Raw genomic sequence first — 72,089 nt, forward strand, 5'->3', positions numbered from 1 at the left:
CGACAACCTCACGACACCTGAGAGCAACACCCGACAACCTCCCGACACCTGGGAGCGGCACCCGACAACCTCCCGACACCTGAGAGCGGCACCTGACAACCTCCCGACACCTGAGAGCAGCACCTGACAACCTCCCGACACCTGGGAGCGGCACCTCGTACACACACGGCTCCGCTCCGTACACCTCGTACACACACGGCTCCGCTCCGTACACCTCGTACACACACGGCTCCGCTCCGTACACCTCGTACACACACGGCTCCGCTCCGTACACCTCGTACACACACGGCTCCGCTCCGTACACCTCGTACACACACGGCTCCGCTCCGTACACCTCGTACACACACGGCTCCGCTCCGTACACCTCGTACACACACAGCTCCACTCCGTACACCTCGTACACACACGGCTCCGCTCCGTACACCTCGTACACACACGGCTCTGCTCCGTACACCTCGTACACACACGGCTCCGCACCGTACACCTCGTACACACGCGGCTCCGCTCCATACACCTCATACACACGCGGCTCCGCTCCGTACACCTCGTACACACGCGGCTCCACTCCATACACCTCATACACACGCGGCTCCGCTCCGTACACCTCGTACACACGCGGCTCCGCTCCATACACCTCGTACACACACGGCTCCGCTCCGTACACCTCGTACACACACGGCTCTGCTACATCCACACTGTAAACCCCTCCTCACCCCACACATAACCTTCCCCTCATCCAGCACCATGACAACCAGAACAGCAGAGTCCTGCATACACTGAGGAGCTGATCATGTGACCCCTGACTCCTCCCCTCCATGTGACATCATCACAGGTCCTGGAAGCACAGAGCAGCCATATATCTAGTGTGCGGCTCTGCAGGTGGAGGTGTGTGGAGATTCCCCATTACTGGGCTCAGGCTCCATACACATTAGATGCTGGGGGAGAACAATCGCTCTATAGAAGAGAATTCTCCTGATTGCCCCGTGAAGGATGGATATGGACAGGGACAAGATGGCGGAGAGGATATTACACCTCACCCTAGAGATCCTCTTCCGGCTTACTGGAGAGGTGAGAGATTCTGATGACGTCACATTACACCATTCTTATCTATGGGAATAACAGATGGACAGAGCTGGAGAGGTGAGGACTCTGGAAATGTCTGGAGTGAGATTTCTTACTGTGTCTCTCCATAACCAGGATTACACAGTAGTGAAGAAGACCTCTAGTGAGCGCTGTCAGGCCCCTGTGTCTGAGGGATGGGGAAGACCCCTGAGCCCAATCATGGGGCCTCCACCTCACCCCCCGATACATGAGGACATCAATGACCAGAAGATCCTAGAACTCACCTACAAGATGATGGAGCTGCTGACTGGAGAGGTGACACTGCTGGGAATGCTGGGACATTATACAGTAACGCTATGAAGGGATCAGGGGTGACGGTATCATTGTATGTGTCAGGTTCCTATAAGGTGTCAGGACGTCACCGTCTATTTCTCCATGGAGGAGTGGGAGTATTTAGAAGGACACAAAGATCTGTACAAGGACGTCATGATGGAGGTTCCCCAGCCCCTCACATCACCAGGTAATAGACAGGACTAAATACACACGGCCTATAATTACCTGTATGTAAGGAATGAATTCAGTCCCTGTATGTGTCTCCTCCAGGTCTATCCAGTAAGAGGACAACACCAGAGAGATGTCCCCGTCCTCTTCTCCCACAGGACTGTAAACAAGAAGACCCCGATGTTCCTCAGGATCATCAGGTAGATGGAGAGAAGGTGCCATGAAATCTCCCTATGATGTGTAGACGGCTGTGAAGGTCTTGTGCTCAGTCTTGTTTTATCCTCCAGTATTATATGTGTTATACTTGTGTAATGAGAGCGGTGGAGATGGCAGGATTAGGAGAGATAAGAGCTTTGATGATTCCTAGTTCTCGGTCACTTTACTGTATTTTCATTATAATTGCTGTCCATAAAATAACACAGCGTCTCGCCCTCAGACCATTGTTATTGGATGTGGCGGGGCAGATGGGGGATTTTTCTTTCTCACTGACAGAATCTGAGTGTGAGAATAATCCCAGCATCCTCTAGGGCCTTCTGTAAATCGGAGGAGACTCGTCCATTCAGGTCTGTGTCTGCACAATCCTCAGATTCCCACCAGCTCCACCATACAGCAGACAAGGTGTTACGGATACATTGCGATTCTATAATGTAGGAAGCTGTAAATGGTCTTGTAAATTATTAATAGCGGCTGTAAATACCGGATTGTATATGGATGACAAATAAGAAAAGACTTGTCCTAGTTTTGTGGATGAAGCTGTGATGATTCTTTATCCGGCCGTGTGATCCCGGGAAGAGAGGATTTTTCTAGAGAGTGTAAAATCTTTCCCTTCCCTGAATATTTCTGCCTCCGGTCACATCCCGTCTGCCGGTATAACGGGCTCCGCACCACAAAGCCTACATCCAACTCATCAATTGTGTTGGGTTTTCTAAGTCACTTTTTTTTGTCTTCTCTCATTAATGTTTTTTTGATACAATGGAGCAAGTGGATCATGAATATTGCGCACTATAGAAACGCTTTTGTATTTTTCCCTGTGACCTGTGTTTGTGACTTTTTAGTGCAAAAAGTCTCATGTTTTCCTAAATGGCGGCAAGTTTACACCAAAGTATTTGGTCTATATGAAATCGCTCGGGTGTGGACTGGAGAACATTCGTGACAAAATTTCATAATTTTTTAGGTTGAAGGTAGACCTATACTGTTCCTTGAAAAACTATTCATACCCGGTAAACGTTTCCACATTTTTTCACATTACAGCCACAAACAAATACATTTTATTGGGGTTTTATGTGATAACAACACAAAGTAGCAAACACGTGAAGTATAAAGGAAATTATACATGGGTTTCTAAATATTTGAAGAAATATAACTCTGAAAATTGTGATGTGCGTTAGTATTCATCCCCTGAGTGAATACTTTGCAGGACCTCCTTTCACTGCAATTACTTAATTAATTTTACTTTTTTACACAAAAATGTTACTTTAGCCATAAAATTTAGCATTTTCACAAGGGTATCAGGAAAAATGCACCATAAAATGTATCGTGCATTTTCTCCTGAATACGCTGATACTGTTACGGTTCCCGTTTCTGGGGATCTGCGTGTCTCCTTATCCTTTGCTGTGGTCTGGCTGTGTTATTTCTTGGTCCCAGGTCTGTGTGGCGCTGGAGACTATGTTCTGATTCCATGCTACTGAGCATGTGCGAGCGCTGGAGACTAAGTCCTATCTTGGAGCCACTGCACATGTGCAGTTGACATCATCGCTGACACGAGGTCACATGTGTCTGACACATTCTAAGCCGATTGGCCGCTGGTCATGTGCTTATGACGCTTTGCTCTGTAATAGGCCAGCGTGACGTCATTGCTGACGTTCTCGCAGCGGATTGGCTGGTGTCCTCCATCTTGGATGAGGCACAGAGTCTATATAAGACCCTGATGCACGCTGCTCGGCACTCAGTCCTCTTGGTTCCTGCATAGGAGTAGACGCTCTGTGCATGTCCCTTGCGGCACCTATTGTCTATCTAGGTAAGCGTTATCGGTAGGGTAACGCCCTTGTACCTTGTTGCTTATGCTGTGGTCCGTATCCTCGCACCTTAGTGGAGCGGACATAGGCAGGTGCTTGCTGCACATGGTCTGACTGGGCCTTGTGGTTTTACTCTGAGGTGAGCGCTATCGGTAGGGTAGCGCTCCTGTACCTTTCAGCCGTACTGTTGTCCGTGTCCTCGCACCTTAGTGGAGCGGACATAGGTAGGTCAGGTGGTCGTTGCCTTCTAGGGTAACGCTCCACTACGCTGCCTCCTGCAGCAGTCCGTATCCTCGCACACTAGGGGAGCGGTCATAGGCAGGAGTTTCAAGCTAGCAACATTGCTGCTGTCCGTATCCTTGCACCACAAGTGGAGCGGACATAGGTAGGTGCCATATTGCACACACTACACCTAGTCTCTGTGACTGTTAACTGAGACAGGTGCTTTCACGCTCACAGACTGTGAGACTTCTATGCACTTTTATGTTGTATTCCTCACTCTTTTGCATTTCCACTCCTATGTTATGCTAAGAAGTAGTCGCTGTGACTTAAACAGTATACGCCGCTATTGGCCTTGGTGACACTGTGACGTAACAGTGTCAGTACCGCTTTGGTGGTACAGGTTTCCCCTATCCTCTGCCCTACTCTGCAGCAGAGCTCTGCACGGTGGACCCTGACTGTCGGATAGCCTTCCATTCCCTTATTATCCGACAGTCCCCGTAACAGATACCTCATATGTGGTGGAAGTCAAATGTTTGGGCACACAGCAAGGCTCGGAAGGCAAGGAGCGCCATTTGAGTGCAAAATTAGCTGCACTCATTAGCGGACGCCATGTCGGGTTTGAAGACCCCCTGAGGTGCCTAAACAATGGAGCTCCCCCACAAGTGACCCCATTTTGGAAACTAGAGCCCTCATGGAATTTATCTAGCTGTTTAGTGAGCACTTTGAACCCCTGGAGGCTTCACAAAAGTTTGTAATGTTCATCCGTGAAAATATATATAATGTATATATTTATTTATTTATTTTTTTTTTTTTTTTTTTTTACCACAAAATTGTTTTTTCAAACAGGTAGTTTTTTGTTTTTTTTCACAAGGGTATCAGAAAAAAATGCACCATAAAACGTATTGTGCAATTTCTCCCGAGTACAAAGATACCTCATATGTGGTGAAAATCAATTGTTTGGGCGCACGGCGGGGCTCAGAAGAGAAGGATCGCTATTTCACAGCAAAATTGGTTGGAATTATTAGCAGACGCCATGTTGCATTTGGAGACCCCCCCCCCCTAAGGTGCCTAAACAATGGAGTTCCTCCACATGTGACCCCATTTTGGAAAATAGACACCACCCACCCCCATACAAAAAAATTAGTTTGGCAAAATAAAAAATACGGACATCAGTAAAAAAAAAAATAAAAAATGAGCAACTGACACTATGGCAAGTGCCACACGTGAGAGCAATGCACGAATCTCGCATCGCATCATCCGGCACAGCCACACACTCCTGTCTGGAACAGAGCGACCATGCCGGATGATGCGATGTGAGATTCGTGCATCGCTCTTACGTGTGGCACTGGGCTGACCCTTACAATATTCAGTAAAAAATACTGTAGTTGACGATTACTACAGTATAATTTTACTGCCCCTAAACTACGTTTATTTGTATTTCTTTCTTAGTTTACAGAAAAAAAATCAGGACACACGTACGGATGTGCTGCAAAAAGGGGAGGGCTAGGTGGGATGAAAGAAAAGATAGATGGAGGATGGGAGAGGGCGCGGTGGGGGATGGGAGAGGGCGGGCAGCAGATCAGGGTGAGAGGTGGTGGAGGGGGCAGCAGATCGCGGAGGGTGAGAGATGGTGGAGGGGGCAGCAGATGAAGAGGATGGGAGAGAGCAGGCTGCAGATCATGGAGGGTGAGAGAGGAGGCAGCAGAACAGGGAGAGGGGCAGCAGCTGCTGCTGGCTCTCCCTCATCAGATCGGGGAGGGGGCAGCAGATGGGAAAGGTGAGATGGCGGAGGGGGCAGCAGATCGGGAAGGTGGGATGGCGGAGGGGGCAGCAGATCGGGGAGGTGAGATGGCGGAGGAAGCAGCATATGGGGAGGTGAGATGGCGGAGAGCGTGCAGCAGATCGGGAAGGTGAGATGGCGGAGGCGGGCAGCAGATGGAGAGGTGAGATGGCGGACAGCAGGCAGCAGATCGGGAAGGTGAGATGGCGGAGGCGGGCAGCAGATCGGGAGGTGAGATGGCGGGAGGCGGGCAGCAGATCGCGGAGGTGAGATGGCGGAGTCGAGCAGCAGATGGGGAGGTGAGATGGCGGACAGCGGGCAATTGTAGTGTTTCGGTGACTAGGATTTGTGCTGTTGGTACAGAATCACTGTTGCGGACCCCGGAACCAAGGAGGGTGGGCCCTGCACCAAGGATAGAGAGTAGTGCAGTTCCCTTTGACACCCTGGACTAGTCCAGGGGCATCACAATCACAGATCTGCTTCATTGCTCAATACTGAGCCCACAAATTCACTTGGAGAACCCAGGTTATGACAGTTCAGTTGCCTGGCTAAATATCTTGCTGTGTTCAATCATCTTTCTAAGCTTGCCGCCATATCCTCTCAGTGGGTGCTCATCAAAAGCTCGGTGCTGCTGGTTGGGATACTTGGCCCAGGAAGCCTGAGTGTCAAAATGATTCTAATCCCTTCCGAGCCAACGGATGGGTGAGACTCTGTCGCTTGTATCATCTTGTGTTCTTGCTGGAAATGTACGATACGTGTTTGCCTGTTTGGTGAAGCAATAACGTCTTACCAAGATGTGGTTCCCTCACTCTGTGTTGCCTGAGTAGTGTTCTGCCCACAAGGAAGGAGTGCAGGCGTTCAGTGGGATGAGCCTTGGTCTGAGCTGTCTTTCTGAAGACAGCCAGGCTAGCTAGGATATATATATATATATATATATATATATATATATATATATATATATATATATATATATATATATATATATATATATATATATATATATATATTAATATATGTATGTATGTAAAGCAGGGTTAGGTTATAAAAAAAAAAAAAAAATTATATATTTATTTTTTTTTTTTATAGCCTAACCCTGCTTTACTTTTCCTCACCACTTTTGTCCCTGACCTGTCTGGTGGGTTCTTTCATTTTCAAAATACTGGTTGATCCCTAATGTTCTCAAACAAAACTCTGAAGCCTTCACAAAACTGCTGTAGTTATGCGAGAATAAATGATACAGGTGACTCAATTTACTAATTATGTGACTTCTGGAGGCAATTGGTCACTCAGGGGCATCATACTACAAAGGGCTTAATACAAATACATGTCACAATTTTTTAGATTTATATTATATTTTTAAATATTTAGAAAACAATCTATCATTTCCTTTACCCTTCACAAATACTTGTTACTTAATGCTGTTATAGCACATAAAGTCATAATAAAATACATGTACGTTTGTGGGTGTAATGTAACAATAAGTGGAGCATTGGCTAACACAGTAAGTGGAAAAGTTCCGGGGGTGTGAATACCTTTTTACGAGGTGCAAAATTCCTCCATGACTCTGAAAATATCACACTAGATCCCTGGATCAATGTCCCATCACAAAATCTAGTACTGATAACCTACAATAATATACTTTCTATGGAAGGCATCCAGGCCCGCCTTGAATTTTTGTAGTCTATCAACAATTCTCACATCATGTGTCAGAGAGTTCCATATTCTCACTGCTCTTACAGTAAAGAATCACCATCTGTGATTATTATTGATTCACCTTGTCATCATTGGAGGGCTCAGTTGTAAAAAGCTCATTAGAAATATCTCAGTAATGCCCCTGATAGACTTGTATATTGTAATAAAATCACCCCATAGCCTTTGTATTTCCAAAATGAATAACCCCAAGCTTGCTAACCTATCCTCCTATTGCCGTCCTTCCTTTCCCTTAATGGTCGCTCTTCTCTGCACCCGCTCTAGTTCAGTTATGTCCATCTCATTCACTGGAGGCCAAAATTGTGCAGAATATTATTAGTGTGGCCGCACTAGTGACTTGTATAGAGGCAAAACTGTTCTTGTCCGGAGCATCTGTGCCTCGTTCAATGCATCTTACTATTTTATCTGCCTTGGCCGCAGCTTCCTGGCACTGGTTGACTTTCTCGTCCACCCACACACGCACATCTTTTTCAGTGTCAATTTTCCACAGAAATTTTGCGACTATTAAATTGCAGTCTAAGAATCAGCCAAAAAAAATCTGAAAAGCTATAATCCCACAAACAATGGCAAACCTACAAAAAACCCAACAGGTGAATACTAGTGATGGGTGATCCCGATCTGTAAAAATCAGGGATCGTACCGATCACATAGTGATCATCTACACGATCCCGATCATGAGCTTTTCTGGGAAGCTCGTGTTACAGATGAAGTCTAGATCAGGTCCAGGGGCTGTAAAAAAACCCACATTATTAAAAAACCTTACGGGTCCTGCAACGTGTCCTGCAGTCTGTCTCCTGGCGCTTTTGCTTCCGCGTGTCCTTCCAATCATTGCTGTGACCCCCGGTAATCACCTCTGACTAAAAGGACCTTCCGTTATGTCATAGTGACCAGTCAGGTGTGAATGTTGTATTACCTCATTGGCTACAGGCTGGTCACATGACTATAACATCATCAAAGTTCGTGGTACCTGAACTTTCATTGTCAGTGTGCGAGTGTCGCATCGCATCATGGCGCACAATCTCCCGACAGAAGTGCGGTCGGCTGTATGTATTTCCATGTAGCTGATGAGCTCCTGTCCGGAGAGCATCAGGTGTGGGGTGATGCAATGTGATGCAAGTAGAATCATACCCTCACTGTCCGCCTTCTTCTCCCCCTGTACAGAGCGTCATAGCAGAGCAGACAATGCTCTCCCTGTGGATTACGTTGCACTAAGGATTGTTTTTATAATAAAGATGGAGTCTCCAAAATGTTTTTGTTTTTTTTTGTTTTATTTCTAATAAAAATCTTTTTTTTTTTTTACTGTTTACTAGAAATTAATGTTGGCAATGTCTAATTTGGCATAACACCATGAATTTCAGGCTTAGTACCATCTGAGAATACAAAGCTGCTATTAACCCCTTTATTACACAGCGAGCAACCCGGCACCAGGGCTGTTGGTCGAGCCAGGTAAAACACCTGGAAATGGCGCTAAGAGACAATGCGCCATTTCCAAGGGCGGCTGCGGGCTTCTGAGATTCCCAGCCCCCAGGTGCCTTGCATTACCTGACTGGCAATCAAAATATGGCGGGAGCCAACGCCTTTTTTTTTTTTTTATTATTTTTTTAAATAAAAAAAAAATAATTGGCTTTCCCTCTATTTTGATCGCCAGCCAGGTAAAGCTTGCCCGCTGGGGGTGGCAACCCGTAGCCGTAGCTTTATCTGCGTTGAGGATCAAAAATACCGCAGAACGCTATGTAATTTTTCAAATTATTTATTTGTATACAACTATATATTGTGTACATTATATACATACACAGCTCTGTCAAAAATTAAGAGACCACTGCAAAATTTTTAGTTTTTCTGATTTTTCTCTTTATATTTTTGAGTAAAATGAAAATTGCTCTTTTATTCTATAAACTAGTATATTCTAAAAATAAATATAACATTTTTTGCTTGGAAATTCGGAGACATTGTTGTCAGTAGTTTATAGAATAAAAGAACAATTTACATTGTACTCAAAAATATACCTATAAAGAGAAAAATCAGAAAAACTGACAATTTTGCGGTGGTCTCTTAATTTTTGACAGAGCTGCATATGTGTGTATATATGTATAAAAATAAGTAAATAATAAAGAAAAAAATGATGTAGCGCTCCGCGGTATTTTTGATTCTCAGCGCACATAAGGCAGACGGCTAGGGGCTGCCACCCCATCTGCCTTGGCAGGAAAGCAAAATACAGGGAAACCCATTTTTTTTGTTTTTTAGTTATTTAAAAAAATAATTAAAAAAAAAAAATGCATGGGCTCCCACTGCACTTTCTAGTGCTAGCTAAGGGTAATGCAAGCAGCTACTGGCTGCTAACCCCCACTGCTTGCTGTTACCTTCACTGACAAGGGAAAATCCAGGGAGGCCTTTTTTTCGCGCAAAAAAAAAAAAAAAACAACATGGGCTTTGCCATATTTTTGTATGCTAGTTAGGTTCAGCAGGCAGATACAGGTTGCCCTAACCCCCAAACCCCCAGCTGCTTATTTGTACCCGGCTGAGAACCAAAAATATATGATCCTAGTCTTCTGTCACTGATCTAGCTCTGCTATATCAGAATGCACGGGGGGAGGAAGAACGCTTCTGCTCCCCGTGCTGTCCAGTCACTCAATGAGTGAGCAGAGACTGCAGGTTAGTAAGCGGTGACGTCACTGCTGCCTTCATTGCCATAGTAACCTAACGAGCTGGTTACTATACTATACTATAGTATATTATACTATATTCTCGGCGCCGCTATTCACCGACTGTGGCATTACAGCAACTAATCTCTGCATGTGGGCTGACACTGTAAAAAGCACCAACATGCAGGGCGCTGGAGCCAAGCAAGTGCTCGAGCATCTCGCTGGTACTTGGCGCTCACTGAGTATCTTGAGTACTGAGATGCTCGGGCGAGTACCGGCGAGCATGCTCGCCCATCGCTATCCACTGACACTACAGGACCTTGCAAGATGTCATAGCCATGTGACCAGTCCGTAACCAACGAGGTAATACAAAAGTCATACCTGACTGGTCACATGGCTATGACGTCACAGAAGGTCCTTCAGTCAGCGCTGGTTACCGGGAGGGCACAGTGATGATCGGACTTAGAAGCAGAAGCGGCAGGACACAGAGTCACGTCACGGGACCTGTAAGTATAATGACAATGCTTATTATTAACTATATTCTTTATTTTCCGCTCCCCCCCCCCCCCCCTCCCCGCCCCATCCCATAACTGTAAAGTCCAAGATCAGTGGTCGGATGCAAAATCTCGATCTTCACAAAACAATAATCGGGCGAGTCTCTCTGATCCCGACCATCGGGGGGATTGCCCATCACTAGTGAATAGTAAATTAGTCACGTGCCATACATGTGGAGTAAAAGCCGCTTCTTAATATTATTGGATCAAGGATCTTCATTTCGGTTACCACAGCCCAAAACTGTGTGTCTTCTCCTTCATGTCATACATGTTAGCGTTATTTCTGCAGCCAGTGATATGAGTAATTATATTACTGTACAGGATTCTTTCTGATGTTACATCGTCATCTTCTCCCCATTCAGGTCCCTACAATATTGGAGCCTCTCAGTGGAGATCTTCTATATAAGAGAATTCTCCTGATTGCCCCATCAAGGATGGATATGGACAGGGACAAGATGGCGGAGAGGATATTACACCTCACCCTAGAGATCCTCTTCCGGCTTACTGGAGAGGTGAGAGATTCTGATGACGTCACATTACATCATTCTTATCTATGGGAATAACAGATGGACAGAACTGGAGAGGTGAGGACTCTGGAAATGTCTGGAGTGAGATTTCTTACTGTGTCTCTCCATAACCAGGATTACACAGTAGTGAAGAAGACCTCTAGTGAGCGCTGTCAGGCCCCTGTGTCTGAGGGATGGGGAAGACCCCTGAGCCCAATCACGGGGCCTCCACCTCACCCCCCGATACATGAGGACATCAATGACCAGAAGATCCTAGAACTCACCTACAAGATGATTGAGCTGCTGACTGGAGAGGTGACACTGCTGGGAATGCTGGGACATTATACAGTAACGCTATGAAGGGATCGGGGGATGACGGTATCATTGTATGTGTCAGGTTCCTATAAGGTGTCAGGACGTCACCGTCTATTTCTCCATGGAGGAGTGGGAGTATTTAGAAGGACACAAAGATCTGTACAAGGATGTCATGATGGAGGTTCCCCAGCCCCTCACATCACCAGGTAATAGACAGGACTAAATACACACGGCCTAAAATTATCTGTATGTAAGGAATGAATTCAGTCCCTGTATGTGTCTCCTCCAGTTCTATCCAGTAAGAGGACAACACCAGAGAGATGTCCCCGTCCTCTTCTCCAACAGGACTGTAAACAAGAAGATCCCGATGTTCCTCAGGATCATCAGGTAGATGGAGAGAAGGTGCCATGAAATCCCCCTATGATGTGTAGACGGCTGTGAAGGTCTTGTGCTCAGTCTTGTTTTATCCTCCAGTATTATATGTGTTATACTTGTGTAATGAGAGCGGTGGAGATGGCAGGATTAGAGCTGATCATAGATGGGACTTCTCCATGTGTCTGTGACTTTTACAATATTTGTTTCAGGGAGAAGATCTGACCCATATTAATACTACAGAGACATATGTGAGGAGTGATGAGCGGAGTAAAGAGGAGATTCCTACAGATAACCGCCCAGGTGAGTAGTGACCACTAAATGCAGAGAAGTCACAGATTCTTCTCAGTCACCGGCTGTGGCTGCTTTATCAGGGTTGTAGTCCGTTCATTGAAAATGGTCACCATTCTGCTGCTAGACCACCACATGCTCCTCCAACCAAAATAGCGAGATCTTACAGTTAGGATGGATCTTATCACCTGAAATTAGAAGACGTTGACCCTGCCCAGATTTCTATTCTGCAAAGCCAAATGACAGTGTACATAGAATGTGCAGACATTTTAGAAAATCAGGGGAAGAAAAATCTAATCTGTATGGTGGACCCCTAAGAGAAAGAGGTGGGTAATGATGCTGGTGACGTCCTAGAATCTCGGCATCTTATTGATGGATCTTCCTTCTCTCCCTTCTGCTGAATGTGCTGATAGGGGCGTTTTTATCCAAAGTTCAGCACAGGGTAACTGTAACATATGAGGGAGGTTAGGATTATCCCACAGTGGGTACATGGAGGCCGGGCAGCCCACCCACATTATTTTCAAAATCTAATTACAAATAAAAGGAAAGTAATTAACACACAAAGTTCTGATATTTTAACCTTCAAGTGTCTGAAAGATATTTTCTCTGAATTCTACAAATGTCCATTATATAAGAACTTGTACTGGAGCCGTCCATTGTGGAGTCCGAGAGGCAGAAAATGATGTCTAATATTTCTTCTAGAAACTCATCTGACAGAAAATATTGGCCCCTACAATAGTTTGGATTGCCGAGAGCCCCCGAGCCACATACTGTAATTACTCCAGATGTGTCCCCTCTAGTTACTAAATCATTGATGGTGAAGGCTGTCGGGGTGGAGGGCGATCATTTTAGTAGATGTGTTATTGTCTATAGTCACAGTTTTCTCTGTAGTAGTTAGTACCAAAGCCGCTCTTATTTCATGGCATTCCACTGCAGCCAGTTTTCTGCTCCTATCCAGGCCCCATTTCTCCAATCTGACATCTGTCACTTCACATGATAACACCTTTATAATGATTAGGCTGCTTTCACATCAAAACGCATATGACTGGATCCTTTACAATTGAATCACGGCAATATGCGGTGACTTCCGTTTGGGGGCGGCACACACTGGATCCGTTGTTTTGCGGTATTGTACAGAGTTTCAAAAATGCTACTTGTTGCGTTTTTGACCTCAGTCAAAATACTGCATCTCACTGGATCCGATGCATTGCGGCGGTACCTGCAAAGTAGTTCAATAGGCGCCGGCTCCTGATAGATAGGATCCTGTTTTCTGTACTGAGCATGCCCAGAAAGCAGCCTGGCATGGTCAGTACAGAAATTTGTCTCTGGCTGGTTTCAGACATCCGTGTTTTATCAGGTACAAGTCACATGCGTGGTTATGGTCATACGTGTGACACATACCGGAGAGAACACTTGTCTGTGAAATAAAAATATTTTATATTCACCTGTATCCAGCGATGCTGTCTTCAGCTCTGCTGCCTCCCGATCCTAACCGCGGATCATTATACTCACTGAATATTCACTGCCCGAGGATCTGGAAGCAAGAGTATGGCGTGGACCGCACCGTGGGGACTGGTAAGTATACAGCAATCTGTGTGTGTGCAGTGACGTCCAGGAGGTCATTTTTGTTCCCAATGAACTCTAATGACATCCTGATGACACCCCCGTGACACCGCGCTACGAGCACATACACACACATAGCGCACAAGCATGTATATACTGAACACAGACCCACACATGTCTACACACACACACACACACACACACACACACACACACACACACACACACACACACACACACACACACACACACACACTGCGGTCCCCAGCGATGCGGTCCCCGGCACTAAAGTCCCTGCTCCTGCTTCCAGCTCTTCAGTGTAGTGAATATTCAGTGAGTATAATGATCGGCGGTCAGGAGCGGGAGGCAGCAGACGGGCGTCTGAAACCAGCCTCTCTCTCCAGAAGACCAGGATCGTGGAGGAGTGAGAAGGAGTAATAAAGATGGAGTCCCTAAGTGTGTCTGTGTATTTATTTCTAATAAAGTATTTTTTGTCTGTATGGTTTGTTTTTTAACACTTTATTGGAGCTTCTTTAATGGCGGGGTCAACCTTGGCCTGACATTAAGGGGTACTTTACACGTTGTGACGTAGCTACCACTATATCGTCGGGGTCACGTCGTTAGTGACGCACATCCGGCGCCGGTAGCGACATGGCAACGTGTAAATCCTAGATGGAACAATGAACGAGCACAGAAGCGTACAATCTCGCTGATCTGTGTAATGTCGTTCATCTCCATAATGTCGGATCGACCGCAGGTACGATGTTGTTTGTCGCTCCTGCAGCTCCACACATCGCTGTGTGTAAACCCGCAGGAGTGACAAACCTCTCCTTACCTGTGTCCCGACAGCAATGCGGAAGGAAGAAGGTGGGCGGGATGTTATGTCCCGCTCATCTCCGCCCCTCCGCTTCTATTGGCTGGCTGATTAGTGACGTCGTTGTGACGCCGAACGCACCTTAAAACTTAACTTAAAAAAGGGCCTCCCTATATTTTTGGTTCACAGCTGGGTACAAATAGGCAGCTGGGGGTTAGGGGAAGCCTGTACCTGCCTGCTGTACCTGGCTAGTATACAAAAATAGGGCGAAGCCCACATCCATTTTTTTTTTTTTTTTTAGTTTTTGGGCAAAACACTTAAAGAAAAGGTCTTCCCTGGATTTTCCATTGCCAGTGATGGTAACACCAAGCAGTGAGAGTTAGCAGCCAGTAGCTGCTTGGGTTACCGTTAGCAATAGAAAATGCAGCTGGAGCCCATGCATAGGGTTAGGTTATGTGTTTGGGTTTTTTGTTTGTTTGTTTTTTTATGAATTAAAAAAAAAAAAAAAAAATGACATGGGCTTTGCCCATTGAGCACCGGAGCATTTTACTGCTCAGTCACCCTACTCCTGACCACACACTCAGCAGAACAAGTAATCAGATCAGCTGACTCCAGTGTCGGCCGATTACTTGTTATTTGTCACATGCATCCATCTCAGCTGAACTCCAGCCCGCACGCTCTGCGATGGATGCAGCGGGACACATAACAAGTAATCGGCCAACACTGGAGTCAGCTGATCTGATTACTTGTTCTATGAGTTCAGATCAGCTGATTCCAGTGCCGGCCGAACTCAGCTGACCTCACAGACCGCACACGCTGCGATGTTTACTTGTTCTGTGTCCCCTGCAATCAGCCGACACTGGAGTCCTCAACTGATCTGAACTCAGCTGACTCCTGACCACACAGCCCGCACACGGTCACGCGTGATCAGCAGCAGGCAGTGATTGCTGTTAACCTGCATCCATCGTAGCGTGTGCGGGCTGTCAGATCAGGAGTTCAGCTGACTCCTGATCTGCTGACTCCAGTGCTGGCCGATAAATTCTGTGTCCTGCTGCAGACAGATCTGGTAAAATAACGATTGCGGTTGCATGCGTTGCACGTACAATCCACAGGATCCAGTCAGATGCGTTTTGCGTTATTTTTGGGTTTTTTTGCCATCAGGCAAAAAAAAACGCAGATGTGAAAGCAAGCCTTAATCTGATCCCAGTGTCTGTGAGATTTTTTTTTCTGAGGCATATTCTACTATATATTAGCTGTAATGTTAGGTTGATTTGTTTTCCGTTTATTTAAAAAAAATCAAACCTGAAACTCACCCAAGCTGTTAAAGAATTACAAGGGTTCAACCATTGCATTCGGATGCTCTTAGAGGGAACCTGTCAGGTGCAATATGCACCCAGTACCACGAGCAGTTCTGGGCACATATTGCTAATCCCTGCCTCACTGTCCCTGTATCTAGTAGCATAGATAAAGAGATCTTTAGAAAAAGTATTTCTAAAGATCCTTTTATGATATGCTAATGAGCACAGTAACTTGTCGCAAAGGCGTTGTTACGCTCACCGAGGAGCGGCGAGCGTCCGGAGGTGGACTCACTGGACCGTGCTCTGGACTCCGCTGAGAAGGCGACCAGCAGCGAACCCCTATATAGGGACTGTGTGGTGCCTCCCCAGAAGGCCTAGAAGCACGGCAGCCAGGAACCGGTAGTAGTAGTCTCTGTACGGCCAGGCGTGGCTTGGGTATGACGTCCGTGGCAGGCAGAATACAGTTGTGGCACCGGAGATGTTCACAGTAGGTGGGGCGCGGTGACGTCCACTGCAGAAATGGCCGGTGACGTCCACAGTAGGTATGGTACGGTGACGTCCACAGCCAGAAAGGTATAGCAGGCACTACGGCGAGACAGAAGATTAGTAACAGGAAGATAATACTTGGATACAAACAGTAGAACACAGGGGCCTGGACACTAGTAATACGCTAGTAGGAGCGTTGCTCAGGCGCCTGCTGCCAGGGGAGGTGAATCTAAATAGTCTTTAGGTAACAGGTGGCCTCTGAGGTCACTTCCAGATAATGAGGCACTACTGCTTTAAGAAAGGGGGCGTGGCCTCGCGCGCAGCCTAGAGTTGCTCACTGCAGAATTGTGTGTGGACGGGAGACAGGAAGAGACTGCAGCAGCTCTAGGACGCCTGACCCGGGAGTGAGCAGAGCCTGCAGAGCCATGGGACTGGTAAGAGGAAGCGCGTCGCTGCCGGGGGCTGGGACCGGGAGTACACGTGGGGACCATGCTGGGGCTGGGCAGATGTGAGGGATAGCGCCCCTCTCGGGATCTGGCGGAACCAGGCGCTACAGGCGTTAGTTCCTGCGCTCATTCTGCCCTCTTAGTATAGGCTGCTTTACACTCAACGATATCGCTAGTGATCTCGTTAGCGATGTGACACGCCAGATCGTAGATACCATGTGCAGAGATCGCACATAGGTCGTTTTGTGACCGACGCTACAAAAAAAACGACCTTTCTTCAGCGCTCTATTGGGAGACCCAGACGATTGGGGTATAGCTACTGCCCTCCGGAGGCCACACAAAGCACTACACTAAAAAGTGCAAGGCCCCTCCCCTTCTGGCTATACCCCCCCGTGATATCACGGGTTCTCCAGTTTTAGCTTTGTGTGCGAAGGAGGTCAGACATCCATGCATAGCTCCACAGATTTTAGTCAGCAGCAGCTGCTGACTATGTCGGATGGAAGAAAAGAGGGCCCATGTAGGGCCCCCAGCATGCTCCCTTCTCACCCGTGGATGGTGTTGTAAGGTTGAGGTACTTATTGCTAGTACAGAGGCCGGAGCCCACATGCTGTTTTCCTTCCCCATCCCCATGAGGGGCTCTGGGTGAAGTGGGATCTTACCGGTCTCCAGGCACAGAGACCGAGCTCCATCCACAGACCCAAAAGAACCTGCTGGATATGGAGCTGAGTATCGTCAGGGACAGGGCCCTGCTACATCAAGGTACTCTGTGTCCCCGTACACATCGCGCACACACACACCAGCATTGCTGGGAGTGTTAGTGCGCCGGGGACAACAGCGCGGAGCGCTGGTGCTATTATTCACTGCAGCTTTGCTGAGTGAATTTATGTATTGAAAACGGCCGCGCCGGCCGCTGCTGATTGTTTTTTACATTGTGGCGCGGCTGGGACTTGTGGTGCGCCGGGGGACTTCGGCGTCGGCCGTGCACATGGGACGGCCGCGCTTATTACTCGAGTCCCCGGCTTTGCGGCCTAGTTTTCGTTTCGTTCCCGCCCCAGCCCTGCCAGTCAGAGGAGGGGCGGGACGCTGTACAGTAGCTCAGCGCAGGGAGCTGGAGTCTGCTTTGCATTCTCCAGCCCCCTCTCACTGAACACAGTGAGACGCCGGGTTCCCGCTCTTGGCTGGGGCTCGCCCACGGCCCGCCCCTCTGCACAGGACGGGGAAGAGAAGCCGGCAGCCATTATGGTTTCCACTCTGGGAGAACGGAACCAGTCACAGGTTTTTTGGGCGACCTCGCACCCGCTCTTGTGCGGGCGGTAAGCAACTGACACCACTAATGCTGAAGTGGGTTTTTGGGCTGTGTGCTGATATGCTATGCACTGTACTGTACTGTCGCTATTCTGGGCAACAGCAGCAAATAAGCAATGCTGCTGAGGCACAAGCTTTCAATGCTTCTTCGTTTGCATGTGCTGCAGTGTTTACTGTCAGATTGGGCAACAGCAGCAGTAGAGCAATTTGTGCTAAGGCACAAGCTTTCAATGCTGCTTCGCTTGCATGTGCTGCACGGTTTATTGTTATGATATACATTCACTGTATGTCGCTATTCTTGGCTAATGCGCCCAGATAAACAGACAAAAGCAGCAGTAGAGCAATGGTGCTACGGCACAAGTTTTCAATGCTGCTTGACTTGCATTGGCTGCAGTGTTTACTGTCATGCTTGTATGCTATACATTCACTGTATGTCGCTATCCTTGGCTAATGTTCCTGGATAAATAGACAACAGCAGCAGAAAGGCTAGGGTGCTAACGCACAAGCTTTCAATGCTGCTTGGATTGCATGGGCTGCAGTGTTTACTGTCATGCTGTATGCTATACATTCACTGTATGTCGCTATCCTTGTCTCATGCTCCTAGATAAATAGACAACAGCAGCAGAAGAGCAAATGTGCCAAGCCACAAGTTTTCAATGCTGCGTGTACTACATGTGCTGAAGTGTTTATTTGTACTTCATGCTTGTATGACTATTCACTGTACGGTCGCTATCCTCGGCTAGGCTCTTAGATAGCTAGACAACAACAGCAGAAAAAGACAAGTTGCCAATGCACGGGCTTTCTATGCTGCTTGTACTGCATGTCATACGGTTTCAGGACCCCCAGTGCGTGCAATTGCTCAACCGGGGTCTCTGCTATATGTGGCCAAAGGAACCACCTGTGATCTCTGTCCAGAGACAGGGACGAAGTTGCAGTTTTTCCGCTGATATATTGTCTGTGACTATGACAGACATCTTACAGACTTTGCACCCCAAGCAGACCGTGGGCAATATGGTTGCAATGACCCTGGCCGCCCTGATCTGGAGCATCTCAAGGCGCCAGAGTGATTCCAGGCATCCCAGAGAGCAGGCATCCGACACGGTCGACAGTCCCAGATGGCCTAAGCGGGCTCGCTGGCATTAGCCCTCGACTACATCACTGGGCAAGGTCCCAGCTGGAGTACTCTCTGTACGATGAGGCAGACGGAGCTGTTCAGGACTCTGTTCCTGAGACCGCTCTCAATCCGGATACACCGGATGGTGACGCTATAGTGAATAATCTTATTGCGTCCATCAACGAAAGGTTGGGTATTTCTCCCTCAACTCCTCCAGTGGAGGGGTCAGCTTCACAGCAAGAGAAATCTCTATATATTGAGTACTTGTTTAGCACTCTGACTCCAGAGACGCAGTCCAGAAACGACACGCTTATCACGATAAGCGTTTCTCCGACCGTATTAATGAGACACGTGTCGCTCCCCCTGACGTGGTCAAGCGCTAGACCCAGTATCCAAATGTGGATCCCCCAATCTCCATGCTTGCAGCTAGATCTATAGTTGTAGTGGTGGATAGGACTTCACTTCAAAATGCCATTGACAGGCAGATTGGCCTCTGGTTGCAATCTGTCTATGAAGCTATCGGCAGGTCGGCTGCTCCGGCAGTCGCAGCCGTGAAGGCACTCCAAGCTATTTCAGCTAGTATTGCGCAGAGGGTCGCTGTCACAGGTACTCTCGGTCCCAGCAGCGTCTTTAACTCGCAATGTCGGCATGGCGAATCATGCTGTTATTGCTGTCCGAGACTCTACGAGCCGGACGTCAGTGGCATCCGCCAACTCCGTGTTTTTACGCAGAGGCTAGTAGTTGAGAGATTGGAACAGAGGCTGCTTCCAACGAAGTTCTTAACCAGGTTGCCTTTATCTAGTGATAGTCTGTTGGTAAGGGTTGAATGAAATCATTCAACTATCCAAGACGACTCAAAAAGCCCAGAAGGGCATAGATTCCTAGCGGGCTCAATTCACGCCCGGGGAAGGCAGCCGGAGGATCCGCTACCAAAGCGTTTTTCCTCATAATTTTCAGCCCTCTCACTCCGCAACCGCGGGGGGGCAGACTCCCCCGCTTTAGCGGCATTTACCTACCGCAGGTTGAGGGCCTGTGAGTGAGAGTCAGTTTGTTTTCAAACTACCGCACCGACCGAGCCGAGGCTCTTCTGCAGGCGGAAAGAGCGGTAATCCCTGTTCCTCTTCAGGAACCAGATACGCATTTTGCCCCGACCTGGTCGTGGTGCCAAAATAGGACGGCTCCTTCCGTCCCGTTCTGGACTTTATACTGCTTAACGAGCACGTGAAAACCAGGCGGTTCCGGATGGCATCACTCCGCTCCGTCATTGCCTCTCTGTCTCAAGGAGTTTTCCTAGCTTCAATAGACATCAGGATGCTTATCTACACGTGCCGATTGCTCCGAGGCACCGGCGTTGGCTACGATTCGTTATTAAAGACGAGAATATTTCGTTTCGTAGCCATACCCTTTGGCTGGCGACAGCCCCACGGGTGTTCACCAAGTTCGTGGCAGCAGAGGGAGCAGTCCCGCGCTCTCACGGTCACTCTGTGATCCTTTACTTGGGCAATCTACTGGTCAAGGCACTTTCCTTTACAAGCATGCCAACACAACCTGAACATGGCGCTGGACCCTTCCCAGAGTTTCGGGTGGGTCTTCAACTTTTCAAGGTTGAACCCAATCGCTGGCATCTCCTGGAGAGTTTTCACACTCTCTCAGCGATAGTGAAGCTTCCGCTGGACAAACAGCGTTCACTACAGACGAGGGGACAGTCTCTCCTTCAAGGAGGCGCCTCATCCAGAGGCGAGTTTTAGCTTTTCCAGACGGTCAAAGACCATCTTCAGAGGAGTCCACTCTTCAACTCAGTGGTCTGGAGCTCTGGGCAGTGTATCTTGCACTGCAAGCCTTCCTGCAGTGGCTGGAATGCAAATAGATCCGAATTCAGTCGGACTATCCACAGCGGTGGTATACACCAACCACCAAGGCGGACTACGCAGTCGACAAGACTCCCAAGAGGTCCGGCGGATTCTGCTATGGGTAGAAGACAGAGCATACACCATATCAGCTGTTCACATCCCGGGCGTACGACACTAGGAAGCAGACTTCCTCAGTCGCCAGGGCGTGGACGCAGGGGAATGGGCTCTGCACCCGTTTGTTTGCAAGAATTCTGTAGACGCAGGATGAAGACGGACGTCGACGTCATGGCTTCTCGGCAACAACAAGGTCCCGATTTTCATGACGCGGTCTTACGATCAAAGAGCTCTGGCGACAGGCGCCTTGGCTCAGGATTGGTCACAGTTCCAGCTACCGATTGCTGCCACACCATCCTCGTCGCCCCAGACTGGCCGGGGAGGTCGTGGTACCGTGATCTGTGGCATCTCACCGTCGGTCGACCGTGAGCACGACGTCATTGCCACCATGAGACGGGCTAGCCAGCCGCGGTCTGCCAAGATCTACCACAACTCGTGGAAGATATTCTTATCTTAGTGTTCTGCTCAGGGAGGGTCTCCCTGGCCATCGGCATTGCCTACTTTGCCTTCCCTCCTGCAATCTGGTTGGGAAAGAGGTTGGTCGCTCGGCTCCCTTTAAGGGCAAGTCTCGGCACTATCCGTGTTCTTTTCAGAAGCGTCTAGCACGTCTTCCTAAGGTGCGCACGTTACTACAGGGGGTTTGTCATATTGTGCCCCCGTACAAGCGGCCGTTAGATCCATGGGATCTGAACAGGGTACTAGTTGCTCTCCAGAAGCCGCATTTCGAGCCTCTGAGGGAAGTTTCCCTTTCGCGCCTGTCACAGAAAGTGGCCTTTCTGGTTGCGATCACGTCGCTTCGGCGAGTGTCTAAGCTGGCGGCTCTGTCATTCAAGGCTCCCTTCCTAGTGTTCCACCAGGACAAGGTAGTGCTGCGCCCTATTCAGGAGTTTCTCCCTAAGGTTGTATCCGCGTTTCTTCTTAATCGGGATATACCCTTTCCTTCCTTTTGTTCTCATCCGGTTCTCCGGTATGAAAAGGATTTACAGTTGTTAGTTCTGGTGAGAGCACTCAGAATCTACATTTCCCGCACGGCGCCCATGCGCCGCTCTGATGCATTTTTTGTCCTTGTCGCTGGTACGCGCAAGGGGTTGCAGGTTTCTAAAGCCACCATGGCTCGATGGATCAAAGAACCAATTCTTGAAGACTACCGTTCTGCGGGGCTTCCGGTTCCTTCAGGGCTGAAGGTCCATTCTACCAGAGCCGTAGGTGCGTTTTGGGCATTACGACACCAGGCTACGGCTCAACAGGTGTGCCAGGCAGCTACCTGGTCGAGCCTGCACATTTTTCACCAAACATTATCAGGTGCATACCTATGCTTCGGCGGACGCCAGCCTAGGTAGAAGAGCCCTGCAGGTGGCAGTGGCTTCCCCATAGGGGAGGGCTGTCTTGCAGCTCTAACATGAGGTATTTCTTTACCCACCCAGGGACAGCTTTTGGACGTCCCAATCGTCTGGGTCTCCCAATAGAGCGCTGAAGAAGAAGGGAATTTTGTTACTTACCGTAAATTCCTTTTCTTCTAGCTCTTATTGGGAGACCCAGCACCCGCCCTGTTGTCCTTCGGGATTTTTTTGTTGTTTGCGGGTACACATGTTGTTCATGTTGAACGGTTTTTCAGTTCTCCGATGTTACTCGGAGTTAATTTGTTTAAACCAGTTATTGGCTTTCCTCCTTCTTGCTTTGGCACTAAAACTGGAGAACCCGTGATATCACGGGGGGGTATAGCCAGAAGGGGAGGGGCCTTGCACTTTTTAGTGTAGTGCTTTGTGTGGCCTCCGGAGGGCAGTAGCTATACCCCAATCGTCTGGGTCTCCCAATAAGAGCTAGAAGAAAAGGAATTTACGGTAAGTAACAAAATTCCCTTCATGTGCGATCTCGGCACATCGTATCTACGATGTGGTGTGTCACATCGCTAACGAGATTGTTAGCAATATTGTTGTGTGTAAAGCAGCCTTAAGGCTGCTTTACACCAGGCAATCTATCGTGCGATAGATCGTCGGGGTCACGGTTTTTGTGACGCACATCCGGCATCGCTGGCGATGCCGGCCTGTGTGACACCTCCTAGCGACGCAGTATCATTCACAAATCGTGAGTCGGGTACTGCTCGTTAGGTTCCATAATATCGGTTGATTTAGTTGACCATCGTTTCCGTGGTAGCACACGCCGCTCCGTGTGACACCACGGGAACGATGAGCAGCTCACCTGCCTCCCGCGGCCGCCGCCGGCTCTATGTGGAAGGAAGGAGGTGGGCGGGATGTTTACGTCCCGCTCATCTCCGCCCCTCCGCTTCTATTGGCCGGCGGCCGTGTGACGTCGCTGTGACGCCGAACGTCCCTCCCACTCCAGGAAGTGGACGTTCGCCGCCCACAGCGAGGTCGCACGAGAGGTAAGTATGTGTGACGGGGGTTACCGACTTTGTGCGACACGTGCAGCGATTTGCCCGTGACGCAAAAAGGACGGGGGCGGGTACGATCGATTGTGAAATCGCACAATCGGTCGTACCGTGTAAAGCAGGCTTTATGTTAGCTCGCCCACAGGGACGTGTTAACATGCTAATTGATGCCCATGGACCAGCATCATTATTGGCAATGACGCACGTACCTGTGTCCGTTGCACTGCCTCAGATGCCGGCTGTAATCTCAGTGTATATGGATCATAAGTCCCAGCACTTCTGATCATGCGCACTAGACCTCGCTGAAGTCGGGACACATACACCCGGCTTCATATTGCTTATGACCGGAAGTGCTGGGGACATCTGAGCATACACAATGAGCCTAAACCTGGCGGTGACAACGGACACAGGTATGTGCATCAAGGCTGATTATGCTGGGCAATGGGCATAGAATAGCATGTTATCACGCCTCTGTGGCATTCTAACATGCTAAGAGGGTTGAATGTGTGCAGGAATTAACGCCCTTAAAGGGAACCTGTCATCAGAAATTTGGCTTTCAACCTAAATGTTTCCCCCTCTGCAGCTCCTGGGCTGCATTCTAGTAAGGTTTCTATACTTTTTGTGCCCCCTTTTAAACCAAAATAAATACTTTATAAAACTGTACCTTTTTCGGTTTGAAAATCTTGTAAATTATCCATGGGGGCGGGCCGTGTGGCGTCCGTTGCTGTAGCTTACGCCGTCCGCCATGCTCCAAATCATCCCTCAGGATGCCGCCCACTGTGCCCGAGGTCCCATGCACGCCGGGACACCTAGTGACGTGGTCGCAGGCATGAGAGTATGGGCGGCGCTGTGATTGCATCGCAAGTGCCCGCCCATACTCTCGTGCCCGCCCTTTCCCCACTGCCTCCAGCGTTCTGCGCCGGCCCGACGTCACCTCCTTCACATCGTACCCTGCAGCAGGAAATAGATGGGAGGAGCGGAGCAGGCCACTACAGGAGAAGCGGAGGATCTGAGCGACGTACAGAGGGGAGAGCGCGCCCACGAGAGTATGGGCGGGCACTTGCGATGCAATCACAGCGCCGCCCATACTCTCATGCCTGCGACCACGTCACTAGGTGTCCCGGCGTGCACGGGACCTCGGGCGCAGTGGGCGGCGTCCTGAGGGATGATTTGGAGCATGGGGGACGGCGTTAGCTACAGCAATGGACGCCACACGGCCCGCCCCCATGGATAATTTACAAGATTTTCAAACCGAAAGGTACAGTTTTATAAAGTATTTTATTTTTGGTTTAAAAGGGGGCACAAAAAAGTATAGAAACCTTACTAGAATGCAGCCCACGAGCTGCAGAGGGGGAAACATTTAGGTTGAAAGCCAAATTTCTGATGACAGGTTCCCTTTAAGACTAGTCCATGAGCTCTTTAGCATATCATTTGAGAACTTAAGAAATAAAGTGATCTTTAGAAAAAGTACTGTATCTATGCTGCTAGATACAGGGACTGGTAGGCAGGGATTAGTAATATGCACCAAGACCTGTCCATGGTGCTGGGTTCATATTGCACCTATTAGGTTCCCTTTATAAAAAAAAAAAATAGTGATACTGCAACATGTAGTCAATAAATAGCATTTACCATATTTTTATTTTTTTTTTTTGTCGAAATGAGTACTTTGACTCCACAGGTAGTCGCTGGAAATTAGGATAGAGTGGATGTTGCAGAGGAAAAATTGGAAATATGCCATTTTAGTGCCCAATACATAGTGCTCAGCTTGTGCTCCAGAAGACAAACACCCTGTAAATATTTGTGGGTTTTTCCCTGTGGCAGTGCCAAATATGTGGATACTTGCAGTGTCTAGGTACACTACAAGGCTGAGAACCATTGAGGACATTTGGCTTTGGAATTTAGCTGGATTGGATCATGATGCCATATTTCTTTATAATAAAGAGTTTTTCAGCTAAAACCATTGTGTAAACCCTCTATTTCTCCACTGACGAAGTAGCAGGTGGTACAATTTTGGCCTACAGAACACTATTTGATGGCTTATTATTCCAATATACGGGAAGCAAAATTAACAGAGGGCTGAACATCATGGTCTACTGGTATATGCAGCAGGTCCGGTAGGCACAGTTGGTTTAGATAGATGCAGCAGGTATAGCTGGCACAGCGAATACTAGGATACAGAAATGTGTTAGCACACACAGCAGAAGACTCTGGAAATGGAGTGGGACCTGATAACTAATCCACGTGTTTCAAAGGATAGACCACAATGCCCAGGTAATTCCCATAGGGGGAGGATGACTTAAATATCTAGGTTAGGGCACACTGGCCCTTTAAGAATGCATGCGTGCTTAGTCCCAGGAGAACTGCGTGGTGGGCGCAGGCTTTGGGAAATGGCGATAGGAACTGAGGCCATGGAAGCCACTGATTGGCGGCTGGGACGGTAAGTGTGTCGGTATCCATACCTGGGAAAAGGGGCAGGACAGTGAGGGGATGCTGGTGACTGCATTACAAACCATTTTATAAATTATATCCTTAAATTTGTATATATTATTAAAAATATTTTTTATTCTTGGCAGATGACTGCACCAGAAGATTAGAAGCACAACTGACATCTTCAATTTTTAAATTAGATGACGTTGATCTCACACAATATATAACTGAAGTGAATGCCACTATTCAAGATATAGCATCATCTCTTCACAGCAAAGATCTATCATCTGATTCTATTAAACAAGTCTTACCTTCTGATTCATCACATACCAGTAACAAAAATAAAAGTCACAAAAGAGGCATTAAAAATCAATGTGCTCTTACAGCAAAAAAGCCATTTTCAACTTCAGAATATCGAAAAATATCTAAAAAAATTCACACAGAGGAGAAAAGATTTTCTTCAGAATTTGTTACTTACCAGAACCAGAGAACTCACACAGGGGAGAAGGCATATTCATGTTCAGAATGTGGGAAATGTTTTAACAAAAAATCAAATCTTGTTAGGCACCAGAGAGCTCACACAGGGGAGAAGCCTTTTTCATGTTCAGAATGTGGGAAATGTTTTAACACAAAATCACGTCTTGTTACACACCAGAGAACTCACACAGGGGAGAAGCCTTTTTCATGTTCAGAATGTGGGATATGTTTTGCAGATGAATCATATTTTGTTACACATCAGAGAATTCACACAGGGGAGAAGCCATATTCATGTTCAGTATGTGAGAAATGTTTTAGCCGAAAACCAGATCTTGTTAGACACCAGAGAACTCACACAGGGGAGAAGCCTTTCTCATGTACAGAATGTGGGAAATGTTTTACCCAAAAATCACTTCTTGTTATACACCAAAGAACTCACACAGGGGAGAAGCCTTATTCATGTTCAGAATGTTCGAAATGTTTTTACAAAAAATCAAATCTTCTTGCACATCACAGAACTCACACAGGGGAGAAGCCTTTTTCATGTTTAGAATGTGGGAAATGTTTTACCGAAAGATCGCATCTTGTTAAACACCAAAGAGTTCACACAGGAGAGAAATGTTTGACGTGAAAATTATAATTTGTTGACCACTAAGAAAATTTCACATGGGGAAAAACCATGTATTTGGCAAACTGGACAAGAAAACACAAAACAGACAGTCAAAGTAAAGGTAGGTAAGTAAACAAGAAAAGAAAACAAGTTAGAAGTTACATTAGAATTATAATATATACAGTTACTAATACACATCTGTTTTCTAAAAATAAAAAAAAATCAATATTCCATATGCATCAAACATTTCTCATATTTATATATTCACTATATGGAGAAGAGTATTGCAACCCTTCCCCAAAATACCCAACCTTCTTCCTAACTCCCAATCTCAGCGATCTGCCATTCATTACAGTTACTTTCAGCGCACAATCTCCATGTCTGAACAATGTCTGTAACTTCTCTATACTACAATAATAAACCTGTTCATATTATAAATTACTATTTCCATCTACGATCCATTTCTTCTTTGTGGGAACATCTGGTGTGATCGAGTTTATAAAATCACTTTCCGCTAAGTTTAAGGCTATGTGCGCACGTTGCGTACAGTCACTGCAGAAATTTCTGCAGCGATCTGAAGAGCACATGTGCGCTTTAAATCGCTGCAGAAATGTCCGTAGTGAAAAAAAAAAGCCGATTCCATGCGCTCTGCCTGCAGCTCCTGCCATAGACAGAGCAGGAGCTGCCGGCAAAGCGCACGGAAGAAGTGACATGTCACTTCTTAGAACGCAGCGCTTCGGCAGAAGCCGAAGCGCTGCGCTCTAAAACGCCACGTGCGCACGGCCCCTGCACAATCTCCATAGACTGTGCAGGGGACGCAGGAAGCATGCAGTTACGCTGCGCTACAAAGCGCAGCGTAACTGCATGAATTACGCACACGTGCGCACATAGCCTAATAGTTTTTTCATCATCATTGGGACCTGACCCCCTTCTCTATTCCCCAATACACATATTATAGGGGCTAAGGGTAATTTGATTGTAAATACTTACTAACTTGTCCCAATAACCTGACACCCAAAACATTTTTTCCAATAAAGTCTGAGTATCTAAACTAATGTTCTTCTTCCTTCATTTCCTTTTTGCTGGAGCAGAGGTCGCCCAACCTGTCCCCTCATTATGACATTAAATACAAGTGCAGCTCAATAAATTAGAATATGATCAAAAAGTTAATTTATTTCAGTAATTCAATACAAAAAGGGAAGCACATATATTATATAGTCATTACAGAATGATCTATCAAGTGTTTATTTCTGTTAATGTTAATGATTGTGGCTTACAGCCAATGAAAACCCAAAAGTTATTATCTCAGAAAATTAGAATATTATATAAAATTATTATTATATTAAAACTATATAAGACCAACTGAAAAAATGCTTTTACACTCAGAATTGTTGGCACCTACTTAAAAGTCTTATATAATGAACACTGCACTCTCTTGATAAAATGAAGACAAAAACTTGGGGGTTTTTTTGCAAAAAAAGTGATTTTTTTTTTTTATTTATTTGATGGCGACAAAAGATGGTGGACGTTTCGGCCCAACGGCCTTTATCATGTACAGTCGCTCCACAAGAGGGCTGTTTCAGAAGATTTGAAGAAAGTAATGGAGCAGGATGGAAGGATTACCACCAAGAATAATTTATAATACAAGAGTTCCCAGAGGGTGAAGTCTGCAGAGGAAGGATATGTGTTAATTGATTATAATTGACAATCTTATTCCGTATTAAGATAATAAATCACCTTTATCACTTTTTTTTATGAATAATATTGCGATCAGTGCCATATGGATTGTTGGAGCAGTGGCGATTTCTAGGGGTGAATATCGCAACCAATAGGGTGCAGTATCTTCTTTAAATCCACCTAGAATAGGTTTTTCTCTGATGCCTCATTGGGGGACACAGGACTATGGGTGTTATTGCTGCCTATCCATAGGAGGACACTAAGTAGATGCAAAAGCATAGCTCCTCCTCTGCAGTATACACCCCCTGGCCGGGCCAGGCAACCTCAGTTTTAGCTTAGTGTCTGTAGGAGACACTTCCTTTCAAGGTTTGTTATTTTTTGAGGGCGACGGTTTCCTTTTGGGACCGATCTCCCACTACCATCAACGGGCGGGAACGTGGAGTGTCGCCTCCACGTACCCCCTCCTGTGACGCTGGATCCTGGGCTGGACAACGGGTTCCACAGACACCGATTTTCCAAAGCCCAGGGTAGAGGCCTGTGCCCCTATAGCCCAATTCCTCAGCCCCTCCTTGCAGGCTCTGAGTTGAATATGACACAGCAAGCTGACTGCTATTTTCACTGCCTGGACGGAAGCAGTGTTTTAAGTTGAGATTCCCCCCTGACTGGTTTCCCAGACAAAGGGAGAAAAGACGCTGCAGCATTTACAAGGATCCTGCACACACAGTGTTAACTTTTCTCTAGCTTGCTGGCTGGAGGAGGGGGGGAAGTCACTCCTGTTTGCAGAAAGTCCTGCAGATAATTTCCGGTGGCAGGGGGAGGGCTCAGGGACTCAGGCTGTTTATTTGCTCTGTTTATTTGCTCTAGCAGAAAATCTGGCTGATAACCACCAGTTACAAGCTGTGTGCTGACTGGAGGGAGAGGGAGGAAAACTATCAGAAGCTCCCCGCCATTTTTTACTACCCACAGCAGGGGGGGGCACACTGAATTCATCTTCGCGCTCTTTTAGCGCTAAGCCCTGCCCCCACGGCCGCGATAAGCCCCCCCCAGGAAAGCGTGCGAGATCTCCATAGAGCTTAATCCTTCCTGAGGACAGGGCCAGGTGAGGTGCTTGCTTCAATTGTAGCTCTGCTGAGCATTGCTCCCCTTCCTGGCATACTCCTATTAGGAACATGCAGAAATCTAAGGGCACTAAGAGTGCTAAGGCCCACATAGTCTATTATTCAGCCTGCACTGCCTGCCACGCTGAGCTACCACGTAAACACATCTCTTCTCTCTGTGAGTCCTGTGCCCCTATAGCCCCCCAAGACCCCCCTGCCACCACCGCCGCAACCGTCAGCCCAGAGCCTAGGGCTCCCAGCCCACCGGAATGGGCACAGTTTCTGTCCAAATCCATGGAAAAACTGTCACAGAACCTGGTGCTGGCTATGCAATGTCATCCTCCACACCCTTCTGGGTCCCTGGATGGAACGCAGCCTGAGGATACCCCTATGGAGGATCCTTCTGAGGTAATCCGGGCACATGCTTCACCGGTTGCAGGGATCAGGAAAAGAGCACACGGCCGGGTGTCTCCAGCGGGCTCTCCCTCGGGAGCACACAGGGCAGGCTCTCGCACACGCTCCACGGCTTCTGAAGAGCTGGAGGAGGGAGAATGCTGTTTATACCAAGAGGATTCCTTAGTTTCAGCCTCCCCAGATGATCAAACTGCAATAGACTCCCTTATAGCAGCAATCAACCAAACTCTGCATGTGGAGGATCCCCCATCCACTACCACTGACCATGCGGTCTCCTTTAAGAGGGCAAGGAAACCCAAAAGGTTTTCGCTGATCACCCAGAGTTTCAGGATATCCTCACAAAGCAAAGGGAGAAGCCTGACAGGCGCTTCGGCAACCGAAAACTCATGCAGTCCGGTACCCTTTTGCCTCACTTGCCCCTAAGGGCTGGGACGATCCGCCCTCGGTCGACGCCCCCCGGTCTCCCGCCTTACCACAAAGACGCTCCTGTCTTTACCTGATGGTTCCTCCATCAAAGACCCGACAGACAGGTGGAGCACCTCGCCCGCTCTGCTTTTGAGGCTGCGGGTTCCTCCCTCTCGCCCTCCTTTGCCTCTGTGTGGGTCGCAAAGGCGATCTCGGTCTGGGCAGAATCCCTTAACACTTCGCTTGAGGAATCCCAGTTCACTCATACCTTCACAGAGGTAACAGCTAAAATTGCCACTGCGGCGGTACATCATCCAGGCCTCCATGGACGCTGCTACCTGCGCAGCGTTTGCCACCTCAAATACCATAGCCATCCGTAGAGCTCTCTGGCTCCGACAATGGCGAGCGGACTCTGCCTCCAAGAAGTCTTTCACGGGCCTTCCCTTTTTTCCAGACCGATTGTTTGGCGAACGTCTGGCCAAGCTCATTTCTGACGCCACGGGAGGAAAGAGTACCTCCCTCCCCCAGCTGAAGTCCAGGACGTCCTTCACCAGATGTCCACAGTCCTCGTTCCGCTCGTTTCGGAACTCATTTGGTTGGTCGACATCCCATGCTGTCCCCGCCACCAGCCGCGGACTACGCAGAGACAGACCTTCTCCGCTCTCCCCGAAACGCACTTCGTCATGGCAGCCTAGACCGAAACAGTTCAGGACTAGGGAGACTCAGCCACGACGTTTTCCCCCCTCATGACTCCTTCGGCGCCCCGGAAGACACACTCATTGTAGGATGTCGACTGCGGCTCTTTCAACACATCTGGGCTGCCGCCTCACACGACAAATGGGTGCGAGACCTTGTGTCTTCCGGTTACCACATAGGATTTCGGACCCAACCCCCGAGTCGGTTCTTTCTTTCAAACCCCCCAAAGACTCGAAAACGACGCAAAGCTTTTTTCTCAGCAATCCACTCGCTCCAAACAACATGAGTGATAATACCTGTCCCAGACGAGAAGTTCGGGGGTTTTTATTCCAACCTCTTTGTGGTCCCCAAGAAGGATGGGTCAGTTCGACCCATCCTGGACCTCAAACACCTAAACAAACATGTGCACGTACGGAGATTCAGAATGGAGTCCCTAAGGTCCATTATTGCATCCATGGTCGAAGGGTAATTCCTCGCCTCCATAGACATCAAGGACGCGTACCTGCACATACCCATCGCCCCAGATCACCAAAAGTTTCTCCGCTTCGCAATTCAGGACTCCCACTTTCAATTCGTAGCTCTACCCTTCGGCCTTGCCACCGCACCAAGGGTCTTCACCAAAGTCATGGCGGCCGCCATGAGCGTCCTTCACGCCAGGGGAGTAGTCGTTCTCCCTTACTTGGATGACCTCCTCATCAAGGCCCCCTCCTTCCGCGACTGCTCAACCAGCATACAGATCACTGTGGATAACCTATCCCTCTTAGGGTGGCTAGTGAATCTGGACAAATCATCCCTGATCCCATCACGATCCATCACCTTCCTGGGGATGTCCCTGGACACCCATCGGGGCTTGATCCTTCTCCCTCAGGATAAGGCAATCGCTCTTCAATGAGCGGTACACTGCCTTCTACGTCCTCCGTCTCACTCCATTCGATTCAACATGAAAGTGCTCGGCAGGATGGTGGTGGCTATGGAAGCAGTACCCTTTGCTCAACTGCACCTCCGCCCACTGCAGCTAGCCCTTCTAGTGGCCTGGGACAAGAGTCCCTTCTCCCTGGACAGACATCTTCACCTGACGCCTTCAGTCAGGTACGCACTCCGCTGGTGGCTTCGGTCCTCATCCCTATCGAAGGGGAGATCTTTTCTCCCAGTGAACTGGCTGGTCCTGACCACGGATGCCAGCCTCCTAGGCTGGGGAGCAGTGTACCGGCACCACACTGCTCAAGGACGTTGGACGCCCCAGGAGTCTTTCCTACCCATAAACATCCTGGAACTCCGTGCGATCTTCCTCGCGCTCAGAGCGTTCTGCCCTCTGCTAGCGGATCATCAGATTCAAGTCCAATCGGACAATGCGACAGCTGTAGCCTATATCAATCGACAGGGGGGCACCCGCAGCAAAGCGGCTTATCTCGAGGCCCACAAGATCCTCAGCTGGGCCGAATCAACGGGGTCAGTGATATCAGCGGTACACATACCGGGGGTAGAGAACTGGGCAGCAGACTTTCTAAGTCGCCAAGGCCTGGCCGCCGGAGAATGGTCTCTCCCCCCAGATGTGTTTCTACACATCTGTACTCGCTGGGGCACCCCAGACGTGGACCTAATGGCCTCAAGGTTGAACGCAAAGGTACCCGCCTTCATAGCCAGGTCACGCGACCCGCAGTCCATCGGCGCGGATGCTCTAGTCTTCTCCTGGCACCACTTCCGCCTGCCTTACATATTTCCACCTCTACCCCTGCTGCCGCGGGTAATCAGGAAGATCAAGGCAGAGGGAGTCCCGGTGATACTGATAGCACCGGACTGGCCCAGGCGCGCCTGGTATGCCGAATTACTACATCAGAACTCCAGAGCCCTGAAGCTGACGGCAGGGCCATTGAGACCTGGGTAGTAACAAGAGCGGGATTCTCCCCCGCGGTTATTTCCACCATGATCAGCGCACCAAAAGCCTGCTTCATCCCGCATTTACCACCGTACGTGGAAAATCTTCCTTTCATGGTGCAGGGAAACTAACGTCCAGCCTATGCCTCTGGCCATCCCCAGAATTCTCGACTTTCTACAGTCTGGCTTGCAAGCGGGGTTGCCTCTCAGTTCCCTTAAAGGGCAGGTCTCAGCGCTCTCAATATTCTACCAATGCCGCCTGAATTAAAAAACCGCAAGTCAAGACCTTCCTCCAGGGCGTTTCCCCGTACAAATGGCCGCTGGACCCATGGGACCTCAAACTCGTTCTGGACGGTCTCCAGAGGTCTCCTTTGAACCCCTCAAGGAATCCTCCCTTGCTCTTCTGTCCTGGAAGGTAACATTCCTGGTGGCAATTACGTCCATCAGACTGGTTTTGGAGCTAGCAGCACTCTCTTGCCGCGAGCCTTTTCTGATCTTTCACCAGGATTTCCTTCCAAAGGTTCTTACCCTGTTTCATTTGAATGAGGACATTGTTCTGCCTTCCTTTTGTCCACACCCAGTTCATAGGGTGGAAAGGTCTCTGCATTCGTTAGACCGTGTCAGAGCTCTCAGATATTACATATCCAGGACAGCCCCCTTTAGGAAAACGGACTCTTTGTTCGTCATTCCTGAGGGGCCTAAGAAGGGACAGGCAGCTACAAAGGCGACTCTGGCTCGCTGGATTCGCTCTGCGATCAAGGAAGTCTACCGCTTGCAACTCAAGCCCATTCCTAGTGGGCTGCGGGCTCATTCTACGTGAGCAGTTGGCGCTTCGTGGGCCATTCGGCATCAGGCTTCAGTGGAACAGGTGTGTAAGGCTGCGACCTGGTCTAGCCTACATACGTTTTCAAAGCATTACAGAGTCCATACCCAGGTTTCAGCTGAGGCAAATCTGGGTAGGAAAATTCTGCAAACGGCAGTAGAGCACCTCTCTCAGTAGGTGCTCCAGTCTGTCTGGGACTGGTTCCTAGTCCTTGGGTTGCACGGTCTTGTTTTTATTTTTCCCACCCATGGACTGCTTTAGGACGTCCCATGGTCCTGTGTCCCCCAATGAGGCGTCAGAGAAAAACAGATTTTTGTGTACTCACCGTAAAATCGTTTTCTCTTAGCCATCATTGGGGGACACAGCACCCACCCTATTGCCCTGTTGGGCCTTGGTTCTCTCAGTACCTTATTTGGTTATGACTCTTCTTTTCTCATGTTCCTCTGTTGAGAAGTTTTTACTGTTTTTTTTTCTCCTACTGCTTGTGTACTAAAACTGAGGTTGCCTGGCCCGGCCAGGGGGTGTATACTGCAGAGGAGGAGCTATGCTTTTGCATCTACTTAGTGTCCTCCTATGGATAGGCAGCAATAACACCCATGGTCCTGTGTCCCCCAATGATGGCTAAGAGAAAACGATTTTACGGTGAGTACACAAAAATCCGTTTTTTATATATAATATATCAATTATAGATATTTATTATATTTCAGCCTCTATGTGCATACCTGGGAGTAGGTTAAATTTCCTTTGGCTGGAAGGAATTAGTGTGCATGTATTCCAATGGAAGAGATTTCCAGCTAAAATTAGAATAAACCATGCATTTTTTTAGTACTATTAATTCATAGGCTAATATAGTGCTGGGCAGTTATTGAGTAATACTTGGCAGGTCTATATAGTGTTAACAGGCTTAGGCCCCCTTCACACGCACGTGTCTCCGGTACGTGCTAGGTCCGTGCCCGCATGTACCGGAGACACGGGCACACGTAAACCCATTAAAATCACTGGGTTTATGTACACATACGTGTGCAGCCATTGGCCCGTGCCTCCGTGTGGAGCAGACGTGAGCCCGTGTGCTCCACACGGATGCATGTCCGTTTTTCTCCGGCAGCACGGGTGTCACACGGCCCGCATATGGACCATACGGATGTAGTGTGGATGCGGTCCCGTGTGACACGCGCCGGAGAAATACACGTGTCAGAGAAAAAAATAACAAAACTTTACTCACCTCCTGCCCTCCTGTCTCTGCCACTGCTGTCACTTGCTGCCGACCGCCGCTCATTTAATATTCTCTTCACTGCGGCCTGAAGCAGCAGCAGTGGGGAGTCAGCAGGACCGGAGACCGCAGATCAGCTCCACGGACAGCGACACCAGGGACAGGTGAGTTTAAAGTTCTCCTTCTCCGTGTGTTATCACGGAGAACACACGTAGTGCCATAAACACGGCTCATGGAGGAGAAAACGCACCTTTGACACGTCCGTGAAACACGTGCGTGATTTTCACGGACATGTGAAGGGGGCCTTAATCAGTATTAGCAGAGACTTACAAGTACCTTTTATCTTTATATATTCATGTAGATCACATAAAAGTTTGGGTGGTTGTTAGAGGACATATAGATGAGCACCATCTGTAATTAGGTTGCATATAGTGATACAGGTGTTAAACGCAGAGACATTTTACAGGCATCTACTAGAATAGCTGCAGGCTTAGGATCATATACCTGATAGAGGCTCCTGCAGACTTCTCTCAAATGGATCAACAGTTTTTAGGCATTAGTGGGGTGGATATTTTCCTTCTGTAGGTAAAACGTTATAAAAGCAATAAAGGACTTAAGTTTTTAGTGGAGAAGAGGTGAATTCATCAGCAGCGCTGTTGAAGTTGTGTCTTAGGCTGGGTTCACATTTCCGTTGTTTATGGTCAGATTCCGTCGCTCTGATAAACAACGCAGTCCATTTAGCGGATTCCGTTGTTCCCATAGACTTGTATGAGCGGCGGATTGCGACTGATGCCCTTGCGTTGCATCCGCCGCCCGACTGATCAGTCGTGGAACGACTGACCATCGGGCGGCAGGAACGCAGCAAGTAACGTTTTTTGAGCAGCGGAATCCTTATGTTTTCACTGCGCATGCTCAAATCTTGTGTTTAATCATTCAAATGAATGTCTCTCTCGGCGGCCAAACGATCAGCTGATCACCTGGCGGCCGCTTCTGTGAGCGATCAGCTGATCACCTGGCGGCCGCTTCTGTGAGCGATCAGCTGATCTCCCGGCCACCGGCTTTTGAGAGCGATCAGCTGATCGTTCACAGAAGCCGGCCGCTGGGCGATCAGCTGATCGCTCTCAAAAGCCAGCAGCCGGCTATTGTGAACGATCAGATGATCGTTCTCTCTCATTTTACAACGGAATCCGCTTTATCATGACAATGAATTCCAATTCTTGTCATCCGTTGTACAATGCATCAGTCACAAGCGTCAAGCAACGCATGTGACTGATGCAAAACAACGGAAATGTGAACATAGCCTTACCTGTATGCAGGGCCGGCCTTAACCTGAATGGCGCCCTGTGCAAAACTGGTGCCTCCCCCCCTACTGATTTTTTACCCAGTTTCCAGGAAACAAATGAGGATCAGAGGCCATTTTTTTTTATATCCTAGGAAAATTGATTTCTTCAAATGTACAATAAAGTCCTCCAGATTTGTGGTGGAGAATCTGATTCTCAATCCACATTAATTCCACCACATCTCGTACATGCTATATGCCTGGATATTACATTAGGATGGTACATATGGATCCCCCCAATGGGGCGCACACAGGGCCAGATTAAGGATGGTGGGGCCCCCTGGGCAGAAAATCTGGTGGGGGCCCCATAACGTTAACATTTTTAGCCATAACAGTAGAGCACGAACAGCATTAGCATTTAGCATTTAGCATGTAGCATTTAGATATAAATCCAATGAACATTTATCTTATCCTGTTCTACCACATTCAGATTTACAGTACTACAATAAACAGTCCAGGATAACTGACAGCAGTCACTTATACACACAGTACAATAGAGATACAGTCCAGGATCACTCACAGCCGTCATTTATACACACAGTACAATACAGATACAGTCCAGGATCACTCACAGCCGTCACTTATACACACAGTACAATAGAGATACAGTCCAGGATCACTCACAGCCGTCATTTATACACACAGTACAATACAGATACAGTCCAGGATCACTCACAGCTGTCACTTATACACACAGTACAATACAGATACAGTCCAGGATAACTCACAGCAGTCACATATACACAGAAAGTAGAGTTAAGGCTGCTTTACACGTTTCAATTACACATGTCGATGTGTCATGCGATCGCACACGCCCCCATCGTATGTGCGGAACGGGCAATTTGTTGCCCGTGTCACACAAACGATTAACCCCCGTCACACTTACCTTCCAAACGACCTCGCTGTGGGCAGCGAACATCCACTTCCTGAAGGGGGAGGGACTTTCGGCGTCACTGCGACGTCACACAGCGGCCGGCCAATAGAAGCTGAGGGGCGGAGATGAGCGGGACGTAAACATCCCGCCCACCTCCTTCCTTCCGCATTGCCGGCGGGATGCAGGTAAGCGGTGTTCATCGTTCCCGGGGTGTCACACGGAGCGATGTGTGCTGCCTCAGGAACATTGAACCGGACAGTCAATTTTTAGAAATTGAACGACGTGTATGCGATCAACGTTGTAACGCACAATCAGGGTCGCACTTAGCTGTCACACACTACAATATCACTAACGATGCCGGATGTGCGTCACTTACGACGTGACCCCGCCGACACATCGTTAGATATATTGTAGCGTGTAAAGCCTGCTTTACTCACATATTTTTTATTGATCCCAATGTTAAGGCAGCCAGGGCCGGCTCCAGGTTTTTGTGGCCTCCGGGTGAAAGAGTCTCAGTGGACCCCATCCACACACAGACATGCACATACACATACAGGCATACATATACATATTTGAAGACAAATTCAGAAAATACATATAAACAGACAAATATATGCACAGTCATATACACTGACATACATGCAGACACAGACGCATTAGGGCTCGTGCGCACGTTGCGTAATTCCATGCATTTAGCTGCGTATAGCAGTGCAGTGTGAATGCATGTGTCCTGTGTCCCCTGCACAGTCTATGTAGATTGTGCATGATACGTGCGCACGTTGCTTTTATGAACGCAGCGATTTGGGTGCTAAAATGTTGACCCAAATCTGTGCGTTCATAAAATGAGCATGTCAATTATTCCGTGTGCTATGGATGCAGCTCCCGCTCTGTCTATGGTGGGTGCAGCAGCCATAGCGCATGAAATCGGCTTTTTTTGTACAAAAAAACTGCATCCATTATGCAGTGTTTCTGCAGCGATTTGACGCGCACATGTGCTGTCAAATCGCTGCAGAATATTCAGCAGATACGTGCACATGAGCCCTTAAAGGTATTAATATGGGGAAGTCGCCAGCAGCCTCACTCATCTCTCCCGCTTGTTTCCGTCCAGCTCCTTCAGGACATGTGGCTGTGTTTCACGATGGCTGTCACTAACAGACATGACTGCACACTGACAGCACTGCTGTATATACATCACAGGAGGGGCTGGGGGCTACAATATATACATTACAGGAGGGGCAGGGGGCATAGACATTACTGGAGTGGCAAACAGCTCTAAAGGTGTACTCATTACTGGGATGGGTGACATAGTGCTCTGGGGGACCCATGTAGTTCTGGGGGGGCCGCACAGACTGCTCTAATTCATATATACACACACACAGTACTGCTTCTTATACACACACAGCTCTGACACGCACACACAGCTCTGACACGCACACACAGCTCTGACACACACATAAATACAATGCACCACCCATTACACCTCCCCCCACACACACAAATACAATGCACCCCCCCATTACCCCTCCACACACACACACACAATACAATGCACCCCCCATTACCCCTCCCCACACACACAATACAATGCACCCCCCATTACTCCTCCCCCCCACACACACACAATACAATGCACCCCCCATTACCCCTCCCCCCACACACACACAATACAATGCACCCCCCATTACCCCTCCCCCCCACACCCACACACACACACACAATACAATGCACCCCCATTACCCCTCCCCCCCACACCCACACACAAACAATACAATGCACCCCCCATTACCCCTCCCCCCCACACCCACACACACACAATACAATGCACCCCCCATTACCCCTCCCCCACACACACACACACGCACACACACACAATACAATGCACCCCCCCATTACGCCCCCCCCCACACACACAATATAATGCACTCCCCATTACCCCTCCCCCCACACACAATATAATTCCATTACCCCTCCGCCCACACACAATACAATGCACCCCCCATTACCCCTCCCCCCACACACAATACAATGCACCCCCCCATTACCCCTCCCCCCACACACAATACAATGCACCCCCCATTACCCCTCCCCCCACACACAATACAATGCACCCCCCATTACCCCTCCCCACACACACAATACAATGCACCCCCCATTACTCCTCCCCCCCACACACACACAATACAATGCACCCCCCATTACCCCTCCCCCCACACACACACAATACAATGCACCCCCCATTACCCCTCCCCCCCACACCCACACACACACACACACAATACAATGCACCCCCATTACCCCTCCCCCCCACACCCACACACAAACAATACAATGCACCCCCCATTACCCCTCCCCCCCACACCCACACACACACAATACAATGCACCCCCCATTACCCCTCCCCCACACACACACACACGCACACACACACAATACAATGCACCCCCCCATTACGCCCCCCCCACACACACACAATATAATGCACTCCCCATTACCCCTCCCCCCACACACAATATAATTCCATTACCCCTCCCCCCACACACAATACAATGCACCCCCCATTACCCCTCCCCCCACACACAATACAATGCACCCCCCCATTACCCCTCCCCCCACACACAATACAATGCAACCCTCATCACCCTCTATATACACAAATTACACTGCCCCAATCCTACAAACTCCCCCCCCTCAGAATACAGTACTCCTCCATTGCCTGTCACAAAGCTGTGCTCCTTCACAAATGTTCCCCGTTATGTGTCCTCAGCCCTTCCCCACTCATCCCGATATTAATTAAACCTGCCATCTTCAGCTCCTCCATGGAGCGCTCGCTTCCTGATGTCCACTGTGTGGCGCCTGCAGCACTGTGATGACGTCAGCAAGGTGCTGATCTCATCACGTTGCTGCACGTCGGGGGCGGAGCCCAGTCCTGAGCGCTGTTCAAATGTATTTACGTCTGAAAGACGCAAATACATTTGAATAGGAAGGACAAAGCTGCGGTAACCGGCACCGGCGCACTCCTCTGCACTGTGTGCATGGCGGGCACACAGTACAGCGCGCTGCCTCCTGCTAGTGTGCCTGGCATGTACACAGTGCTGAGGAGCGCGGCGGGGACAGCAGATACAGCGGCCCACTACACCGTGCCCCTCCCCCCCACCCGTCCCTTGCTGGGTACAGCCGCAGCACATAGCAGGGAGCAGACTGAGATTAAACAGTTTAAACTTAAAAAATTCCAGCGGGATATCACTGACCATGAGACTAATAATGTGTTTCGATGGCATCATGCAAAACGCTTTGGCTCAAGATCTAGATCTAGATCTCAATATAGAAACGGTTCCTTTTCTTCTGACGATCGCTCAAGAAGTCCTCACCCAAATTCAGACCATGTGCAATCTGGTGATAGTTCTGACAGACCTGTGATGGGTGGAGTATTGACACGCAATTCCGCCAGAAAAAGAGCGAATTATCCAACTGGTGGCATTAAGGACTATGGTCCGAAAGATAACCTAAAGGTAATTAATCTTTCTGACAAGATATTAACTCAGGCACAACTTGAGGTTTTGCAGCTGGGATTGTCTTTTTCGCCGGTAGCCAAATATGATCAGTTTACGGCCATTAAGGATGTTCAGCTATTCAGTCGGAAACTTTTATACAAAAAGTATTTTGCCAAAAATAGGGATGGGGAGGACATAACCAATCTGTCGGCACAGGATAGAGAAATTGTCTCTCTTCTAGAGTCCCTACTGGCCGAGCAGGATGAACAAGAGGTATCCAAATTTCCACAGTCCTGCAAAAAGAAGTCCGCTGTTTTTCCCCCCTTGTCGTCCTGTCCCACGGTTGATCTCTTCACTAGATTGGTCATTCAGGACTTACGCAAAGTTCCTGAGAAAAGATCACATGACAATCTAAGTTTGAGACAAAGGAGGGCAATTGACGAACTGGCCAAGATGAGGGACATCGTGGTGAAACAGGCCGACAAGGGGGGAAATGTAGTGATCTGGCCGACTGTGAAGTATGAACTTGAAGCCTTTAGACAATTGAACAACCGTGATTGTTACCGCAAGTTGGATAGTAATCCGACAACTTTATTTCAGGGTGAACTTGAGAGGATACTCAAAAAGGCATTTAATGAGAGTATCATACCGCAGTCGGTGTTGGAGGGCTTGCTTAAACAGTTTCCCACAACACCAACTCTGTACTTCTTACCAAAGGTTCACAAGGACATATTGAATCCCCCGGGCAGACCGATTGTTTCGGGTATCAGTGGCCTTTGTGAACCTATCTGCAATTTTTTAGATCATTATTTGAAGCCCCTGATGTTTGATCTCCCTTCATACATCAGAGACTCCACTGATTTCTTGGTCCGTCTGCAGGATTTACATCTTGATGAAAATTCTATAATGGTAACCGCAGATGTAGAATCTCTTTATACATCTATATCTCATGCAGATGGGCTAAGGGCAGTGGAGTTTTTCCTGGGCACCACCTCCTTGGATGGGGGGCTGGTCAATCTCCTGCTCACTCTGCTCAGATTTATCCTCACCCACAATTACTTTCTCTTCCGGGGGCGGTACTATCTCCAGGAGAGGGGCACTGCTATGGGGGCGTCTTGTGCGCCCTCATATGCGTGCCTCTTCCTGGGGTATTGGGAACGCCTAATTCAATTCCCTGAGGATGATGATGGAACAGTAATATTGTGGGTGAGGTATATTGATGACATCTTTGCGATTTGGCAGGGTGAGCGGGAAAAACTTGATCTGTTTCTGTCATCTTTGAACAATAATGCCTCTAACATCCATCTGACCTATCATTGCAGCATGGACTCTATTGAGTTTTTGGACATCAAGGTCATGAGGAGTGAATGTGGTTCCATCAAGACAGACATCTACAGAAAAGACACTGCTGTCAACTCTTTGTTATGTGCCAAATCATCCCATCCACCACAAGTCATAAAATCGGTCCCAACAGGTCAGTTTCTTAGGGCCCGACGTATATGTTCAGACATTAACCTTTTTGAGGGACAGGCTCTGGAATTAAAAAGGAGATTTAGGAACAGACACTATGCAGATGATGTAATCCAGCGTGGTTATGACAGGGCGAGGGCCACACCTAGAGAGAATCTTCTGAGGTCAGTAGCTAAGACATCTGATGACCAAGTGAGACTTATCACGCCCTATCATTCTCAATGGCGTGAGATGAAGGAGGTGATTAGTCGCTACTGGCCTATATTATTATCTGATAGTGATCTTAGATCTGCTCTTACGGATAGGCCCTCTATAACACCACGAAGGTCGAAAACCTTAAAAGAAATGATGGTGAGAAGTCACTATACACCACCTCCCTCTAATTTCTTAGAGAAATCAAGAGGACCAAGATGGGGTTCCTTTTGTTGTGGGGACTGTGGCGCCTGCTCACAGATGGAGAGGGTTTTTACATTCCATAATTCTGGCCGTGACAAGGAATTCAAAATTGTTCATAACATCAATTGTAGAACAACTCATGTGATCTACTGGGCTATATGCCCATGTGGGCTCATTTATGTGGGCCTGACCTCCCGTGAGTTTAGAGTGAGAGTTCTTGAGCATATCAGAGATATTAAGAAGGCGGCCAGGACTGTGAAACCTGAGGAATTGGATCTATTGAAAAATATCCCAAGGCATTTTCGAGACAGGCACAACTGTAACTGGCGCCTGCTCAAATTCCGAGGCATAGATAGGGTATACCTGAGCCCTAGGGGTGGTGACCCTAAAAGGATTCTGGCCCAAAAGGAGGTCAGGTGGATCACCACGTTGGAGACAGAGAAACCAAAGGGCTTGAATGACCTCATCTCCTTCAGGCCCTTTTTGTGAATCTAATGTGGTGATCCTTTTGATCTCCCTGTGTTGTTTTTGTTTTGTTTTGTTGTTTTTTTCTCCGTGTTATTAAGCACTCCCGAATGTTGGGGTGGTTCTTCCGCCATTTCCTCTCCGCTTTGTTTGGATAAATCCTTCTGTTTTGGTGGTGAAGATCCAGTTTCTGTAATTCAGGGATTGTTGAGATTTATTAAATTAAAACTGTATGAGCTCTCGGGTGGATATATAAAAATCCCCCCTCTTTAAGCTGTCAACCGACTTACTCACCTTTTTGTGATTTTAGGTCATTCTTCTATTTATTTATTTCTATACACAAAGTTCCTGGCTGCATAATACAATTATATGAATTTTCTGTGGATGAAATGGGCTTTCTACTGCATGAACTTTTCTATGGATTATGAATATTATGTTGGAAGCGTTTCCTCACCTGGGATGAAGATAATACTTAAATAACTATCTGACTGCTTGATATGATGATATTTAATATGTCAAAGGTTCTATACCCCTTAATGAAATAAATGGAGTTTATACTGACTATTGGCATTAATGAGGAATTATCCTCTAGATGTCGGTATTGAGCAGTTGTCCGCCCATATATGGGCTGGCACATTGTGCTATATATGTATGTATATCCAACACATATCTATTATGATATACCCAAGTATTGTTTCTATATACAATATATGTCCGCTTCATTTTTATGTACCAGGTTATTTAAAAACTATGTTATGTATTCTGCCATTATCTTTGCCCCCTTCTAATATGGCTGTTGGCCGGACTGACGTCAGCGCGCGCGCTGCATGGTGGTAGCTGTCTCCCCTCCCTGGCCGGCGCCCAATTGAGAGACGCTTATTGTGCATGCGCACAGCGTCTTCCGGGACGCCGGCTATGGTGGATGACGCGGCTTCCGCCCTGCGACGCGCGCCATGGAGGACATCAGGTGGGCCTTGCACTATATAAGAATGACCACTTGACTGCCCCAGCACCTCCTGACGAAGCGAAAGCGAAACGCGTCGAGGTGCTGGGCAGTGTGGTCTGACCTCTGGGACTTCCCGATCGTTGCTGTACTCATCACCCGTTGAGTCATAGGTGGCTGTCTGTGATCATTAATCACGGCTTTGTGCTTACAATCTTGCCTGAAGAGGTATATATGTATATATTGGTTGTTTAGGACAGGTGATGATATTGTTCTTTTTGTGTCCTTAATTATGCCGGGTCAGCCACCCTATATATTCTCTTTACATTTTGCATTTTGCACTTTATATCATTGATGAGGTGACTGTGATCAGTAGAAATGATATATGTATGATTATATGTATACCCAGAGGTTTAAAATGTGCAATACTTTTCTCCTTTTGAATACTTATAATTATTGTATCACACTGCACCAGTTTTGTCTTATGGATGTTTTTATGGGGTAGGGGATTTTAAATCTGTGGGTACCAGCACTTTATTTTCTAATTGAATGGTTTTGTAATTATGATACAATAAAGATATACAATATATACAGAATCCCTGTTGATAATTTATGCAGTTTATGTGCAAACTCAAACGTTTTGGTTCTTAGTTTTGATATGGTGAGGTTGCCACAAATTATGGTAGTTTAATATGGAGTTCTATTTCCTGTTTTGGCTTAACATAGCAGGGAGCTCATTGGCAGTGCACACCTCTGACCCCGGAAGTGCAAGCGCTGGTACTTCCGGGGTTAATCAGCGTCCTGTGCCCGCCCCGCAGTTTGTTTTTGCGTCTGAAAGACGCAGATACAAATAAATGGCGGTGTGCCAACACCCCGCCCCCCCCTCCCCTCCCGAAAACACAGTTGATTTATTAGACTGTCTTCACGGAGGGGGAGAGGGTGTGAAGACAAAAAAAAAAATGCTGACAGGTGAATACTGGCAAATATGGCCCTGGTGGTGGGGGCCCCCTTGGAAGCTCTTTTGGTGGGGGCCCCGGGGCTGAAGCCCCACCTGCCCTGCCTATAATCCGGCCCTGGGCGCACATGTATCTGGAGAATGAGGTGCTGCTGCTCTTCGTGGAGAGATGATATAAATTCCTATACACTAAAGGGGGCTTTACACGCTACGATATCGTTAATGAATTATCGTCGGGGTCACGTTGTTTGTGACTCATATCCGGCGTCATTAACGATATCGCAGTGTGTAAAACTTACGAGCGATCTGAAACGATCGCAAAAGAGGGCAAAAATCGTTTGCCGCGGAGAGGTCGTCCTGAAATAAAAAATAGTTTTCTACTTTGTAGCGATGTTGTTTGTCGTTCCTGCGGCAGCACACATCGCTATGAGAACTTCATAATGCACACCTCAGCTGCTGCAGAACCTCATCATAAACACCTCAACGGCTGCAGAACTTCACCATACACACCTCAGATGCTACAGAACCTCATTATACACATCTCAGCTGCTGCAAAATCTCAGAATTCACCTCCACTGCTGCAGAACCCCATAATACACACTTCAGCTACTACAGACCCTCATCATACACACCTCAGCTGCTGCAGGACCTCATCATACACACCTCAGCTGCTGCAGAATCTCATAATAGACCTCAGCTGCTGCAGAACCGCGTAATACACGTCAGCTGTTGACAATGCATTACACTGATAGCTTTAGTGTCGTTATGAAGGCCATTCTAAGTTCACACAGGACATCTTTTGTTACATTTTTGAGGTCACAAAGATGCACCAAATGCATGCATTTCCTTCTCCCAGCAAAGTCTATGGGATTTCTCTTTTGCTGTCCACACTGGGCATCTTTTGTTGGCTGCGTTTTTGAAGATGCAGCTGTCAGTTCTTTTTGCGTTTTCGTTTTTGAACCCTCCAGTCAATAGATCAGACTTAAAAACTGCATTAGGCAAAACGTGGTAAAAACGCATCAAAAACACATTGCGTTTTTTTTATGCATTTTTGCCGCGGTGCGTTTTTGGTGCATTCTTGGGACAAAAAAGCTGCATATTTGTGGTAAAAAAAAAAATTGCCCCGTGTGAACCATTACATGTGATGTGCAGACGGCAGTGACGCCATGTAACATATGAGACTCCACTGTTATTTTCTACCAGGTAAGGAATCTGACAGCTGATTCCTCCTGCCCGACCCCCGCGTGGAAGGAATCAGACACCGGCTCCATTATTGCAGTCGTGTATATTTTACTCTGATGCTTCCACATTTCAGATAAAACACATTTTATCTCTGGCCGAGGACGATGCAACTAGGATGAGGAGCCCAGGAGGCCGATGCCCAATGCCTTCTCACTGATCTACTGCCCTGGACTGACCGGTGTCTCCCCTGTGTCTGACATTCTGAACAACCCCCAAAATGTGTAATATACACTGTTAGGATTTAATTTGCCAATTTGAGTGGTCATGAGATCGCTCACCAGTGATTTGCAGACTCGGGGTCATCTGCTGAATGACGTCTCCTCCTGCTTCTCTCATTGTTATAATTTTCTCATTGTTATAATTTTAAATTTGAGAGAAACAGGAGGAGACGTCATTCGGCAGATGACCACACATTGCAATCACAAGTGAGCAATCAGATGATGACCACTCGAATCGGCAAGTGAAATCCTAACACAGCGCATATTACACACCTATAGGATATGGCAGGTCAATATTCAGAATTACAGTACATTACACACTATACGTGACAGGTATAGGGCATATGTAGGGTGTATAATCTAATATATAAAGCTGTGTGTGTGTGTGTGTGTGTGTGTGTGTGTGTGTGTGTGTGTGTGTGTCCGTTAAAGGAATCCGCACCGTCACATTTACAATCACAAGATTTTGCACAGACGCCTCATGTGACTCAGGGAACGTCATAGACTATGTCTTGATGGGGAAATTTAACCCTGCGCTTTACAGTTATTTGCCGAAAAACCTGCTTACATTAAAATCAATGGAGCTACAGATCATTAATTGGAGCTGTAATTGGTTGCTATAGGCAACAAAGGACATTGTTAGTATAAGACAGGTAATGTGTCAGATAATATAATGTCGATAGAGACAAACACAGAGACACAGACACACAGAGATACAAAGTGTCACACACAGACAGAGACACACACAGAGATAGAGACACACAGAGACACAGAGAGACTGATATAGAGACAGAGACACACAGAGACACACAGACTGACACAGAGACACATAGGGACACAGCTAGTAAATATATATGCAGTATGTATCTATTACCCCCTACACATGCTCTGCACCCACTCTGGCCACAGCTGCAGGGCCCACTGGTATCACGTCACAGACTCCCCCTGATGTTATTAGACCTATTCCGAGCCCACAGCTGCAGAGCAAGGACGAAACAGAGAGCCAGTGGCCAACTGTTCCTCAATGGTTTTCAACCATGCATCCGAGAAAATAGCAATGGCCCCATCACCCACAGGCCCAGTCATTTTGCCACTGCATAAATTACACCATATACATGACACACACATAGATACTATAGAAAAGATAGGTGGTTGCAGGGTCAGACTAGGGTGTCTGGGGTCCACAGGAGGAGTTAACTCTAGAGGCCACACAACAACTATATGCAAATAGCTGCAGAAGCCCCCACACAGCATGTTATGCACAGCAGGAGCCCCCACACAGCCTCCTATGCACAGCAGGAGCCCCCACACAGCCTCCTATACACAGCAGGAGCTCCACACAGCCTCCTATGCACAGCAGGAGCCCTCACACAGCCTCCTATACACAGCAGGAGCCTTCACACAGGCTCCCATACACAGCAGGGGCCTCTACACAGCCTCCTATGCACAGCAGGAGCCCTCACACAGGCTCCCATACACAGCAGGGTCCCCCACATAGCCTCCTATACACAGCAGGAGCCCCCACACAGCCTCCTATGCACAGCAGGAGCCCTCACACAGCTTCCTATGCACAGCAGGAGCCCTCACACAGGCTCCCATACACAGCAGGCTCCCCCACATAGCCTCTTATATACAACAGGAGCCCCCACAGATCCCATAGACATAAAAAAAAATTATATTCACCTAATCCTGATTCCCAGCACCGCAGCCTCCGTCTTCTCTTCTATGGTGGCCTGCTGAGGCAGCGCGATGCAATGATGTCACTGCACTGCCCTTGTGGATATACAGTCTCCTAAGACACAGGCCTGCAGCGGTCTGTGGCTTAGGAGACGGGCAGTGATAGAGCAGGGAGCTCTTGCTCTGTCACAGGATTGAACTGTATCGGGGTGACGCTGACATAGTTCAGTGCAGTGGTTGCAGAAGATTCGGGGCTCCGGCCAAGAAGTTCTGGGCCGGAGCTCCGGATCTTTGATGCCAGTGGTGTCCCGGCTGGCGGGTCCCCCCTATGTCCAGTTGGAAAGCCCTCTGGGGCATTTACTGGTGTCTGTGTCCCAGACCAACGCTGGATAGATGATAGACAAATAAATATCAGATAGATAGATAATAGAAAGATAGATAGATATATGATAGATAGATAGATAGATAGATATATGATAGACTAGCTGTACTACCCGGCTTCGCCCGGGTTAATAACTGTTGTTAACAAAATAGAATGTATTAACAAAAATTTATTCTGCACACAAAAAACACAAAACAAATAGATAGAAATGTAATTATTAAAAGGCAAAAACTAAGCTAATAGAAGCATTTCACAACATATATTTCAACACCACAGATATTCCATACAGATTTAATTAAATTGGCCAAGTAATGTGCTCCGTCTGTCTCTTGTTAACCCCTTCACGACCTTGGACGGATCTATCCGTCCAGGATCGTGTCCCATTAAGCCCCGCCCCCTGCCGCGGGCAGGCGGCGTGGATCGGCACACATATCAGCTGTTTTCAACAGCTGACATGTGTGCCTGCTAGCCGCGGGTGGAATCGCTTCCACCCGCGGCCATTAACCCCTTAAATCTTGCTGCCAAAGTCTGGCAGCAAGATTTAAATGCGCGCGGCCATGTTTGTTACTCACCGCCGCCCCCACCGGAAGTCACGTGTGTTATCACGTGACTATCGGTGGTTGCCATCGTAGCACAGGGTCATGTGATGACGCCTGCTGCTACGATGTTTCACTTTCATTTTCCCTCGGCCGAGAGCAGAGGGAAAACCAAAGTGACTGAATCTGCTGATTACAGCGGTATAGCTGTGATCAGCAGATAGCGATCAGCAATCGGATTGCTGATCGCTATAGCCCCCTAGGGGGACTAGTAAAATAAAAAAAAAAAGTAAAAAAAAAAGTTTTAAAAAATAAAAAAAAAAAAAAAAAACCTAAAAGTTCAAATCACCCCCCTTTCCCCCCATTGAAAATTAAAGGCTTAAAAAATAAATAAATATACACATATTTGGTATCGCCGCGTTCAGAAATGCCTGATCTATCAAAATATAAAATCAATTAATCTGATTGGTAAACGGCGTAGTCGCAAAAAAATTCCAAACGCCAAAATTACGTTTTTTGGTCGCCGCAAGTTTTACGCAAAATGCAATAACAGGCGATCAAAACGTAGCATCTGCGCAAAAATGGTACCATTATAAACGTCAGCTCGAGACGCAAAAAATAAGCCATCACTGAGGCATAGATCCTTAAAAATAAGAACGCTACGTGTTTCGGAAAATGGCGCAAAACGTGCGCCACTTTTATTGGACAAACTTGTGAATTTTTTTTAACCCCTTAGATACAAGTAAACCTATACATGTTTGGTGTCTACAAACTCGCACCGACCTGAGGCATCACATAGATACCTCAGTTTTACCATATAGTGAACACAGTGAATAAAATATCCCAAAAACTATTGTACAATCACACTTTTTTTGCAATTTTTCCGCACTTGGAATTTTTTTGCCGTTTTCCAGTACACTATATGGTAAAACTTATGGTTTCATTTAAAAGTACAACTCGTCCTGCAAAAAACAAGCCCTCATATGGCAAGATTGATGGAAAAATAAAAATGTTACGCCTCTCAGAAGAAGGGGAGCAAAAAACAAAAACGCAAAAACGGAAAGTGCCCGGGGGCTGAAGGGGTTAAAGTTGAGGGTCGCATGGATTCAACTCAGTATCAGCAGATTCTTGACAATAATGTGCAAGAATCAGTGACGAAGTTGAAGTTACGCAGGGGATGGATATTTCAGCAAGACAATGATCTAAAACACCGCTCCAAATCTACTCAGGCATTCATGGAGAGGAACAATTACAATGTTCTGGAATGGCCATCCCAGTCCCCAGACCTGAATATCATTGAACATCTGTGGGATGATTTGAAGCGTGCTGTCAATGCTCGGCGACCATCAAACTTAACTGAACTGGAATTGTTTTGTAAACAGGAATGGTCAAATATACTTTCATCCAGGATCCAGGAACTCATTAAAAGCTACAGGAAGCGACTAGAGGCTATTATTTTTGCAAAAGGAGGATCTACAAAATATTAATGTTACTTTTATGTTGAGGTGCCCATACTTATGCACCTGTCAAATTTAGTTTAAATGCGGATTGCACATTTTCTGTTAGTACAATAAACCTCATTTCAATCCAGAAATATTACTCAGTCCATCAGTTATTAGATATATGAAACTGAAATAGCTGTTGCAAAAACCCAAATTGTTATAAAGAAAAAAGGTTAACATTAATAGGGGTGCCCAAACTTTTCCATGTGACTGTATATATATATATATATATATATATATATATATATAGTAATCTCCAACATTGGAGGAGGATTTTTTTATCTGAAAAGGAATGTGTTAAGGATAGACATATACATTTTACATTGCCCTAAGTAAGGGTCCCATACTACCAAAGTTATCATATAAGATGGATAATCATAGGTAGAAAAACAGGTCGTAGTATACAGAGTAATTAAAAAATTTGTATGGAATGTAGTTACAGGTGGGTAATTGAGGAGGATGGAGGAAGGGGGAAGAGGGGGTTCAAGGGACGGAGGGTATACGTTACCATATATGCAAGGGTGGAAGAAAGGAGAAGGGGAGGTGACGTTTATCAAGATTTCTGGAAAGAATATAATAAGCAAGTTAAAATATGATCATCATATTACAATAACCAATCTATTTCTCTATTCAACCCTTTTGGTGTTAGTGTTTGAAGGGTATGGATCCAAAAGCTATCTCTTTTATTAAGTAGTTCAATATGGTTTCCGCCTCTCTCGGTTGGTGTACCTTCTCAATTACCTGGTAACGTAATTGTGTTATAGAGTGATTTGCCTCTTGGAAGTGTTGGGGGATTGGGAGCCATGTTTTTTTACACCTGATGTTGAATTTATGACTCGCGATGCGGTCTCCCACATGTTGGATAGTTTCTCCAACATACAGGAGACCGAACGGACATTTAATGATGTACACAAGAAAGTTGCTTTGACAGATGAAGTAGTCTTGTATCGGAAATGACTTGCCAGATCTAGGATGTGAAAAGTGGTCACCCTTGATTACATTAGAGCAAGCAGGGCAGTTCAGGCAAGGAAAAGTCTCTGTCCGTCTTGTAGTGAGATATGTTTGTGTGAAGTCTTTTTTATTGCTGCCAATGCCTGTTCTAACTAATGCATCTTTTATGTTCCTGGGTCGCCTTTTGCACATTAATTGGGGGGCGCTGAATATCTCTATTCGTGGGTATGCCTGTCGTAGAAGTGGCCAATGTTTTGATATGATGCTGTAAATCTTGGGCATGGATGGATGATGTGTGTGCACAAATGGGATTCTATTAGTAAGTGGATCCTCTTTTGTGTTCATATCTGTAGATAGTATTTTTTGTTTCTCATCCAGTAGTAGTTTTTTGGGGTATTTGTCGCCCAATAAATCTGTCTGTCATTTCATTTATTCTTTCAAGTCTAGTGTTATTATCTGAAACTATTCTATTGATTCTTTTGAACTTTGATCTAGGAAGGCTATTTTTAGTTGATCTCGGATGGCAGCTGTTATAAAGTAACATGCAGTTATGGTCTGTGGGCTTCCGGTAAATGTCAGACAATAGATTACCTTGTGGGTCCTTTTTTATGGTGGTGTCCAAAAAGTTAATGGAGTTGATGTCATAGTTAAGGGTAAATTTAAGTTCAGGTCATACTGTATTGATGTGGTTATGGAATGTGAGTAGGCTGTCCGTATCGCCCTGCCAAATGCAAAAAATATCGTCGATGAAATGGACCCAGAGTAGGGCCCGTTCATCGAAGGATCGAAATGAATAGACATAGCGGCCCTCAAAGTGGTCCATGTATATGTTAGCGTAAGCCGGGGCTATGTTCGCGCCCATCACGGTCCCGTGTACCTGCATGTAATATTCATCCTGAAACAAAGTAATTTTCATTCAGGACCAGTTCGAGGAGTTTCAAGCAAAATTCCTTGGATTTGGCAGTATGATTCTAAAAATAGAACAGGCCCAACTAAAAATTAAACTCAGAAAGAATCTATTGGATTTATGCAAACTAATTCCTGCATATGATCCCAAGATACATGTGTGCAGAAATTCAGAAATATTTGAAAGTTTTGCTGAAAAGTTTAATGATGAGAAAAAACAAATATTCCATATGTGGATGCCAGTACAATTTTCCTGACAGCTAGCATTAAAAAGGTCTTCTTAAAATGAGACATAAATACAGGAGAACAACGGAGCATAGAAAGTGCAAAAATTCTTTTATTAAACACAAAAAGGAGGGGTTGACAGAGGTTTCACATAAAATTATAAAACAATAAGTATCCCCTGAGGTAAACATGACATAAATTGAGAAGTCTCAGAAATCTCAGAAGGCACTAAGTAATGTCAAAATCAGCAAATATGGCTACACAGAGGGCCAACAAGGAGTTAAAAGATACAACACAAAAGTATATAAAGTGTCACAGTGCATATAGGGTTAAGGGTTTTCCTCCTTGCTGGAGCCTCCATACAATGATAAGGTGCTGATAGTGCAATAACAAAAGCAGAACTTATGGGGTAGGACAACACGTCTAACTGCAGGAGATCCCATAAGAATAAGCTTACATTAAATGTTTGCCTTACCAGATAAAACATTTTTTGGTCTCCTCATGGGAGAAAGCAAGCCCCCCACCCACCAACATGTATTTCGCCTCAGGAGCCTGTGCGTCCCAGAAGCTGATGAAGCCGCATCTGGGATGCACAGGCTCCTGAGGTGAAACACGTGTTGGTGGGTGGGGGGGCTGCTTTCTCCCATGAGGACTGGCATTTTCTAACCAAAAAAGTTTTATCTGGTAAGGCAAACATTTAATGTAAGCTTATTCTTATGGGATCTCCTGCAGTTATACGTGTTGTCCTACCCCATAAGTTTTATGATTAGTTTGGAGTGTGCGCTTGCATCTGGAGAACCCTAGAGTGGCCCCCACTCGCTATTTACTTTACCATGGTGCTATGGAGATTTCTTTGTTTAATTTGAAAATGAGACATGTGAGTGTCCAAATCATAATGATATTGACAGGCTGAGGAATCTGATTTCTTGTGAAAGGAATGAAGATAGTCCAAATTATGAGATGCTGAAGGAATTACAAATTGGACAGAATGAGGGCACGTTCTCATTCATGTCCATTTTTTAACATTTGTACAATACAGTCGTTACAAATATGAGACCAGAATCTATGATTCACACATTTGTCAAAAAAAAATCAAATTTTTGGATGCTAAAACTTGCACTATTGCATTGCAGAAAAAGTCCTTATTGGAATGCACAAAATGTATTGATTTTTTTAGGAATCACCAAACGCAATCAAAACAGAAATGAATGCTGTAAAACCAAATGAGGTGACATTTTATGAAAAACCAACATCAACGTCCCCTAGATCAATATATTCCTGTGTCAAAATATATGAAATTTGTAGAAAATTGCATCTCCGCTACACGCCATATGAGATGTGATGTGCACAGGGAACAAATCCTATTGCCTTGTCCCTCACAGATCAAAAGATTGCCACAGGATCTGACACCCTGAGACTAGTATTAAGGAATAACGTTTGGAACTCCATTCTATGTCTGAACTGGGTGCAAAAAACCTAAAAAACATCACTATGGGGAGATAAGGTATGCACACCAGTGACTATGGAAGGGGAATACATGGAATAGCAGAAACTGCTGTGTGAATATTGACATGAAAAATTCATGTCACAAGCTAGGGACCCCAACGTAGAGAAATACTTTGGCGTAGTGTTGGGGCTCTTCTGCATTGATCAATTCAGTAGCTAAATTTCTCTTTATTCATATATTCATGGCAGTAATGCAGGTTCCATTTTTCACATTTCATTCTTACAAATAGCTATTGAATTTTTCATGTCAGTATTCACACAGCAGTTTCTGCTATTCCATGTATTCCCCTTCCATAGTCACTGGTGTGCATACCTTATCTCCCCATAGTGATGTTTTTTAGGTTTTTTGCACCCAGTTCAGACATAGAATGGAGTTCCAAACGTTATTCCTTAATGTTAGTAGTTTTTCGTTTGTGAACCCTCCCCATACACACCTATTGCCAATCCACATTATACGCATATATAGCCTGGGTCTCAGCGTCCCATACACGGTAAGTTTTTTAACTGCATGAGAGGACACACACAAGCTAGGGACCCCAACGTAGAGAAATACTTTGGCGTAGTGTTGGGGCTCTTCTGCATTGATCAATTCAGTAGCTAAATTTCTCTTTATTCATATATTCATGGCAGTAATGCAGGTTTCATTTTTCACATTTCATTTTTACTAATAGCTATTGAATTTTTCATGTCAATATTCACACAGCAGTTTCTGCTATTCCATGTATTCCCCTTCCATAGTCACTGGTGTGCATACCTTATCTCCCCACCCTGAGACTAGTGACTTCTAAAAAAAAGGGTTGACAGAGACAGGTGGAAGCCTCTGACAATAAGGTTCTCTCTTTCACACAATGTAATGTAAGAGGAGAGCCCAGTCACACAACTTTTTCAGGAAATACAACGATTTTGAGATGGCCATAATGGGAAGGATTTTTGAGGATGAGATTGGCATTTAGAATTGGATAATATGTAAAGTTGGGAAATTCATAAATTATTCATATACAGTGTATCTATGTATTACATACTTTTAGTTTCAACGGTTTTTATTAAGTGATTCAGAGGTTATAAAAACAATTTACAATATTGGCTATATAAAAAAAAGAAGAGATACAGGAGATGTGGCCCATAAGTAGCAAATTATGACAAATAACTTGTAAATCATACATTGTGAGGCTATGTAAACACATATTAGACCGTATAGTCCTGCATAGTATATACTCCTCGAAACCACTAATTTACTGACATCAGAGAGTTACTGGAGATGTTTAATCTTCGGAGCATAGAATAAAGAAAGCGAACTTATAACAAATTACAATTAACTTAAAAGAAACTGGTGTCACAATTATTGAATCTATACACCTCGCCTTGTCGGGCAATCTGTCACATATATTTTGTTTAATAGATCTACTGTGGATCACTACACGTCACAGGGATATAGAGATGGTATCAGACATAGAAGGCATTTGTAACTGTACCCAAGGGTCCCAGACTTTATGAAATAACTCTACTCTGTCAGATCTGATTGCCTCTATTTTTTCAAATAACATGATGTTATGGACTTTTTGTATGACTGTGGAGATAGAAAGAGTGGAGGACTTCCATTGACTGGCAATATAAATATTTGTGGCTAAAGTGATGAAGCTAATGAATCTGTGACAATGGTTATTTGTCCTGGTTGGTCTAAAGCAGGACCTCCGGGGAATTTATATTTTGACTATCACAGAACGTGTTAATAATACACCCAACTTTCCTCCATAGATTGGAGACTATTGGGCAATTCCACCGGATGTGAGCCATGTCCCCTTTCTGGCCACAGCCACGAAAGCAGCTGTCAGAAGTCTGAGGGTGAATTGCATTAAGGGTTGTTGGAACATAATAGGATCTATGAAAAAGTTTTATGGAAGTCTCAGAGAGGGAGACCTGATTACTACCCCGGGTGAGGTCTACATAACATTTGTTTCATTGTTCCAGGGACATGGAAAACCCTAGATTCTCCTCCCATTGGTCCATTATCTTCAGTTTAAGATCAGATACGGGTCTATTCATAGCGTTATAGAACAAGGAAATGGTGCCCCTTCCTCCCGGATCAAAGATACATCCCCTTTCAAAGGCTGTCGGGGTCAGAAGGGAACATACAAAATGAAAAATTTGTTCAATTCTAAAATTTTCAGCCCGTGGGGGTTCATACCATTCAATGAATTCCACCTTAGAGTAAAGAGAGTGTAAATAAGTCAAGTGTCTTAGCTTAAATACCCCTCTTTGTTTCCACCAATAAAAGTCTCTAGAATCTATGCCTAGGATAAACATGGGGTTATTAAAGAGGTTAAGTAGGGGGGGAGGGGTTTGACTGTAGTTTAAATTGAAACCTGTTGGCTCTCCAGAGAGAAATCATAGTATATGAAAATAGGGCTAACTCGGCTAACTTAAGAGGGAGTGCCAGTCATCCATAGTAGGCCATTGAGTGTGTAGGGTGCTAGCAGAGTGTTTAAGTGTGACCCATCTAGGGGATTTGCTACCCATTTCTGTTGTTGTTATTTGAGCTAGTATGGCTGCTTTGTAGTATAGAGAGAAGTTGGGAAGAGAGATTCCGCCCCATTTCCTGTGCCGGAATAAGATTTGTTGGACAATCCTTGCCCTTTTGCCAATCCAGATGAATTTGGAGAGTTCCCGGTGGATTTTTTTAAACATGCTTTGAGGCAAGAATATAGGTAGCGCCCGAAACATTTATATAAATCTTGGCAGTGTGGTCATTTTAACAACATGGGTTCTGCCCAAGAATGAGATGGTAGAGTGAGACCATTTATTAAAATCTTGTATCATTTGCTGTATTAGAGGGAAGAGATTCCATTTGGTTAGGGTAGCTTTGTGGCTAATTAGGTTGATACCCAAATATGAGATATAATGTGTCTGTTTTTGGAACTTGAAGTTGTTGAGGATGTTGTTTTGAATGTTATTTGGGGTGTTTCTGAAGAGCGCCTCTGTTTACTCTACATTGACCCTGAGACCAGAGAGGGTTTCAAAGTGATACAGTAGTGACATGAGGTTGGGGAGGAAAGTGTGTGGGGATGTAAGTGTTCATAGGAGGTCATCTGCAAACAGGCTTAACTTATAAGTTTCCACCCCAATCTGGTATCCCCTAATATCTGGATGTTCTCTAATGGCTTGTGCCAGTGGTTCCATAGCTATTGCGAATAATGCTGGTGACAGTGGGCAGCCTTGTCTAGTTCCTCTCTTGATAAAAATTGGTTGTGGTTTAGTTGTGGGTAGCTTTAGATAGGCCTTAGGGTTATCGTACAGAATTTGAATAGAGCGAATAAGATTATTGGAGAACCCCATTTTGTTCATGTCCCTGAATAAATACGGCCAGATAAGCGAGTCAAAGGCCTTTTCTATGTCTAAGGCCAAGAGAAGTAATGGGGACTTAGATTTATTAACATGTTGGATAATGTTGAGGTTTTTTCGTAGCTTGTTGTGTTGGAATGAAGCCAAACTGGTCAGGATGGATGAGGGCCTGCAAGCCTCTGTTGATTCTGTTCATTAAGATCGATATGAATAGCTTCATATCTAGATTTAAAAGGGAGATGGGTCAGTAGTTCTTAACCTGTAGACAATCTTTTTTTGGTTTAGGGATGACCGTGTTATGGGCTAGTAAACATTCTAGTGGTACTGATTTACCCTCTATAATTGCATTACATAGGTTCAAGAGGTGGGGTTTTAAAATGTGAGAAAAATTTTTTGTAGTATGCACCCGGCATACCATCAGGACTAGGTGCTTTATGTGGTTTTAGATTTCTGACCACATCATCTAATTCCTCCTCTGTTACTTTTGCTTGTAGGGTGGTGGAGAAGCTGGGCGTAAGGGATGGTAGTGAAATGGAATTTAAAAATTCGTCAATTGCACCTGTGGAGGGGGACGATGGTTGTGTATATAGTGTTTGGTAGTAATTGTGAAAAATTTGATACACGCTATCTGGGCGTGTTGTTTGGCCCCCGTGAGGATCATTTATTGTGTAAACTGAATTTATTCTTTCTCTTGCTTTTAATTTTCTAGCCAGGAGCTTATTCATTTTGTTAGATAATTTATAATAGGTAGCTTGCGTCCATTTTACAGCCCGCTCAGAGGCAGTTTTCAATAGGGCCTGTAGCTGAGTTTTTGTGTCTGCTATCCATTTCATGAGGTGTAGAGTTGGGTGTGCTTGGTTTGCCAGTTCTAACTTCAATAAGGCGTTTTCTAAATTCCTCTGTTCATCCGTCCTCTCTCTTTTTTTCTTTGACGCTATTTTGATGAGTGTGCCTGTAATAAATTTTTTATGGGCCACCCAAAGATTCCCTTAGGAGGTCTCAGGCTTGTGGTTTGTGGAGAAGTACGTCTCCATGTCTTTCTCCACTTAGTCCCTCACTCCTTGCTTGGTCAGCAAAGATTCATTGAGTTTCCATCTATATACTCTTGTTGATTCAAAATTGAGCCCAATGGCGGTTAGAAAACAGTCATGGTCCGACCACGCTGAAGGTAGATGCCTAGAGTATAGAACGGAAGGCATTTTTTCGACGTTTGTAAATATATAATCGACTCTGGAGCATGAGCGGTGGATGTTTGAGAAATATGTATAGCCGCGAGAGGTGCCGTTTGATTCTCTCCATGTGTCAGCTAGGGTGTGTTTTTTAGAATAGCATTGAGGGATTTCCTATCTGCTTTTGTAATATCCATTCTTTTTGCTGTTGAGCTATCTAGTGTCAAATCCAAAACTAGATTCATGTCACCACCCTAGATCAGAGAGTTGTACTCTACATTTGAAAGGTATCTAGAAATAGCTCTAATAGTCTGTAGTTGGACCGTAGGTGGCGCGTAGCTACTAAGAATACATACTGTTTTAGAGTGTATGGTCCCTCTTACTGCTACGAAATGCCCCCCTCCCCATCTGCGAATGAGTCCAGAACCTGGAACGGGAATGAGTTGTGTATACAAATCAATGACCCTCTATTTTTTTGTGGTGGTGGACACAAAGAATTTGCTATGTTGTGCATGGAGATATTTGGGTTGGGAGGGGGTTGAGAAATGGGTCTCCTGTAGTAACAGGATATTAGGTTTGTGACGTGCATAGTCTATGAAGGCCCTTCTTTGTTTATGGGGGCTGTTAAAGCCTCTTACATTATGAGAGAGTACTACTTCAGCAAAGTACCCTAAGGTAAAACTACCTGGGTATAGACATGAAAAACGCTTACAAAAATCCTCACTATTTCAGAATAAATTCAAAATATTTTATTGTGACATATATTTTTATTCAGACAGGAAAACACACCACAAAGGAGTCCATGTTACATCGAAAAAAATGGCTCAGGTTACACAATAAATTATTGGTTTGTCTTTATAGAAGTATATACAAAAATTCATTGAAAATAGAGAAGTATATAAAAATGTTATTGCTACATCATCCTATAACTTGAAAAAATTCAACCACTGTTCATTGTGTCGAAAGACTATTGCAATGCAAAATGCCAGCAACTGCACAATCTGAGAATAGATATAATATTATAATGTATCAAAAATATTGCTACTAGAGAAAAAAGAGGGGGCATACATATAGTTAATCTGAACATTCTTTCAAAAAGCCAATCCCTCTGAAAGAAATTCCTTGTGGAAATATATATAGGTCTCAACATTCTGTATATAAATCGTTTTTCATTCTCTTGTAATCAAAATAATCACCAAACATCACAAGGATTAGTTGAATAGAGTAGATAAAAATACAATCAATATCGCGATGTTAATTCTATCAGCCGATAAGTGAGCAGACTTACACGATTCCCCAGATAAGGTAAATTAATTCATATGTGGAAACCGGTCCTAACCCACTGATCAGCTGACAGACCCATACGTAAAATAAGTCACCTACATATGCATCATTTTTATTCTCTTGAAATCACGAAAATGGACTGAATACACTAAATAAATGTCTAATCAAAGTGGCTGTATTAACTCTGTCAGCCGATAAGTGAGCAGAATACCCCAGTTCCCCAGATTGGGTTAAATAGTTCATATATGGAAATCGGTCCTCACCCACTGATCAGCTGATAGACCCAGTGCTGGAATAAATCACCTGTGTGAGAGCCAAATACAATATGTAGGTGACTTATTTTAGGTATGGGTCTGTCAGCTGATCAGTGGGTTAGGACCGGTTTCCACATATGAATTAATTTACCTTATCTGGGGAATCGTGTAAGTCTGCTCACTTATCGGCTGATAGAATTAACATCGCGATATTGTATATTTATCTACTCTATTCAACTAATCCTTGTGATGTTTGGTGATTATTTTGATTACAAGAGAATGAAAAACGATTTATATACAGAATGTTGAGACCTATATATATTTCCACAAGGAATTTTTTTCAGAGGGATTGGCTTTTTGAAAGAATGTTCAGATTAACTATATATATGCCCCCTCGTTTTTCTCTAGTAGCAATATTTTTGATACATTATAATATTATATCTATTCTCAGATTGTGCAGTTGCTGGCATTTTGCATTGCAATAGTCTTTCGACACAATGAACAGTGGTTGAATTTTTTCAAGTTATAGGATGATGCAGCAATAAAATTTTTATATACTTCTCTATTTTCAATGAATTTTTGTATATACTTCTATAAGGACAAACCAATAATTTATTGTGTAACCTGAGTCATTTTTTGGATGTAACATGGACTCCTTTGTGGTGTGTTTTCCTGTCTGAATAAAAATATATGTCACAATAAAATATTTTGAATTTATTCTGAAATAGTGATGATTTTTGTAAGCGTTTTTCATGTCTATACCCAGGTAGTTTTACCTTAGGGTACTTTGGTAAAGTAGTTGCCTCTTTGAAAGCTTTTTGATTATTTTGAACATTGTGTGTTTCTAATTGCCCATTATGAGAGAGTACCCTAAACGCCATTTGTGTTACCTCTAAATGCTAATATCATTCCAACCCTGCCATGAGGTGTGTTGTTATCCTGACATCCAGAAGTGTATCGTGTGAGTTCAAGTGATACCTGATAGTGACCCAGTAGGAACTGAATTTTGAACGAACAATCAAAAACATAAGAACATGTAAAACATAAAACCCTAGTATCGGGTATGCACTAGATTATTATAACAATTGTTATATAATCCACCAATAGTGGGCAGCATGTTGCATTCCCAGCCATAAAGTCCACCTGCAAAGCCTATCAGGAAGCCAACAAAAATGTTAATCTAAATAGACATTTATACTTGCTCTTCTTGTGTCTCTATGGGGGAGGGTCTCAAACCTCCGCTCCGCTGAGCGTGGTTTCTGCAAACCTGTTGCCATTCACGTACTGGCCTTCTCCTTTGTGGTAGAGGGGCATCCGGATCTGTAGAAATGTCCGCTCTTCTCAGTGCATCCAGGCCCTCCTCCAATGAGCGTGCAACATAGTGGGAGCCTTTATAATTAAATATAAGAGCGAACGGAAAACCCCATTTGTATTTCACATTTGCTTTGGTTAGGGCCATGGTGACCCCTCTCAATTCCCTCCGTCGCATCAGGGTGGCGGGGCTGTGTCTGCAAATAAAGACACTGAGCTTGGTACTCCTGGTAGGGATGGGTTGTTTCTTGCTGCTGAAAGGATAAGATCTCTTGAATCCTCTTGCCTCAGTTTGAGGATAATGTCCCTTGGAATAGCTTCTTGTTGTGGTCTATTGAGAGCTCTGTTGATCCTGATTATATCAAGAAATGATCGGTCTGTCTGTGGCAGAAGCGCACTAAAGAGCCCACTGGCCATTTCTTAAAGGTTAGTGCAAGATTCAGGCATTCCTCTTTTTCTGATGTTTCCCCTTCTCATGCGATTTTCAAGGTCCTCACATTTTAGTTCAAGCATTTCTAACCTGTTGTCATGCTCCACAATGCAGGATCTGTCTTCCTCCAGGGCCTGAGCAGCATCATTTGCTTTCTGCTCCAGGGATGCAGCTCTGTGTGCAATCTCTTACAGCTGGGTAGTGAAAGTTGCCAGCGCTGCTGCCAGCTCCATTTTAAACATAGATTTAATTGCCTGCAGAAGTTCATCTGAGGCCTGGAGGCAAGCTGTGGGGTCTGCAGGGTTAGGGGAACTGTCCTCCATGTCTGTTCCCGCTGCCGCGCTGGGTGAGGAGGTGACCGGTGCCATCTTGTTTACTTCTGGACTAACCTGCGCTCCCAGAAGTTGCTGAATTGTGGGTGAGTGATGAGCTTTCCGGGTCCCCTTTTTTGCCCGGGGCATTTCTGACTTGTCAGCTTTTTGGCGCGCTGGTTTTGGCCTCTGGAGCGGTGCTGGAGAGTGGATGCTACGATGGCTGAGGAACGGAGCTCACTGAGACACTTCTGCCTCCATCAAGTACCGCACATGCTCTCCCCATATTACATACTTTTTTTATAGATTTATCTATATAGGTATATTGTATACTGAAAATTAGTTACAGTATAATCAAAGTTATATTTCCATTTAGTTAAAGAAATTGTAGTCAAATTTCATGAATTAATACATTTGATCTCTGTATATGAATAATATTTTAAATTTAATAAGAAGTAATAAGTATAATTTATTTTGTTTCATTTTTCCCATAAATATGATATTTTTATTTTTCTCAGAATTTCTCTGCAAAAGCAGATTTCATGAAATATTAATTTTTTATAAATTTATTCTTGTGTTCGAACAGGTAAAATATATATTTATATCATGTAAGGCGAATTGCGAAAGCATGGTAAATAATTATTATCTTCTCAGATATCAATCAAGAAGAATCATCGTTTTTTAAATATTTTTTTAATGTATGAATACATATATCTTTCTAGTGCTATTTGTACTGTAACTAATATGTGAAACCTGAGTTTTTGAGTGGAATACTTACACAGATTGCTGTTGATGGAAAGTTTTTTTTGTACTTAACTAAGGCATGTGACATTTGAATACTGAACTAATAATATGAGACTATATGGCCAAAGGTATCATATATCTGTTACTCATGAGTATATGAGAAGCTGTAGTAGGAGAGAAAAGGCGCAATAGGGTCTTACCCGATTTACAGGGCAGAGGGAAAAAGGGTTAAAACACACTCACCTGGCTGGGTTGTGCCAGTCACAACCCCTTAGAGAACGTGGATGAGTGCTATAGTGGTTCAGCAGCGGCCCCGTGTCTGAGCAAAGGATATCAAAGTGTAGACTGGAGGAAAAACGGGTTTAAAAACCGCGCTAGGAAACCACGAGCAAGGATGTAAATGAATATTTTTCTTTTATTTTAGATAATTCCAACGCGTTTCGGAGACCCATCTGTCTCCAGGAGAACTTGTACCAGATGACTTAGTAGAACAAGTCAGTCACTTCATTCAGGCCAAAGGGTTTCAGGGTATTTAACCTATGTATCCAAAAGGTTTCTTTCCTGCTCCAAAAGAAATGTCAAACAATGTATAAAACATGTAGCCAGCTCACCACAAAGGAGTTCCTCTTATGCAATGGTCGGTGTTCACCTTGTTCTCTGCAGGGATCCAGGCAGGGAGTATGCCCGAACAAATAGAAAATTTAGAAGAATTGGGATCCAGCAAGAAGATGAAATTTCACCAAAGTTCTAAAAATCTTCTTCCTTATTAATCCATTATATCATACCAAAAATAAAAGGAACTCCCCACAAATAATATGCAATCCAGCAAAGGACTACATGTTTCAGCGCTATGCGCCTCCTTCACGGTCCTACTTAAACTGAGCTCTAACACTGACAATATATCCTCCAATGTGGAACATATTCAAATGACCCTTAATTAAAAGCAGTAAAACAAATCAATTAAAAACATCTGAGTAGATGGTTGAAATTCAGTTCAAGAATATTGCTAGAAAAATACATATATTGAACATGTTTCATACCTAGATAAACAATGCATACGTCTAACAATTAATGAACAGTAATATAAGAAAACTGCAACAAAATAGTTGAATATGTTCCACATTAGAGGATATATTGTCAGTGTTAGAGCTCAGTTTAAGTAGGACCGTGAAGAAGGCGCATAGCGCTGAAACATGTAGTCCTTTGCTGGATTGCATATTATTTGTGTGGAGTTCCTTCTATTTTTTGTATGATATAATGGATTAATAAAGAAGAAGATTTTTATAACTTTGGTGAACTTTTATCGCTGGTTCCCAATTCTTCTAAATATATATATTATACACACATATATATATATATATATATATATATATATATATATATATATATATATATATATATATATATATATATATATATATATATATATATATGTAAATACATACACACACACACACACACACATACATATATATATGTATGTGTGTGTGTATGTATTTATATATATATATATATATATATATATATATATATATATATATATATTATATACATATATTAAAGTAAAATAAATTTAAAATACATGATTATTAAATAATGAAATAATTTATTCAGAATATATCTTATTCATATATACATATTTCTTTAGTAATGATGTGTGTCAGGATTTAGTCAAATAAAGGATAGATGGAAAACACATCAAGAAGACTCTTGTTCTAGTATGGGTATTTCTAATGTCTTCATTTCTACACAGTTTTACGTTATTTTATTTTTATTCTGATTTTCATTTTTATTTTGATTATATTTTTATTCAATATTTGAATTTTTAATCAACATTTTTTATTCTACAATTTTTGTTTTTCCTTCTAATTTTTAGTATCTCAATTGAGAAAACACTTCAATATTTAGTTACATAATATCTAATATAAGAATATTACTTTATTAAAAAATGATTATGTTCAAGTTAACACATTAAAAGAATAAAGTTCCAATTTTTGGAAAAAACACTTCATTTGTTGATATATTCATTCATTTGGTTTCTAGTTATAAATTATTCTTACATTAGTATGTTAACGTAATAAAGCTAAAAATATTGGTTATAGTTACACATTTTCTTATATAGTAGGTTATTTAATAAATAGACCGATCAAATAAATTAAATTAGAGTAATAAAGATGGAAAAGACCAAGGTACATCTAATTCTACCTTTCTACATCAAATATATTTTTAATCAGTTATAATGAATAATATTGTGTTTTCTTAATGGAATGATCCAGTCCTTTCTTTAAGGTTGTTATATTGTCTGTCATTATTAACCTTTTGGTTTGGCATTTCGCAAAAGCTGTAAAGAAGCCTTTCATATTTACTATCCGTTTTGGTTATATTCAAACACATTGCCACCTATTGGTTGGAAAAGTAATTACACCAATGATGTAAAAATGTTATTACATGAAAATACTATCATATGTACCATTATTCAGTATTATTTCATCATGCTAAGTATCCAATTATATTAATATTTTTACGATAACAATAATGACATAGTATTAAAGTTATGATACACCGTGATGTTATTGGTAGTACTATTACCATATTTGGTATCTAGATTAGGGAATTAAGCCTTCAATCTAGATTACAGAAAGATAAAAGACTTTTACTATTTTTTTTTTTTAAAGTCCAAATGATTCTACAAAAAGTTGCTAAAGTCGATATCCAAAAGTCCACAAGGTAACATCCCAAATAATGTCAATTACAATACACTGACCGCTTCAGGACTGCAGCAGGATAGTGATCTTATGATGACAAGATGGACAATGTAAATATAAAGTCTCTGTTTTGTTATTTCCAAACCTTCAAGATACGGTATTGTCAGGAAGCTGCAAACCTGACACATGTCCTGTGCTTTAAGACTTAACCACAGTTACCAAGGAGAGCAGGAAAGTGTTAAAGTTAACCTCTGTCATGCTGACCAAAGACGTCTCACCACCTGTTCCAGGAATGACAACAGGCAGTGCAGAGGATCCAAGGTGACTAATGTAAATTTCACACTGCACAGATACGAAATGCTACTATTCTATAATTATGGACTCTGTGTCGTTATCAACATTTGATCATGGATTTTCATTAAGTATATGGACTTTGTTAAGTGCATAAACTTTATTCATTATTGCAAAGATAAACGCAATAATGGACTGTATCAAATAGACAGTCATTTATTTTAAAGGATTTTTATTTAACGACTGTGTTTATGTCAAATATAATCAGATGATTAGAAGACACCATGCCAGATAACATTAGATGATGACCGGATCTGTTTTGCACTTTTTTTTAGATTTAGGAAAGTATAATTATGTATTTTATATGATTATCAGTCACAGCCTACCATAACATAAATCCACATTGTTATATTGTTGAACATACAACATGAATAATGCAATATTTGATTATCATAATTATTATTGACAGTAACCCACTATCGCCAAAAAAGGAAAGAAGATCTGTTATCTTAATGATGTATTAATTTATTTTGAGGGTTTCATGTAAATTTGCCCTCAACAGGGGGAATTGTAATAATTTCACATTTATTAAATTCTTTATAATACTTCTAGATAATAGATCTATTGAGGTAGAGTATAGATATGCTGCCATAGTATTGTCTATGTATAGTCATCTGGAAACATCTAGTGGATTACATCATGCATAAAAGAAAAACTCCTTAAATAGCCCTCTTGAGCAGCTGCATTGGACTATATACCATGACATTTGCTGGGGGGGGCTTCTTCTGAAGATCCTTGCTCAAGTAACACATGCTGGCAGACCCATGGCATTCAGGAACCAAGGAAAGATGGATGAGGAACTAGACTTCTACTGTTTCAGTAAAGAAATGGACTATTATTGAACTCATCATGTAAGCTAACGAATACTACTATTGTTTTTATTTCTGTAACTGAACTAATGAACTGTCCTATTTTAGTCAATAATTTTTACTCAATATAAAATACATCTATTTATTTTTACATTTATGAAGTCGATTTTTCATGCGCCTCATCACATAGTTAAAGACAAATATATGTAAGACATTTATTTTTAACAAATATTACTAACAGTTTCATGTGCAAAAATTGATAGATTGTTATACTGCCATATGTACATCTTGTATTGTTTATACTAAGTGCTATATTCAATGTATATTACATTTCCAGATTGGGAGATTATTCTTTTGAAAAATGCTCATCCAAAGAAAGAATGTTTATCCTAAGAACATATTGTATATATTTATAAATATGTATTTAGACACTATTTATATTTCTCTTCCTAGTGACCTCGTGAACACGGCTCCTCGAGCCAAAACATAGGAATTGATCGTGCTAAAATTTATGATTTCTCCTATATAAATATAATTCTTTTACTTTCAAAGCAAAGACAAAGTGTGTGCAGTGTATCACTATGGACTGAGCACAATATCTAATTCACGGAGAACGTCTGCTGAGATTTCTGGACTTTATAAAGTGCCGCTATCCAAATATGTGGGAAATTAACCTCTTCTTATTATGTGTAAATGAGAAAGGGATATTGGGCCGTTACTGAAGAGCAATGGACAAGGATCATTGAAGGGGTCAGATCTATATCCCTAGTGGACATTGTAGACTGTCAGAACTATACATCATCCATAGGAGATATATGACCCCACTGTTTCTCCACAAGGTCGGCATACGTGCAGAGGCCAAAGGTGGGAAGTGTTTAGCAGAAGCTGCTCATCTTATACACAGGCTGCGGATTAGAATTATTTTTTTGGATTAAAGTTATTACAATTGTAAAATCATAATCAGCAGGTTTGGTCGGAGACACAAGGATTTATATAAGGGAATATAGAAGGACTGACACTGGACACACGTGGAAAAACTGCGGTAGGACATTTGTTTCTTACACATAAATTGATAACATTTAGATGGATTCAGACGACCCTCCGACAAAATGTGATTAACAAAGTCAGGGAGAAATTGCAGTAATAAGAGCATTTTATCCAAGATATTTAATGCTATAATGAGGGAACAGGCAGATGTAAATACTAATATGTAAAATGAACATGTTTATTATTGTAGTATAGAGAAGTTACAGATATTGTTCAGACATGGAGATTGTGCGCTGAAAGTAATGCGGTCGTCACACAGTACGATCTATCGTGCGATTGCCCGAGCGATCGTACCCGCCCCCGTCGTTTGTGCATCACGGGCAATTAGTTGCCCGTGGCGCACAAAGTCGTTAAACCGCCATCACACGTACTTACCTGCTGAGCGACCTCGCTGTGGGCGGCGAACATCCACTTCCTGAAGGGGGAGGGACGTTCGAAGTCACAGCGACGTCATACTGCGGCCGGCCAATAGAAGTGGAGGGGCGGAGATGAGCGGGACGTAACATCTCGCCCACCTTCTTCCGCATTGCCGGCGGGAGCCTCGGGACGCAGGTAAGCTGTGTTCATCGTTCCCGGGGTGTCACACGGAGCGATGTGTGCTACCCCGGGTACGATGAACAACTGGTGCTAAGTAGAATAAACGATTTTTTTAAAAATGAGCGACCTGTACACGATTCACGATTCGTAACCGATTTGCGATCGTTTACAGATGCTCATAGGTGTCACACGTGACGACGTCACAAGCGATGCCGGATGTGCGTCACGAAAACCGTGATCCCGACGATATATCGCACGATAGATCGTCCCGTGTGACGCCCGCATAACTAATGAATGGCAGATCGCTGAGATTGAGAGTTAGGAAGAAGAGGGAGGAGGAATGTTGGGTATTTTTTGGGGGGAGGGTTGTAATACTCTTATCCATATAGCGAATATATAAATATATAACAATGAGAAATGTTCAATTCACATGGAATATTGCTTTATTTTTAGAAAACAAACGTCTATTAGTAACTGTATATATTGTAAGGCTAATGTAACTTCTAACAAGTTTTCCCTTTCTTCTTTACTTGTCTTTACTTTCACTGTCACGTTTGTGTTTTCTTGTTCAGGTTGTCATATTTATATTTTTTTCCCATGGGATATTTTTTTCAATATATTTTATTAAAATTTTTCACATAACAATCAATACTGTGCTGTTCCTACCTGTCCTTTGGGCCTCAGAAAGAAAAAGGTTTTGACCATAGTAGCAGCTCTAGGACAACCATCACAAGACTACCACAGTTACAGCTACTTGATCACTGTATTGATGCACGTTTTGTTCATGGAGGAGAAAATAAACCACTGTTTCTTCATCTCAGTGTGTGTACATTTGAATCCATCCACCCTGGAGCGCTCTGGTCAGGTCTGCCTCGCATAGTGGAAATGAAGGTAAGGCTCCTCTCACCTCTACCCAACTACCTGCCTTCAATCGCCTCTAAGTGGGGACATAACAGTCAAAAACATCTTTACAGCCCAAAGTCAAAAACTTCCTTAGAGCCCAAATCAGTCAGAAGACTCATTATCAGCCCAATACCCCGGCTACAGATCCCCAAGGACCTTGTATGCTTCTCTGTAAGGCTAGTTTCACACTTGCGTTGAACGGTATCCATTGTGTTGTGTGACGGATGCAACGGATGTGTTGCATATAGTGGCACAACGGATGCAACAAATGCTGCAAAACAACGGAATCAGTTTTGATTTATTTTTTTTACAGTTTTACCGGCGGCAGACTATTGTGAACGATCAGCTGATCGCTCCCTGCAGCCGGCCGCCGGGTGATCAACTGATCGATGCCAGTAGCCGGCCGCCGGGTGATCAGCTGATCGCTCCCTGCAGCCGGCCGCCGGGTGATCAGCTGATCGCTCCCTGCAGTCGGGCTCCGGGAGATCAGCTGATCGCTCCCTGCAGCCGGTTGATCAGCTGATCGCTCGGCCGCCGAGACTGTGTGCGGGGGGCGGAGCTGAGCGGGGCCATGGCGCTGAGGACAGGTGTGTGTGTGTGTGTGTGTGTGTGTGTGTGTGTGTGTGTGTGTGTGTGTGTGTGTGTGTGTGTGTGTATGTATGTATGTATGTATGTATGTATGTATGTATGTATGTATGTATGTATGTATGTATATATATATATATATATATATATATATATATATATATATATATATATATATATATATATATATATATATATATATATATATATATATATATATATACATACATACATACATACACACACACACACATATATATATACACATGCGGAGTGGAGTGCGGGAGGGGGTGGAGCCGAGCGGGGAAGTGTCGGTCTCCCTGAACACGTGGCCAGGGTAAATATCGGGCTAAGCACTTTGCGTGGTTACCCGATATTTACCTTGGTTATGGGTGCAGGGAGCCAGAAAGCATGCGCAGTGAAATCCTAAGGATTCCGCTGCTCAAAAAAAGTTACATGTTACCCGCTGGGCGGAAGCAACGGAGCGTCGCCCAGCGGAAGCAACGCAGGTCCTTTCGGCACAATCCGTCATCCATACAAGTCTATGGGAAATAGCGGAATCTGTTAACGGATTCCGCTGTTTTCCAAAAGGGCGGATTGTGACGGAAGGAAAACAAAGCAAGTGTGAAGTACCCTAATCTGCTCGGCAACAGGCCTCGTGCAGTAATCTGCCTGCAACACTGCATGCCTGGACAAGCCTAAGGGGTAGCTCTTCCATCTGCCACACCCTGAGTCACCTCTGCCTGTATTATACAGGATCAGTTTATGCACCTGCTATTTTCCTCTACCTATACCTCTTCTATAGACTTGCAGTCTATCATACCTCATCGCTGCAGATTGCCGGACTGCAAACCCCCAAGGTTTGCTAAAAACACCTTGGGAATCTCATCAGGGAGTCCTTACGGAGCTGCACAGCGATTTTCGGACCCCTATTCAAAAGTCAAGTTTCTTAGAGACAGAACACCTTAAACCAAAATGGCCGAAAAAGACCTCGGACAGTTCCCCACTGCTGAAACAGAGCAAATACAACCTGATACTGTCCATTATGAAGCCCAGGAGGCAGATCCCACGCTTCCAGCAGACCAAGTTGTCCGACCATTGAAAAACTATCACACTATGAAAGATGAGCTATGTGAGCACCTGGAAGAACAGTGGGAACGAGTTACCTATTACATGTCAACACTTGAATCGTCATCAGGTAATGGCGCATGCTTACAAGCCGCTATGGAACAGCTGAACACAGCTCAAGAAAGATACAAGACACTGTCCACAAGGTACACTACCTTTCTAAAAGACTCTAAAATTGATGAAGCTCTTTCAGACCTGAGCAAGGCAGAAGAGGTGGACAGAGAAAGAGACGTCAAGGTGTAAGACACCATAGACAAAGCGGAACACCGCATCTCTCATCAGCAAGAAACCAGATCACACCGATCAACCTCATCTAGACGTTCCTCTCAATCATCCGGATCATCATCCTCAAGAAGCTCAGCCCTGAGCGACAGAATACTAGAGGCCTGCATAAGAGCAGAGGAATCCAAGGTGAGACGTTCCTTCACAGAAAGAGAAGTAGAAGAAGCTAAGAGGGCAGAAGCAGAAGCCAAGAGGTCAGAAGCCTTTGCAAGAGCAGAAGCCAAGAGGGCAGAAGCAGAAGCCCTTGCAAGAGCAGAAGCAGCTAAAGCAGAAGCCAAGAGGGCAGAAGCAGAAGCCCTTGTGAGAGCAGAAGAAGAAGCCAAGAGGGCAGAAGCGGAGGCTTGGATAAAGATTCTTCGTTCTCCGATGGAAGAGGAAGTTGCGCTAGCTAAAGTAAGACTACTTGAGCAGGCATTGAACCAAGGTCCTGATCCAGTTTACTCGCCACCACTATGTGCTGAATCAGTTACCTACACCAAGCTCGGTTTGCAGTACCGTCCAAGCAGACAACACTGAAACCTCCAACTTAGCTCTACCAGTGCCATCCACAGCACCCGAGCAAGTTAATAATCAGCCACCAAAAGGTGCCTTCTCAAGCACAGTCACCACAGCAAGATGGCAATCAATTGTTTCCTGACCCACCTCCACAGCTCATGAAGCAGCAGTCATCAGAATCTACAGAGGCTAAACCACAGCTCAACTCTGCAGCAACATCATTCTACCCGGGAGCAACTTACCCTTTCACGCCAGGAAGCCCATATG

The 72,089-nt window shown here is 44.9% G+C and overlaps 1 protein-coding gene across 1 annotated transcript; it reads left to right on the top strand.

The window, feature by feature from the left end:
* The first annotated feature begins 5,648 nt into the window (after positions 1-5,648).
* Positions 5,649-27,382, top strand: LOC142310565 (uncharacterized). Its single transcript, XM_075348085.1, has 5 exons — positions 5,649-5,675; positions 11,390-11,513; positions 11,597-11,694; positions 11,892-11,982; positions 25,923-27,382. The coding sequence occupies exons 1-5, from the start codon at positions 5,649-5,651 to the stop codon at positions 26,882-26,884; spliced, it is 1,302 nt and encodes a 433-aa protein (XP_075204200.1). The 3' UTR covers positions 26,885-27,382.
* Positions 27,383-72,089: the final 44,707 nt, after the last annotated feature.

The sequence above is a fragment of the Anomaloglossus baeobatrachus genome, chromosome 5 (genome assembly GCF_048569485.1).
Source record: "Anomaloglossus baeobatrachus isolate aAnoBae1 chromosome 5, aAnoBae1.hap1, whole genome shotgun sequence".
Lineage (NCBI taxonomy): Eukaryota > Metazoa > Chordata > Amphibia > Anura > Aromobatidae > Anomaloglossus > Anomaloglossus baeobatrachus.

Excerpts from the sequence above, each read along its gene's own strand:
- LOC142310565 (XM_075348085.1), top strand. The coding sequence starts at position 5,649 with ATGGCGGAGGAAGCAGCATATGGGGAG. Across the intron at positions 11,695-11,891 it reads ATGTTCCTCAGGATCATCAG|GGAGAAGATCTGACCCATAT; the intron begins GTAGATGGAGAG and ends TATTTGTTTCAG. Across the intron at positions 11,983-25,922 it reads TCCTACAGATAACCGCCCAG|ATGACTGCACCAGAAGATTA; the intron begins GTGAGTAGTGAC and ends TATTCTTGGCAG.